Genomic DNA, 72,089 nt, shown 5'->3' on the forward strand with positions numbered 1-72,089 from the left:
CCAGGAAGCAATGGTCTGAAACTTCTGAAAATGGAAGCCTGAAAAAGTCGTTCCTCTCTTACATAGCTTATCACAACTGTTTTTGTCACAATGGAAAAAATGCAACTTATTACTTTCCTGGTCCCTAAGTTTTCTTATCTTTGATTTGCAACCTGGCCCTGCTGCTGATTTCTAGATAGCTTGGTGTCATTCTCACTCAGTATTTGAGAATAAACCTCAGATGTTTTCTGGTTTTGGGTCTTTGAGAGCGTTGTTGTTTTGGTTTTGATGACAGTTTTACTCCGTAATCTAGGCTGGCCTTGAACTCATGAAAATCTCCCACCTCAGCCTTCTGAGCGCAAGGACCACAGGTTTGAGTCACTATGGCCAGCACAGAAACTCAGTTCTGACATCGATTACATCTTTAACCCCTGAAATGTTGATAGCTTTCAGGTGGTGAGGCAGGGCATTAACACCACCGAACACACAGCAAGGACAAGAGGCCAACACTTGTCGTTGGGTATTTGTGGACCAACAAAATACAAGACCTATGGCAAAAAATGATAACTCAGGATCCATTAATTTCATATTATGATGGCAGCAAAGTATTTCCTGAGATGGTGGGAATGGGAAATCTGGTGGAGGCTTCTGGTTCTATCCAGGACATACAGTAGAAGACATTGATGAAAACATAACCAAACAGGGATCAGGGTCTACACTTAGGAGGAGAGAGATTAAATTTTAAGCATGGTTCTTTCTGGTTCCAGTCAGTGCTTAGGAAACTTTTAAAGGAAAGGTTATGATATAAATTCTATTCACAGAAACTATTCTGTTATAGTAGTTGTCTCATTGTCCTTTCTTTTCGGCAGATTAAGTTCTTGATGCATAAAAGAGCACTCCTCATTTATCTTTGCATCTTTTCATGAAAAATATTGTTGACTAAATTGGGTGATCTCCACATGCCTATCTTGTTTGTTTTTGCTGTACCTAGGGACTGTCCCTTCAACCCACTGAGCTTAAAGCCCAGTTTAAGTTTTAGAATTCTTGCTTGAGGTAATGGAGATCTCTTCCATCTCTGAAATCAATGTATTCTTTATCTTTTCACTCACGTAAATCTTACAGTTTGGAAAGGTATATTATCTCTTGTGAATCCTTTTCTAAGATGCTTACTAATGTCAGTCAGTCCACTCTGATTACCTAAAATCAGGAAGCACGAGTTTGTATATAAATTCATTCTCTTAAACAGTACAGAGCAGGAATGAACACTCAAAATATATTTAAAAAAAAAATATCTTAAATTTCCTAATAGCAGTCAGGTAGCACCATAGCTTGAGTGTTGTAGTCAGGATACAAAAGAGTTTCTTTTGTTCTGGTTGAGGCATCCACCTACCGCCTCTGAAGCAGGACTGCAGTTATGAAGATAAAGTTATTCCTAAAAGAACAAAACAGTGGGTTAAAATAGTTTCTTTCTAATCATTTCCTATATAAAAAGTACTAATGGTTGATAGCAAAACTTTTAGAAATTAAGTATCTGTTGTAAAATCTAATAAAAACGTAGTTACTTTGGGGGAGGCACATTGCTACAAACTAAGTTATTTTACCATCCCCAAGGAACAGAGTCAGGGCATGGATGACACAATAAACAAAAACTATGCCCTTCACTAGGTACAAAGGTAAAGTCAAGGAACTCCTACAGCTGATAAACACCTTCAGTAAAGTGTCTGGATACAAAATTAACTCAAAAAATCAGTAGCGTTCCTGTATACAAAAGACTGAGAAAGGGCTGAGAAAGAAATTAGGGAAACAATACCCTTTGCAATAGCCATAAAAAGCAAAGTATCTTGGTGTGACTCTAACCAAGCAAGTAAAAGACCTGTATGAAAAAACTTCAAGTCTCTGAAGAAAGCAATTGAAGAAGACATCAGAAAATGGAAAGATTTCCCATGCTCATGGATTGGTAGGATTAACATAGGGATGGGCTTTGAGGTTTTCATCTCTCTCTTCTTCCTGTTTGTGAATCATATGTGAGCTCTCAACTCTTGCTTTGGAAATATACCTGTCTGCCTACTGCCATGCTTCTCACTGTGATGGCCATGGACTTATCCTCTGAAAATGCATGTAAGTCTCCAATGAAATGCTTCCTCTTATGCCTTGGTCATGGTGTCTCTTCACAGGAATGGAACAGTAACTGGATTCTGAGAATTAAGTGAGTGAGTCAATATGTAAAAACACATGTTAGCTGCTTGGAAGAGAGCTGGGAGGATGGAATCCACAACATAATTATTCTTGGCTCATAGTAATCTAGGGCATTGCTTTGTGCAACTACTTCTCGGTTTGAAAAATGGTGACCTCCATGATCCATTGCAAATCTAAATATTAATGCTTATGAACCTCAATCTTATATATGCTGTATTTTATCACAAGAAATATATCTTAGAATATTAAAATTGTGTTAAAATGTATTATTTAACAAAACAAACTATGTTAAAACAGTCCATTCTCTCATTGTAAAGGTAGTGTTTATTGAATTCTACTTTTTATGTCACTATTTCAAAACTTTTATTTATGTATTTTACTGAGAGAATATGCATGTGTGCAGCAGTGTAGGTCATGGGATGAGTTCTCAAAATCATTTCTCTCTTTCTACCATGGTTTTGAGGCAACTGAAGTGACTATATCTATATAGCTATCTGTATATCTATATCTGTATATCTATAGACCACCTCACTGGGCTATTTTGATGATGCCTTTTTATTTTTTTATGTACATTGGTGGTTTCACTTGCATGAATGTCTGTGTAAGGGTGTCAGGCCCCCTGGAGTTGGAGTTATAGATAATTGTGAGCTTCCATGTGGTGCTAGGAATTGAACCAGGATCCTCTGGAAGAGCAGCCAGTGCTCTTAACCCATGAACCATCTTCCCAGCCCCAACATTTGGGTTTTTTTTTTTCCTAAATGTGCATTCTGGGAAGCAAAGTTAGGTCATTATGCTTGGATAGCTGTTTCCCAATAATCCATCTATCCAGCCCTTCAAGTAGTTTTATTTATTCTCTGATACTGTCATTCATGTTTAGAATGTATTTTGAGCATATTTGTCCCCTATTACCCTCTCTTGTTCCTCTCCCACAGACTCGAAACCTCTTCTTTCCACCACATCCCCCTGATCCCCCCTACTTTCATGGATTTTCCTAAATGACCTGCTAAGCTTGATCATGGTTGCTTGCATGATCATGGATGTGATATTATTTACTAGAGCATGGGCAAGTTATCAGTGAGTACAGTACTGAGGAAAATGACCCCGACCCCCCTCCTCTATTAGCCATTAGCTGCCAATAGCTCCTGAGCTAGGGGTGGAGCCTCATGAAGTTCAAGCTTCATCCATGCTGGAATGGTAACAAGGCTAACCTTATGCAGGTTTTGTAGTAGCAATCACAGCTGCAGTAAACTCACGGGTGCAGTGGTATGTTGTATCTACAAGACAAGAGTTCCACAGCATTTCTTCTTATCTTATGGCTCTTACATTTCTTTTTTCTCTTTTCCTTCAGCATTGTTCATTGAGCCTAAGAGGGGTTGATAGAATAATCCCATTTAAGGGCAAGTTCTCAGCAGGCATTTCTTCTCAGCACTGTGACCAGCTATGAGACTCTGCCTTAACTGCTTCCCCCTGGGGGTGGGGGGTGGGGAGGCAGGAAAGAGGTTTCTTTGACCAAGGCAAGGCTGGAAGCTATTTATAAACATAAATGTTTAAAAGGCAACTTGACATCAAATTCTCCTCATTGTAAAAAGTTGATAAAATCTGTAAGGTAAAAAGTTAGAAAGGAATACTTTCTCTATAAATGTATAAGGTGAATACACTTAGTTTTCATAAACATGTTCATCATTGCTTATGTAAAATTAAATAACTAAATCAGTGCCCACAGAAACTCAGCCATGCTACTACCAGGAAACTTAGGTCCTGTTCCCTCTCATGAGGATTCCTACAAAGATTGCACTCAGTCTCACAATGCTAGGGGCAAACATGAAGCTGCATGCTAACCGTTCCAAAGCTTTGAAGTACATACACTATCACAGATATTAACCTGAGCTGGAATACAATTACATAGGGATTTGTATTTTCTTCAATGTATTTTTAACTATTTTTGTACATAGGCAGTATGACTTTATAGGTTTTAGGACCCCAGTGTGTCTAAAATGATTATTTTCCTCAAGAAAATTACCAAGCACAACTTGGATCCCAACATGTTGGTTATAGTCACTCTAATTGTGAGTAATTTTTTTATCATTTGTTTTGTGAGGCAAAGAAAAGAGTATTTTTGGAGAAATACATGACATATCTACAAAGTACAGCCAGACAAAACACCAGGGCAGATAACATTTTGAAGATTGTAGGATTAACTAGTCATCAGTTTCTCGAACTGCAAATGTAGTCTAAACTCTTATCTCCAAAGAACAATTGCCTGACTCCTTTACGGCTAGATAAATACCTTGGTACCTGGGGATCTTTCCTTCTGACACTCAATTTTGACTGAGAGTATGCTTAGCTTTTATAACATGTAAAGCATATTTGTTTATGTATCTATTTCTGAGCCTATGTTTATCTCTATATAACTTATTAATATATCTGTTTTTCTCAATGCAGTTTTTTTAAACCTCAAACTACATTCCTTTTTTTTTTCCTAAATATTTTTCTAACAAATATCCAGGAAGAAAAGAGTCATTTCTACTTTAAGGAACAACTTCTTAGTACCTTGCAACATTTCCCCTGCTCCATGACTCTGAAGTAACTACACTCTACATTGAACAGTGTCTGCCAAAACTTCCTACCCACCTGGAACCCATGAAAAAAGTCTTATTTAAGACTAAGCTGCTTGCAAAAATTAAGGTAGGATAAAACATGCTAGGTTGAAGTGTACCTAATAGAACATACATCATCCCAAGAAGATGGCAATTTAGACACATAGGCAAAGACTTACAGAAACATGCCCATGTGTAGGAAGAGGCAGAAACAAGTGAGTTAGCTACAAGCCAGGAGTGACCAGGACTAACTGTGTCTTCACAGAACACCAGAAACTAGGGGAAGAAAGAAAGCAAGAAAGCGCTCTTGCCAGGGCTTTTGGAGAGAGCAAGTTTCCACTGATGATTTGGCTTCAGGCTTCTATTCTTGAGAACTCTGAAAAGTTCCTCTTACTTTAAGGTATTCAGTTTGTGGTCATTTGTTATAATTAAATTAGCACAGTCTCCTCATAACATAATACAGTACTTTCATATTCTTCCTTTCGTTTTATTTGAGGAAGGCTTTCATGAGGTTCCAGCACTAGATTTTTAAGTGTGCACTAACTTCATGGCCTCATTTCACTAATAAGGACACATGGGCTGGGAGGTTGCATTGAAAAACAAGATCTACTAATTGCTGTCTCCAAGAAATACACCTGATAAAGAGACCCATAGAGTGAGAGTCATGAATGGAAAACAATCTATGAAGGAAACAGATGTTCGAAACAAGCTAATATAGCCATTCTAGTGTCTCTGTGTGCTTGACTAATTCTTATAATTTATATTGCTATTGGTTTCTAGTTTTATTGAACTGTGATCTGATCTGATATATTTATTTTTTATTTCATCGCATTTGGTAAAACTTAATTTATGTCTAGAACATGGTCCATTTTAGAGAAGGCAAAGGTAGAAGGAGACAGGACAAACCTGACTCCGCACATTATGTTTAGATACACACACACACACACACACACACACACACACACACACACACCAGACAAACTAACAAATAAATGCTTTATAGAAGAAAGTATATGACATCAAATGCTAGTAAGGACGTGGGGAAAGAAGGCTCTTCACACACTGTTGTTGGAAATTAGTCCAGAGGTTTCTTGAAAAGATATAAATAGAACTACCATATGACTCAGCTACACTACACATGTATATACCAGAAGGACTCTAAGTAGACGTATCATAGACATTTACTCATCTTTGCTTACTGATGCACTATTCACAACAACCTAGGAAAGAGAGGCAGCCTGAGTGTCCACATTCTATTCAAAATTCAATTTGTGTGTGTGCCTGTGAGACATAGAATTAGAAGAGGGGTTTGTGAGAAGCCATGAAGGTGGTTTAAGGCAGGCTGGAGAGAAGTTAATGGAATACATATGCTATGAATAAGGGATGAGGGTATAGGAGAGGGTAATGAGAGGAAAAATTCGAGCCAGGTACCATTAATCCAACACACAGAAGAAAATACCATATGAAGCCCATTGTATTGCATGGTAAAGAAAAAACAAATGTAAAGAAATAGTGAAAAGATAAGGATGGATATAACAGCTTAGAGAGTTCTACTTGTGTATAGAAATGTCACTAGTTGAGATAGAAAATAAAGTGGGAACTGAGTTAGTGTACAGAGAAGGAAAACAGTCCATGAAGTTCAGTTAAGAGTTAAGATGGAGTTGAGGTGTGACACTATGGATCTGGCATGCCCTCCAAAGTCTCATATGTCAACAGCTTCTGCCCATGGAGCAGTGTTCAGGGTTGACTATCAGTCCAACAGACCACTAGAGAGTAGCTGGAGGAAACCAGTTCCTGGTGGTGTGATTTTTAAGGCTATATTTTATCCTAGGTTCCTTGCAGATTCTTTTTTTCCCAGCTGCCATAAGCACCTTGGCTCTGCTGTGTTCTTCTATCATGACATTTGGTTCTGTCTCAGCCTCAGATGGATGTGGACAGGGGACTACATACTGGGGTTTCTAAACTGTGAGCCAAAATCAGTCTTTCTCCTCTACATTAGTTTCCTTAAGTATTTTTTCACAGTAATGAAAAGTTAACAAAGAAGTCATCAGGAGGAGACATCTAAAAGTCAAAATGTGATTTAGATCAGGGAAATACTGCAATAAATACCATGGATTCAAATATATATATATATATATATATATATATATATATATATATATATATAAGACAGCACAAATAAAAACAAAGGTGTGGAGCGATGTCTTCACTGGATGTAACAACTGTCAATAAAGCGCTGTTTAGCCAATCAGCTGGGCAGAGAGGACAGTTGAAGTGGACGGGGGTGACAGTTAACAGTTGACAGTTGATGGCGAGTTGGAGGACAGAAGCCGACTAGGATCAGATTGGCAAGTGCTTGGGATATATGTAGATTATGAGGATTAGAGTAGTTTATTTTAGTTTACGAGTAAAAACGTAGCAGTTTAGATTTTGCCCAGAGTAGTGCTTGCAACTTTAAAAATACAATTCAGCCTCTTTGTGTCAGTTTTTGGCTTCCTAGGGAGAACAGTTACAATTTATTGTAACACAAAGGGATTTGTAATCAGAGCTCTCTAGGGAAAGAAATTCCACAGAATAAATATGTGTATATGTATATGTGTATGTATATAAAGTATATGTTTTCAAAGAAATTTATTCTAAGGAACTAACTCTTGATTACAGAGGCTGGTATCCTGAAATACTGTATCCTGTAAGGTGGTGGTGTGTGGAGGTGAAGGGGTAAGCCTGAGATTATTTTTTCATGTTTTATTTATTTATTCATTTGTTTTAAGGATAAAATAAGTTTTTATTTATGTTCTTATAGTAAAGGGGAAGCCTTAACTTTCAAGACAATTCTCCTGCAGTATGTACAACATACTTTTTATTTCCATGGAATGGAATCAAACACTGACTGAGACTACAAAGTATACACTAGAAATCAGCAAATGCTGGCAAAAGAGTAGGAAAAAGACAAAGAAACGCAACCTAAAGGCAGGAAACTCTTCGCTGGGGTCTGTTAACTACAGCCAGAGCCAGGGCTGGATCACACAGTGGCAACAAGTTCTCAGACAGGAGGAAAAGGAGGGCAGGGAGGATGTACTGGGCTGTGGGTTTAGTACCAGATAAGTTGCTCTTGGTATTTACATAAAATAGTTGGCTCTATTTCTTAGAAATACACACAGAAAGAAATGAAGATTTGATCACTGCTTTATGAATCTATCATTTTACAATATCGACATCATCAGAAACATCATCAGGCATTTCATTCAGACTCAAATTTCAGTAGCAGTAAATAAATATCAGTACATCATCACTGGCCCTTAATACAAAACCTCTACCCCACCTAAAACTCCCTCCCTGCCCCATCCACAAATAGCCACCCGGACCATTCGTGGGAGGTTGGTTCACTGCTGTTTGCTTTACATCCCAATCATAGGCCCCTCTCTCATCTCCTCTTGGTCCCACCCCTCTCCCTCCCCTGCTGCTCAGCAAAGGAGATGCCTCACTCACCCACAATTCCCAGCATGTCAAGTCACATCAGGACTGAGCACATCCTCTACTTCTATGGCCTGGCAAGGCAGCCCCACCAGGGGGAAGTGATCGAAAGACATGCAAGAAAGTCCTTGTCAGAGACAGCCCCTGCTCCCCTTGCTAGGGGACCCACATGAAGCCTGAGCTGCCCGTTGGGTATATATGTATAGAGGAGCCTAGGTCCAGTTCATGCATGGTCATTGTTTGGTGCATCAGTCTCCAAGAGCCCCCTGGGCCCAGGTCAGTGGGCTTTGTTGGTCTTCTTGTGGAGCTCCTGTTCCCTCCGGGTCCTTCTATGCTTTCTTCCACGCTTACGCAAGGATCTCTGTGATCTGCCCAATATTTGGCTGAGACTCCGGTGCGGCATGAGAACTCTCAGAGGACAGAGATGCTATAACCTGATGTTTTATAACGTGAACTGACGAGCAGCCTGGAAACCCAGAAACTCACACAGGAGGAAACAGTACTATTGAGACACAACTGTTTCTCTTGGTTACGCTCCCTACCAAGTACTCAAGTGAAATGGAACCAGGAAGCAAGCAGACATTGCTCTTGCGGTATCCAACAAAAGAGATTTCCAACAGAAGGTGGTGAGAAGAGAGAAAGAGGGATATTTCATTAACCAAGAAGACATTAGTACCTTAAACATATATGTTCTAAACTCTGGTGCACCCAATTTCATTAAAAAAATTTTTACTACTGGATTTAAAGAAAGAAATTAATGCCAATTCATTAATAATAGCTGATATTATTAATCTTACCAACATTCCCTTTCTCAAGTAGACAGTCTCTTGGACCAAATATAGATAAATAAACAAGAGAAACATAAGAATTGTCAGCATACATCAAATTGACGGAACAGATAGCTACAGAATATCTCAGCCAGACACCAAAGAACAAAAATCCTAATAAGTGACACATGGAACATTTTTTAAAAAAATAGACCACATAGTGGGACAGAAAAAAACTCTTTAGAAATTAAAAAAGATTGGAGTAGCAATTCCTTGTATCTTATAAAGTCTCACCAACATGACTTCACAAACATAAGCAGAACGTGCCAAAGGGGATGGGGAAAAGCTCATGTGGCTTCATCCCTAACAAAGAGCTACAGATAACTAAGGGATGCTGAGAGTGAGAGAATTAGTCTTCTGCAGCAAAGAGCACACCAATTAGTTATCTCAGCCCTGAAAATGTACGTACAAATAACATTACACGGACTGGCCAGGTTATACTTTGAAATGTGTGTGTGTGTGTGTGTGTGTGTGTGTGTGTGTGTGTGTGTATAATATACATATATATATATGCATGTAACAATAATTAATGGAAAAGGCAATGAATCTGAAAGAGTGCTAGGAGAGGTACATGGAAGAGTTTGGAGGGATGAAAGGGAAAGGAGAATATATATAATGTGGAGTGACGACAGAACCAAACAATGAAGAACTAAAGGATACAAACACTCCCAAGTAGTTGGAGAGACAGGTAATATAAACGGCTCACAGGCTAAAGATGCAGACACCACTCAGCAGATCACCACTGTCTAGCACAATTGCAAGGTGGCATAAAAGCCCAAATACATTCATGGCTGCTGGCATTTTCTCATCAGTTGTGACCTAGCAAGATGTTCCTATAATGCTTAGGGAAAGGGGACTGATTGAAGGGGCACAACAAGTTGAGAGCCAAGGAAGTAAATGACTGCTCACAATACATTTGTAGGAACAGTAACTGAAACGTTCCAAAAGCTGCTTTCCCTTCCTTCAGCTGGGGCTTCCCCTCCCATCACCAAATGATTTGGGTCTTTCCCATGGCTCAACCACTCCCCAAAAGGCTAGCCCAGCAGCAGGTGCAGTCACGGCTGTTTAGATGCCAGGCATTATGGAAATTAGTTTCATGTCACAGGTGAAAAATTAGACACTGCAACAAGAATACTTGTAATATCTTTCAGAAAGAGAATCCATATTTATTTGTTTGTTTGTTTGTTTGTTTATCTATTTGTTTTGTTGGAAGAAATATTAATGTGTTCAATACTATGACATTGCCTTAAAAATATCTATTGTTGTCTAAGCATTTTTCCAGTACTAGAAAAAGAGTCAAAGTATTTGTGACATGCCTAGTTTAGTTAAGTGGCTATACACTTAAAGTTTAGTTGGATGAATACAAGCATATTTAATTTTTTAAAAGTGACTACCTAGGGTGATTTAATTGTGATAATGAAACAGAAGTTGAATTGGCTTTTAATCAAGACACATATTTGTAATAAAGTTAAGAGAAAATACTACTGAGAGTTAAATTGCCATCAAATTATATGCATTTCAAAATCACTTGAAATTTGTTTGACATAGGAACTTAATATATTTTCAATGAAATGATAATTTTACCTCCCTCCCTCTCTCTCTCTCTCTGTTTTTCAACACAGAGTTTCTGTGTGTAACAGAGCCCTTCCTTTCCTGGACTTGCTTTGTAGACTTGGCTGGCCTTGCACTCACAGAGAGCCACCTGCCCCCTGAGTGCTGGGACTAAAGGTATGTGTCACCATGCCTGTCCATATATTTCTTTAGAACTTAAAATAGGCACAAGATTTATAATGGCCTCTGAATGGCTAAAGCCTGTGTCTAAAGGATACTTTAGGAGTCAGGAGAAAGCTATAGGATCTTAAAAATAAAACTAAAATTTATCAAAGTATTATTTTTTACCATTCATACTAGAGTAGACTATCTTTACCTAACTTAGAGGATTATCATGATAGATATGTGTATTGTTGATAAAGATTATTATACAGTGACTCTTTTCAAAACCTCATGTGTAAATTCTTTGGTAAAGAGTAATCATTTTTAAAAAGAATTTATTTTTTAGTTGTGTATATGTGCGTGAATGTGCCTATAGATCCAGAAGAGGAGACTGGATCCCCTGGAACTAGAGTCACAGACACTTGTTAGTCACTAGACATGAGTGCTGGGAATGCAACCTGGTCCTCTGCAGGAGCAGCAACTGTCAACCACTGAGCCATTTCTCCAGCTCCACAAGAAGAGCCTTTGGCTGGTGCTATTGTTTTTCATTTAAAAACAAATGGTTGTCTCTGTGGTTAGTTAAAAAGCCTCTTTAACATGTGTGAAATCGTGGCTTCACCCCCAAGCCTACATGAAACGGGCATGGGGGCATGCAACAATAACCCTTTCACACGAGGAGAGGAGGCAGCAGGATCAGAAGTTTAAGGTCAAATTTAGCTACATAGCAAGTTAGAAAGATAGCCTAGGATAGGTGACATCTCAGTTTATAAAGCAAAATAAAATAAAACTACTCGAAAATAGAATTTTTTCCCCAAGGCAAAACACTATTAAGAAGTACAGTCAAAGACAAGTGTCTCTAATAAATAACAACTGAACAATACAACAAGTAGAAACCTGGAAGGCAGTACAGGAAGATTACAAAACAACTGCCCAGGGAAGTGCCTTTTCTTGGCCAGCTAAGGCACATAGAGGTCACTGTAACTATGGTAGAAGGGGGCTGGTAGCAGGATCTGCCTGTGTTGGCCACATGGTGCTAACTTTGAAGGCATGCAAAGTGCAACAGTTATGGGTCATGCAGACTTGTGCCAACGTTTTCAGAAAGCCCCTGGAACCAGGTGATATGTAACAGGGCTGGACGTCCTGCAGGGGAGGCCACTAAGCAAAAATATAAAGGTAAATTCTAAGTTTTAGTGGAAACTTCAGGGTACTGAAAATGCCGGGTCAATGGGGTATCTGCTGAGAAAAGCACAGAGGGGAGCTATTCTGAGAAAAGTTACTTATGATGCAGGCAGCAGAGGTGGAGTGGCAGGCCTAACCAAGCTCTTTAGAGCCCAGATGGTGCCACCAACGGGCCCAGATGCTGCACATGAAGCTCCAGAGATTAGCATTTGCCTGATGTGGCTTGGGTCTTGCTTTAGGCCAATTTTCCCTTGTCATGTTCCTCTTCTTTTTTTTGGATTGGGAATGTTCATTATGTGAATTTTTTTTTTTTTAACTAGGCAATGAAGGCTCACAGTTAAAAGACTCACTTGAGTCTCAGAAGAGGTTTTGGACTTCTGAACAATGTTAGTACTGTGAAAGATTCTGAGGGCTTTGAGCATGGTGCTGGGTGCATTTTGTATTATGAGATGGTCAAGAGTCCATGGGAGTAGGCATGGTTGCAAGTTTAAATGGGAAATAAACCTTGAGAACTGATTTGTAAAAATATAGTCAGGTGTGTGACGTAAGGAGCATAGTATGAGTTAAAGGTGAGAAGAAGAAAGTGGTTTTGGAGGAGAAGAAGTATCTCTCTAGAGATTGGTGGGCCCCTTTGAGGACATATGGATTGCTTAGGCCCAGGATGAGGCAAGATGTCAGGTTTGTAGAATGAAATCAATTTATCCAGGTGTATATTTAAAGGCAATTTGTATGTATAATGTTATTGCGCACTATGTAAAGATTCAAATGCTGATTTCTGTGTCCATTGCCCCCCCTCCCCACCCCCCATGTCTGGTTTCAACCCTTGTTCTCAGAATATTTGATCTAAACTTTGCTCCCAAACTGTCCCCTGATATGTCAATAAGGCAGCTTATAGCCTATCAGCCTATCACTGGGCAGGGGAGAGAATAGAATAGGGCTAGACTTCATGCCAGCCTGGGGAAGAAGAGAGAGAGAGAGAGAGAGAGAGAGAGAGAGAGAGAGAGGAGAGAGAGAGAGAGGAGAGAGAGAGAAAGAAGAAGAAGAAGAGAAGAAGAAGAAGAAGAAGAGAGGAGAGGAGAAGAAGAGAGAAGAGAGGGGGAGGGAGGGAGAGAGGGAGAGAGGGAGGGAGAGAGAAAGGGGGTGGTGGTGGTGGTAATGAGGATTCAGCCAGTGGCAGAGGTCCAGGGGATATGAGGAGAGAGCAACTGGAGCAGAGAAAACCATAAAATGGAAGTATCTCAGGGATTTTGGCAAAGAGGGAGTCAGATTAGCTTAGAGGGTTAAAAATAAGAGTAATAACTGCTCAGTATTGTGCTTTAAAGCTTGTTAAATAAATAACATAATCCAGTGTCAGTTACTTTGGAAGCCAGATGAGTTAAGAAAGAAACTACTACACACATTTTTAAACTACCACTGGAAGACTCCCTGCATCCCCCGCCCCCGCCCCGCCCCTGCCCAATATTTGGCTGTGGGTCTTTGCATCTATTTCCATCACCTGCTGGATGAAGCCTCTCAGAAGACAGCTATGCTAGGCTCTGATCTGTAAGCATAGCAGAGTATGGTTAATAGTGTCAGGGGCTGACTGTCTCCCTTGGGGTGGGTCTCAGGTTGGGCCAGGCACTGATTGGACATTTCCCCAATCTCTGCTTTATATTTGTTCCTGCGTATCTTTTAGGCAGGATAAGTTTGGGGTCAAATTGCTGTGGGTGGGTTGTTGTTCCCCTCCTTCCACTAGGAGTTGGGTCTTGTTAGAGGGTGGCCTATTCAGTCTCCATGACCTAGGCCCCCTACACAGATGTAGCCGATGGGCAGCTCAGTCTTCATATATGTCCCCTATTAAAAAGAATGTGGGCTGACTCTGACCTGGACTCTGTTGCCTGGTTTTCGATCACTTTCCCCTGGCAGGGCTACCTCACCAGGCCACAGGGGAAGAGAATGTGCTCAGTCCTGATTCGACTTGATATGCTGGGGTGGGTGGGTAGTGGGTGCTCCCCTTTTCTGAGGAGTAGGGGAGGGGAATAGGGGAAAGCAGGGAGGGAGGGGAACAGAGGAAGTAAAGGAGGGAGGGAGCTATGACTGAGCTATAAAGTGAATAAGTTTAAAAAACTGCCACTAACAGCAATTAATAAGCTTAACTAATTAACTAATTAATTCATATTTTGTGTGTATGGGAATTTTGTCTGCATGTATGACTGTGCGCCATGTGTGCTCAGTGCTGCAGGAGGACAGAAGGGAGCTTCACATCCTGTTCCAGTTTCTTTTCTATGCTGTGATAAAACACCATGACCAAGGCAATATATATGAGAAAGTTTACTGGAGACTTACATTTTCAGAGGATGGGGAACATGGCAACAATCAAGCAGGAATGAGGCACAGAAGGCTAAGTGGGAATGGCATGGGTTTTTGAAACCTCAAAACCTACTCCCAGTGACACACCCCCTCCAACAAGGCCATACTTCCCAATCCTTCCCAAACAATTCCACCAGCTAGAGACCAAGCACCAAAATATTTGAGCCCGTGAGAGCCAGTCTCATTCAAAGCATCACATTCTAGTCCCTGGTCCCCATAGGCTTGTGACCATATCATAATGCAAAATGCATTTAGTTCAGATTTGAAAGTCTCCATAGTCTTTCACAGCCACAACACAGTTTAAAAGTCCAGTCTCTTTTACAATTCAAGGCAATATCTTAGCTATAAACTCTTGTAAAATCAAAAAGCAAACTCTATATTTTCGACATACAATGACATAGAATATATATTACCATTCCAGAAAGGAGGAATAGAGGCACAGTGAGGACAACACTTCCTTCATTACTTTTAGGTTTTTTTTTAATTTTTTTTTATTAATTTATTCTTGTTACATCTCAATGTTTATACCATCCCTTGTATTCTCCCATTCTTCCCTCCCTCCCATTTTCCCATTATTCCCCTCCCCTATGACTGTTTCTGAGGGGGATTACCTCCCCCTGTATATGATCTAGCCAATGGTCAAAACATTCTCCACAGTTGAGTGGAGAGTGGGATATGACTTTCTCACATACTCTGGTGCCTCACATTTGACCATGTCCCCTGGAGGGGGAGACCTGGTGGCACTCAGAGGAAGGACAGCAGGTTGCCAAGAAGAGACTTCATTACTTTTAGAACATGGTCTTTCCTTGTGTCAACACAAGTCTTGGCTCCAATATTACATTCCATGGTGCCCATTTCTCCTCAAACTGTATCTTTTGTACTTCTTGATCTTTTTAATTATAGACTTGCATAGCATAATCACTAATATTACTAAGCCACAAAGTCAGTAGCAGGCTACCTGAAAATCTTCTCTGTCAAGCTGGGCATAGAGGTGCATGTCTATAATCCCAGGACTCAGGAAGGTAGAAGCAGACAGATCTCTGTGGGTTTGAGGCCAGCCTGGTAAATAAAGCAAGTCCAGAACAGCCAAGGCTACCCAGAGAAACCCTGTTTTGAAAAACCAAACAAAAACAAAACAAAACTCTTCTGCCAATGAAATTAGCTCCAAACTCTTCCAATTTAGCCTTGGACAGATTCTTAGGACAGGGACAAATAGCACCCACAGTCTTTGCCACAATATCACAAGATTGCTTTATAGTCCAGTTGTTAATATGTCCCCTCTGAAACCTCTTGAGGTAAGCGTCCACAGTCCATATTGCTCTCATCACTGTTGTCATCCAATCTCCTAGCAGGATGGCCTATTAAACCATATGCAATGACTTTCTTAGTCCAAAGTTTTCCACATTCCTCCCAAACCAGCATGGTCAAGACTGTACAGCAATAGGCCATTCGCTGGCACCAACTTCTGTCCTGCTTTTCTATCACTGTGATAAAATATCATGGCCAAGGTAACTTATAGAAGAGTTTATTTAGGACTTGCCATTTCAGAGGGTGAGTCCATGACCATCATGGCAGAGGGCATGGCGTCAGGCAGGCAGGCTTGCTGCTAGAGCAGCAGCTAAGAACTTTCATCCTGGTCCATAGGCATGAAGTAGAAAGGGTTAACTGGGAACGAAGTGGAGATTTGAAGCTTTACAACATTGCCCCACAGTGACACACCTCCTCCAATAAGGGAACACCTCCTAATATGTTTCAAATAGTTTCACCAACTGGGGACCAAGCACTATATGAATCCATAGTGACTATTCTCATACACGCCACCAAAAATCTCTTGGGACTGGAGTTTATAGATGGTTGTGAGCCATGTGGCTACTAGGAATAGAACTTGAGTCCCCTTAACCATTGAGACATCTCTCCAGCCCTCAGTTTTGTTTTATTTTCAAACAGATTTTTCACATCACTTAACAACACTTCTGATATACTGTGGCAACAGTGACAGTAAAGTGGGTGGTTAAAAAAATACTATCTTGAAACACTTGATTCCAATCCAAACTAGAGCTCTATTTTGTGTTTCTCATAAGCCTATGCATTCTTCTCTTACAGATGACTACAATTGCAAAGCTCATTTTTGACATCTAGTAGCATGGCAATAGCATGCATATGACCACATTTCTGCAGACACTGCAAACACAAGTCTATTGATCAACCAGATTCTGTGCATAAACACATGACCAAGTACTAAAAACCAGACCAGAAGAATGAGATAGTGACTGAACTAATGAATGATCTTACTGAGCAGGGACCCGTGACATAACAAGTTGCTAAACACTGTTGGTATCCGTGTGGCCAGTATCATAGAAGCTGTAAGGCAGCAAATCCTCCAAAAAGCAGATTCTAAGATAATCAAACAAATGTTATCGCATGCCTTGTTTTTCATTTGAGAAAATGCAAACTAGTCTATTCCTTAGTTTTACATGATAAAGTAATTACCATGCCCCAATAAAACCTCCTTAAAAGAAACAACAGGGTTAGATGGATGGTTCAGTGGTTAGGGGTGATTGTTACCCTTTCAGAGAACCCAGGTTCAGGATCCAACATTAACATGGTGGCTCCCAATACACATATTAGTAGTTCCTGCCTGTCTTTCAGGGGACCTGATGCCATGCTCTGGCCTGATGAACACTGTATACACATAGTGCACATACATACACAGGCAAGACTCGCATACACATAAAAATAAAGCAAACATATAACAACAGTAACACAATCATTGATTGTGAGTGAAAGGGAGGCTATTCTACAAAGTCATGGCTATTTAGATGTATTTAAATGTAAGCAGATGCTAGATAGTTTTAAGTCACAAAGCCAAACTATCCCTGATTATTATTATTATTATTTAGTACAAATTTTTCAAAGAATGGCTTAAAAGTAAAGAAACTGCTAATAAACACACACAGAGGTGTATGTGTGTGTATGTGTGTGTGTGAGAGAGAGAGAGAGAGAGAGAGAGAGAGAGAGAGAGAGAGAGAGAGAGAGAGAGAGAGAGAGAGAGAGATATTTCTGGAAGCCACTCAATAACATAGGGCATTAAGTGACTCCTTCCACCTGGTTACTCTCAAGCTATTGAGGCAAGATTACTGATAATAAAATTGTCCTTATATTCCATAGAAAATAACTCTAGATTTGCTCTTTTCTTTTTTATACATGTGTACTTTATATGACTATATAGTAAATACATATGGTCACCGAATAAAGAAAAAAATGATTTTTCCCCTAAGTAAATCAATGTACAATAAAGTAACTGCAAGTGTTCTTTTTAAGGCTTCATAAATGTAGCCTCCTCTAGAGAAGTGTTATCTTTAATTACCACTCATTTGTTAGAAAATAGTGACTATAAATCAATCCAAGGTCTCTAGGCTCTCCGAATATTAATGCAGATTTCCTCTAACAAAGGCAATCCGTGGGAGCACGTAGGTTAAAAGGCCAGCGTCAGAGGAAAATAATATTCTCTATTCACAATAAGGTCAGATGGAGTTTAGTCAGTCCCCTGATGGCTTCTTTTCAACAGACCAACAGGCCCAAATAGGAAAACTGAAGGATGGCTTCTTTTAGATGTGTGGTAATTACAATTTGTCCATGATGTAATGAAGCATCTCAACTATGTTAGTTCTTTAAGCTAACAGTAGCATATGATGTTGCTGACAGTGGGATGGAAAAGCCATGAAGATTAACTTGCTGTGACAACGTGCATCTGAAGCACTCATTTTGTGAATACTGTCAGGAGATATGAGGAAGGGGTCTTCTCAGTGAGGAGACTAAAACCGAGCTAACGACAAAGGTTATAAAAATATCTTAACAATCTCTCTCTTTCTCTCTCTCTCTCTCTCTCTCTCTCTCTCTCTCTCTCTCTCTCTCTCTCAAAAAAAAAAAAAAAAAAAAAAAAAAAAAAAAAAAGACAAATGTTCACCCCCTGGAAGGATTTACTTTTTTTCTACCTGAAGGAACATGAAAGTAGAAAACTCCTCAGAGTTTATACATCCTTGTCTTTAAGTTAAAAAAGGTACCTCCCCAAATTTTCTTTACTCCTGGAATTACCTAGAACTATTACACTCTTCTCCACTGCACAAGGCTTGCAATTTGCTCTAATAATGGAGTGCATTCTAACTCCTATCATTATTGTTAAAATTGTACAACAACATGTGCTAAAAACAAGTAGCTGTTTAGGTGGAAAATATTCAAAGCTCAGCTTGGATTAGAAGAAATGATAGACCCTTGGAAATGTATCAAAAAACAAGATCGGCTGCTGTCCAGCTGGATGGTGAAATGTATTATGAAGCAAGCACAGCGACCTCTTAACAGCTGTGGAATCTAGGAAGATGTGGAAGCGTACTGTCAAGTTGTTTCAATGTCCCTGCATTTATAGGGTTCTCTAATAAGTTGTTGGGGACAGGGGAGAAGCAATCTTCAAAAACTTTTAAAATGGAAGGGAGAAATAGCCAACCTGTCCCTCCCCCACCCCAGAATGGCCCTGCAAAAACAGACTAGGCAAGGTTTTCTGCTTATATTTGTTAAGTTGAAGAGGGAAAACACTGGCACAACTTTTCTTCTTTTTGACTCCCAGAACAGAAAAACATATTGCCCTCCTATTGAGGCACAAAGCAGGTAGAAATGTGAGCTTATTACAAATTTTACACCGAAGTTAAGTTTTTCTGGGAAAATTTTGAGTAGAAACTAAAATTTCTTCTTTATTGAAAATATGATGTTTAACTTTAATATACAGGACACCTTCATTTTCTTCCCTATAGTTTGGGTGACCTAAGTATTCTTTCTGGCAATATATACTTACTATGAATCAACAAGAAAGTAGTCAATAAAATGAAAAAGTCATAAAAATGACCAGTACTTTGAAAACTTTGCTGACCCATTCCATGGTGTGTGTAAAAAATATGTATGACACATATCATAAGCCTTTCAACACAGCTTCCTGAAGAAGTATGAACAAGACATGCTCATGTCTGAAGTTCTACCAGTGACTTTCGGGTAGTCACTTAGAACATATCACACACCTGCATTGCACAAGACAGGAAATATAATTCAAAGAAACTGCTTGGCTACCAATGGCTCCATAATAATTTATAAACATACACACTTACTATGAACTGACTATAGGCATGCACAATGCTAAGTCTAGAGAAGAGGACACGAATAAGACAGTCACGGACTTCATGAAATTACTTTCATGCTGGGGGCTGGAGAGATGGCTGAGAGGTTAAGAGCACTGTCTGCTCTTCCAGAGGTCCTGAGTTCAATTCCCACAACCACATTGTGTCTTACAACCATCAATACAGGTATCTGATGCCCTCTTCTGGCATGCTGGCATAAATGCAGGTAGAGCACTCATACATTAAAATAAATAAATATTTTTAAAAGGAAATTACTTTCATGAAGAAGAAATATAGGAAGGCAGTTTTATTTATTGTTATTTTTCTTTGAAAATTCATATAAAATATTCTGATTATGGTTTCCCCTCTCTCTACTCCTCTCAGATTTCCCTCCCACCCTATCCAACTCTATGCCTTCTTTCTCTCTCTAGAAAACAAACAGGCAAATAAAAAAGCAAACAAAACAGAATTAAATTTTTTTTGTTTATTCACTTTACATCCTGATTGCAGCTTCTCCTCTTCTCCTCTTAGCACACCCTCCTCCCATTCTCCCTCTCTTTTTCCTCAGAGAAGGGGGGTCCTGCATGGGTACTAATCCCCACTCCACATTAAGCTGCTGTAGAACTAGGTGCATCCTCTCCCACTGAGGCTAGATAAGGCATCCGAATTAAGGGGACGGGATACAAAGATAGGCCTCAGAATCAGAGAGGCCCCCACTCCAGTTGTTGGGGGTCCACATAAAGACCAAGGGGCACATCTGTTAAATATGTGCACGGGACCTAGGACCAGTCCATGTGTGCTCTTTGGTTGGTGGTTCAGTCTCTGTAAGCCCCCATAGGCCCAGCTTAGTTAGGGCTACAATCCACAGAACCGAAGAAGCCAGGTTACAAGGAGGGCTCAGAGGAGGATGCTTGCATCTCAATCAGAAAGGGAAACAGGCATTGGAGGTGGATGCAGGTAGGAAACTAGGTAGGAGAGGGGATGGGGAGGGAGACAGGAATGGAGATTAGAAGTAGGGAAGAGTGGAAGGTCCTGGTGAGAGAACAGAAATCAGAGGTGGGGGGGCATCTCGGGGATTTACCAGAGACGTGCTACAGGGGAGGCCCTAGGAAGTCTATGGAAGTCACCCTAGCTGAGGCCCCAGGAAGTCTATGGAGGTCACCCTAGCTGAGACTCCTAGCCAAGAGGGATACGGAGGCTGAAGAGGCCACCTTCTGTAGCCAGGCAGGACTTCTAGTGGAGGCATAAGTACACCAACCCACCCACAAAACCTTAGATCCAAATCTGTCCTGTCTACAAGATAGGAGGGGATAAAGATGGAGCACAGATTGAGGGAATGGCCAACCAAAGCCTGTCCCTACTTGAGACCATCCCATGGGAGAGAATGAATCTCTGACACTATTAATGTTGCTCTGCTCTGCTTGTAGACAGGAGCCTCATATAACTCCTCTGACAGGCTTCATGCAGAAACAGATGCTGAGACCCACAGCCAAGTATAAGACAGAACTTGGGGAGTCCAATGGATGAGTTGGAATAACTGAGGGAGCCAGAAGGGTCAGGGACTCTACAAGACCTACAGAATTTTATTAATATGTGAAAAAGTGGGGAAAAACCCATACAGACATATAAACAAAACCTATAAAAACACAAAACTGGAAACCATAATATACTAGGAAAAAAAGACTTGTAAGACAAAAATACCCAAGGAAAGCAACATGAGACACATACGCCTGCAAATATACCATTGGTTTTTTTTTTTTTTTTTTTTTTTTTTGTTTTTTTTTTTTTTTTGTCTTGGCTATCTTCTGCTGGGCCTGGGACATATACAAGCAGGCAATTTTAAAGACACTTAACTCATTTACAGGTTCAGTATAATAGAGGAGGCTCCTTTGCTTAGAGGCTGGGTGACTACCTGGATATAAAGGATGGGTAGTGGTCATCTAGGATGAAGATGGAACATTGGATTTCTTGCAGAGGTGACAGTAAGGTGTACATGGCTTGCATGCTTTGGACACAGAACTACAGCTGGGTCAATACTGAACATCCTACAGATGACCTTGGGGATACTGAAAAGAGTGTGCGATTTCTCTCAGCTTCCCAATGCCATTTTGAGGTTTTATATCTTTACCAGTACTCCCAGATTCCTGTGCAGATACACCTGAAGGGGATAAGATGGGTGGCTCAAAGAGAAATGGAACTAGGACCTGAGCCAACAGTTTCTGAGCAGTAGAGATGACACTGAATATGGAGGTGACTAATATCTGGCTTGGGTATCAACTCCCCCAACCAAATATGTAACACAGAGAAAAACACCAAGCAGGCAGAGAAGATGATGAATTCAGCTCTGATGTATTATGTTAAACTGCATAGATTTCTGGGTTATCTGGAGTTTGATTCCCGGCATTCACATGGTGGCTTATAACCTTCTATTACTCCAGTTCCAGGGATTCTGACACCCTCTTCCAACCTTTATGGGCACCAGGAACACAAATATATCCAGGCAAAACATTCATACAAATAAAATAATCTAAATAGAAATTTCAAAAGTATTTCCCTAGTGTTTAATTATGCTTAGAAATATTTTAAAATGCTTATCTGCTATTAGCATATCTTATTTGGTGCCATTCATAATCTTTGGCAGAAATTTTCACATCGAGCTGTTTTCTTATTGTACTTAAGAATACATCACATTTTAATTCCTCTTTAGCTTATTATTAGTGCGTTTGTGTGTGGAGGATAACAGCCTGTGGAGGTCAGGGAATAACTCTATGGACAAGTTCCTTACCAGATGAGCCATCTAGTTGGCTCTGATTTTTGCATTTTGAGTGTTTTTGTTGTTGTTAGCTTTTTGTTTCGTTTTGCCCAAGTCCTTTTTCAGATTTCTGGTTTGCAAACATTTTTCTCTCAGGGTATGACTTGAGTCTTTTGAAGAGTTTTTATTTTATTAAAGTAGAATTTTTAAAAGAAATCTCTTTGTAGCATGTCTTTGATATTATACCTAAAAAATCTTTGCCTAGGTAGGTCACAGATGTGTTTTCCTCTGTTATAATTTAGATCTTTCCATTTACACCATGGTCTATTTTGAGGTGTGTGTGTGTGTGTGTGTGTGTGTGTGTGTGTGTGTGTGTGTGTGTTTTAATATGGTGCAAAGAATAAATCAATGTACTGGGAACAGAGTCAGTCAGACAGAACCCTTGGAGGAAAGGCTAGGCTTAAGGAAGTAGGGCTAGGTAAGAGGGCACACGCACTAAAGCCATCAGGGAAATTCTGAACAACCAGCACAGTATACTAAGACAGGCAATGGAAAGCCTTTGAGTTTGGGAAGAGGGGAACAGTTTTCCCTTAGGGGAACTGTGTGTAACCAATCTCTTGATAAGAAACTCTGCAACAGTCTTTGAGGCTGAGAGGTATGAAGCACTTTCCCTTTTTTGCCAAGTACTCCCCCGATACCCGCCCCCGCCATAGCATTACTTTCTTTTTAAAAAACTATCCTTTGGTTAGCATATTAAGTAATGGGCTTCGTTCTGAAATTTTTCATCCGTGTATGTCATCACATTTGCACTTAGTCATCCCTTGAGCTCTCTTAAAAGGTCATTCTCAACTGAGGGTGACTAAGTCAGATCCCAGGGGGGCATTCCGGCATCAGATCCCGGGGACAAACCCTTAGAAGGAGTCATTGCTGTACCCCGTGGGAACTTGCAACCACACTCTGCGTGACTTGCTAACCTGTGTCCTCACCAGGGTGATCACTGGTTAAATTAAGGCAGGTCGACAGAGCGGGGATTCAAAATCTGAGCAAAGGCGTAGTCAGTCAGGGAAGTCCCTCCGGTCGACCCTGCGAGCGAGCGTGCGGCCAGGGGGCGTTTGGGAGCTACCGCCTTGGCCGGGACGCCCACGGGGCTATCTGAGGCCGGGCTTGCAAGGAAGCGTGGGGCACTCTGGGTCCTTTCCAGGCGCACAGCAGGACGCGTTCCTGACCTTTAATCCCAGCTCCGCGCCTGCAGGTCAGTCAGGGCCTTGGCGGGAAGCGATCGCTCGCTCCGGGAGCCGCTCGCCAGTCGTAAAGTGCTGTAAAGAGCGCTGCGCTTTACGACGCCGCACGGGAGGCCCGGAAGACCTGTTCCTGCTTGGCACGTGGTTTGGGATCTACAGTTACCGGAGCGCAGTAGTGAGTCTTTTAGGGGCGTTAGGGAAGCACCTTCGAGTCTCTAAGCGGGTAATTGGGTCGAACTTTACTTAAAGTAGTCATTCCAGTCGTTTCTAAGCGTATGCACGGTCTAAGAGTCTCAGACGTCACGCGCGCTTCAGCGGCCCCGGAACAACTTTGATTTTTATCTTCATCCTTAGACTTTAGGGCCCCGGCGTTAGCTGACCTTTCTGTTGTTCGCTTCGCTCTGCAGTCTCCCCGCTCCCTGGATTTCGAAATGCTTTACTTGATCGGCTTGGGCCTGGGAGATGCCAAGGACATCACAGTCAAGGGCCTGGAAGTTGTGAGACGGTGCAGTCGAGTGTATCTGGAATCCTACACCTCAGTCCTGACTGTAGGGAAGGAAGCCCTGGTACGTGATTAAGGTCCCCTGGCCCCTGGGGGAAACACATCTAGCTAGCATCTGATTCTCGTACATCAGAGTGGGCAGAATCTACGCGTCTGCCTTTTTAGACCCTTTAAAACACACACCCTGTTCATTACGATCTGCCTCATACCCAGTGACTTAGGAAATGAAACGGTGGTTTGTCCTCCTTTACAAGTCTAATTTTTTTTGCCTTTCTCCAGTAAATTAAAAAAAAAGAAAAAAGAAAGTTATTTTACACTCTTGGGGATAGTTATCAAAATCCATTATTTCATGAGCTAGCGAAGAAATCCTTTCTGAGTTGAGTGCTAATGAGGTGCTGACACAGCGTTAATGACTTGGTTATACATTCAGCAAGCAATATGAAGGCTTCCTCCTTTGAAGTATTTCCATAGGGAACAGCGATCTCCTTTTTGTCTGCAACACATCCAAAGAGATCTTACTTATAATCTCTCAGGAAGGCTGTCATTCCCACATGTATATATAGCGTGGGCCTGAGACTAAGTATCCAGAGGATTTATTAGTGTATTATATACCTTGAACAGGCTCTCATTAAGGGTAAATATGTAAATAATAAATACGAGCAGAAGGGTCAGCTTCTGGCTGATTGTCAAATTCAAGTGGAACATGTATTGAAATAAAGGACTGATGGGTGTGTTATGGGAGAAGGAGAAGGGCTTTCTTTTTTAATTGTTAAGCCTTCCAAATAAAAGGGTGGGCCACAGAATTTCTGGTTATTTCTCTCAGATTCACAGCCTAGACAGTTCTGAAACTTTCAGTTACTCTAAAATCTTGCACACTAACGAAGGCTTGTTCCTGAATGGGCCGTGCATCAGAATAAAAGTAGTGGCTAATGAGCAGTTTTGACTTGCTGGCCACACTTACTGGTTTTTACTCTTGCTTCAAGATGATAAAAAGTCTCTGATCAGTCATCTGTACAGAATTTAAAACCATCTGAGAGAATAGATAACAGACTGCCAGGCTAATAGAATGAAGTGTTTGTTGCAAGTGTTGGCCAAAATTGGGACATAACTTGTCTTTGCCTTGGGACATGTCCGTGGACAGTTTCTTTATTTTTAATTTCTTACTGTAGAAATAGAGGTCAGAAGTGTCTGTCTGCCTCTTAGGTTCTTAGAACAGTGCCCAGCACAAAAGTTTTCCGACATTTTCGTTGTTCATAGGTACATTTCCAAACTTACAAATGTCAGTTTCTTCATTTGCCAAAGAAAAAGAACCAGTGGAAAAGTATATAGTGTTTATTAAGATGTATGTGAGAATACTTTGTAAATTATAAGTGCTAGTAAATACTAATTTTTTTTTCTCTCCCCAAACATATATGTAATTACTATAGAGTGAAAATAGGGGTTTGGGCTGACCTTACTTGTAAGTAAATTATATGTTTTGTTTTGTTTTAAAGTGCTAGACTATCTGTTATTTCATAGTAATAAGTGTTGAGTGTTTTTAGGACATGTATTTTGCTTAGTTTTATTTTCCTTTCAGTGCTAGGAATTGAACCGAGGGTCTGTTACATGCCCCACAAGCTCTCTACTACAGAGCTACAATATCCAGCCCTCCAGCGTTTCTACTGTTCACGTTTTGTAGGCACACAGACATTCCAAAACTTGCCCAATATTGTACAGATAGCGAGAGGAGCAAGCTACAAACTAAAGCAGCTCTGAGTTGAAAACTATCGCTCCAGACTTTGATAGTGCCCCTCTGCATTCTAAGCAGTAGATAATAACTCCACAAAGTACAGTTTTAGGAAGCGCTAACAGAGAAATCTCATCAAACAAAATGGTCTGGCCCAGATCCTATCCTATTACAAAATCATTTTAGTATTCTCTTCCCGTCCAACCCCAGCAGCTTGCCACACGTTACCATCTCCCTTAAGTCACTCATATGTAAGTTTATGCCTTATATTTCCAGTAAAATTGTAGAGCCTCTTCCTGATCAGTTACATGCTGTCCTGCCTTTACCCCTTCACGTCTACATTTTCTTGTTAAAACAAACTGGTTTCCATAAATTGTTGATGTGTCGCTATATAACAATATGAAGTCTGATTTCAGCTACAGATAATTATACCACAGTGAAAAAAAATAGATAATTCTATTTTCAATAATGAGCATATGCTTCTTTTTACTAGTAATCAACCAGTCAAGACTTTATAAACGGCACACACAGGTGTTGCTAGAGAAATTCCAAGTTTGTCTGTTCTTATATTAATCACTGTTGTATTCAAACAGCCAAACGGTAGTCGTGTTAATATAATCTCCAAAAGAAATAAACAGCAAATCTGGGAAGGATGATCAGTTTTGGTACATGCCACTTCAGCTTCCTTTAGGCAGTCTCTGTTGATACGTTACGCCTTACGTGCTGACTGGTTAAGTGCGTCTGTGCATCATATAAGATGTATAAGAAGCACACCCTTTGTTACAAGTGGTTCACAGTCTGTCAGCGTTATGCCTAAGAAAACATAATGAAAGACTTCAGTAGTCATTTATAAAAGCAGCGGGAGGATGAAAGTATGTGTCTGTAAATAACTGAAGAGGTTTTATCTAAACCAGCACTCTAGAAACCCACAGTCTAAAGCCACATGGTAAGAGGAGAGAGCAACTCCCTCTAGTTGCCCTCTGACCTCCACATGTAGAGACAGCATTACTGTTAGTATTGCATTGGTGGCATGTGGCTTCTTGATTGTTTTCAGGAAACAGTTCAATAAAGACCATTTTTTGCCTTGGTATCCAGTTATCATGTGTTTTCTCTTAGATATGTGTGTGTAATCGTCCTGTGACTGTCAGTTTTCTGATTCCTAAAATCAGAGTTAAACATTAAAGATTAGTGATTAAGAAAAAGGCACAGTGAAAGTGAAGATAAAAGAAAATGCATTTTTAACGTCAACGTAAGCAGTATTATTAGGAGCTTATGAAACATGCCTCTAGCATCAAGTTGTTTCCCATTTGAGTAGCAGATTTTATGTAAGTATTAGGAAATAATTACCACATTTGGAATTGTGGCATATAACTTTGGATGCTTTTTGTTCATGTCTTCTTTGTTTGACCAATATTGGGTACCACTGTTCTTCCACCCTAGTAGACCCTATAAACTTTTAATAACTCAAGACTTCTCAGCATGAGGGAATACATTTGTTTACACATCCTCTTCCACATTTGAATTGCATAGGAACTCAGCTATAAGATTCAATTATATGATGTTGCATAGTATCTTTAGCCAGTGTCACGTGACCACTAGTTCACCAGCTCACTCTCCTGGGTTTGTTCTCTAGACCTGATCTTCAAGAAATTAATTGACAAAGCAGCTTGGATGAAATTTGTTTCTTTTTCTTTTTCTTTTTGTTTTGTAGTTATGAAGGACTGTGTAGTTTTTGTGAACAGCTAAATCATAACTTTCTGTCATTTATTAATGTTGACTCTTATTTTAGCCAGCATACAAACAAACAAAACGTTTCCGTAGAAATTGGGTAAAACACCTGCACCACCATATATCATCATTATTAATGTAGTCCATATTTTCATGTTTTTGGAATAGGGCTCATGAATACATATTCTCTGTTCATCCTTTGGTGTTCTGCCTGGTCTATTAGACACAAATTTAGAGGCCTCATATGTTAAGAGGTCTGCCTTCTCCAGGGATACGGTGGTAGCCCCAAAGACATAGTTTAATTGCATCATGATTTGGAGTCCTGGCTCGCTGATGAGTTGTACAGAATGGTTTGTGTTTGGCTGGTTGCCAGGGTTTGCACCTAGGTCTAGACAAAGATTGTTCTGTGGTGTATGTGTGTATTAAAGACTCATCTGTTGTCTTTCCTTTTGATATTTTGATACTTTAAATATGTAGGAAGAGTTTTACGGAAGAAAATTAATTCTTGCTGACAGAGAAAAAGTGGAAGAAGAAGTAGACCATATTTTTAAAGATGCTGATGTCACTGATGTTGCGTTCCTTGTGGTTGGGGATCCATTTGGGTAAGTCAAAATAGACACTATGAGTTATTTATTTGTCAGCAGTGGTGATTCTGTATAAAAATTTCCTTGCCATTTACCTGAGTTCTACCTAAAATTTTATATTTAAAATTTTAATGTGTTAGAAGATTAATGAAGGAAATCTACTTAATAAAGATGCCATCGTAAGTATTACTATCTTGACAAGTGTCCTGGCTAACATTTATTTCTCTGATGCTTTTGTTTTTGAACAAGGATATACCAGATGTCAAATACCTTTAGCTAGAGTGTCATTGTTAAGTAACCCACTACACTATCAAAAGTCAGATCTGCCATTTGCTTTGATAATTGCAAGCATCTTTGGCTTCCTTTGTTCTAACCTCCTCCCCCCCTTTTTATAATCTAATATTTGGCAATAATGCTGTCACTTATTTGCCTTGAATTTATCATTTATCAAACCTCTGATTTCAATGTCCCACCCCCATTGGGAGCATTGCTCTTCCTCATTACCAAGAAATGGGTTTTTCCTTGTCTAGTCATCATCAATCTCTAGTGTCAAGCCAAACACAAGAGTTCTTTGTCTGCAGCTGGTAACCCAAGATTTATGTCACAGATTTGAGGAACATAAGGACAATTAAATCACTCTGGGCCCACCATTGAGATTATTTCTCAAAACAATGGAGTTACATGTATATTTGTCTGTCATAAAGAAAATAATTAATGTCAATATGCAGGGCCAGAGAGTCTGTATCATTATTATATTTGATTGCAAATTATACTGAGTAATCACACACTAAAATATTTAAATTATTTTAGCCCCTGTCTGACATTTTTTTTTCCTGTAAAATTAAGGCTTTCTTGAATTTCATGGTACTTTTCTTTTTCTTTTTAGCAATAGGATAGTAAAATGAAATAAGGAAAATAAATCTTATCCAGCAAATGTCTTCTTTTATATAGCATTTTCTCACTAATAGACTGATTGCTTCTATCTAAACTTTTCTTCTATAGAGAATCCACCCCCCTCCCTGCCCCAGACTTCTAACATGGTAGCACTTATTCCTACAGTCACCTGAGGAGCTGCCTCAGTCACTGACAGTGTCCATTAGACAGTAAAATTGCTGCTCAAAATTGGGCTTCTAGTCTGGAATGAATCCAAAGGCTTACAGTCCAGATGAAATAAGTAGAGAAATCGAGAGCAAGCATTAGAAACTAGTCTAGCCAGTTAAAAAGTGAAATTTGTTACTTATTGAATGTAGTTTTTAAAAATAGAGTTTTTATTGTCTCATTTTATTTTTAAAAAGTAAAAAAAATTTTTTTTGTATTTTAGAAAACTTGTGAATTTATAACTCACCCCCCCCCCCAAAATTTTCACTATACTTTGAGGAACACTATGATCAACTTATCTATATCTATCTATCTAATGTATTTATCATTGGCCAGATTGTTCATATCCTTTCTTTTACCTTTAAAATTTTTTTTATTATTTTTTAACATCTACATTTATATTATTATACATGAGTAAAATAAACTACATACAGCAGGAAGAACTATGAGACAATCAGGAATTATATAATGTTACATTCATAGTGATTTGGCCATTTGTATTTTGCAAACTTGAAGTAAACATCTTTCCTGTCTTGTTGGGTCTAAATTTCTGAATGGAGACTACTATCTATCATATCTCATCTTTATTAACTTAAAACATCTATCTTGATCTAAAAACATCTTAACCTCTAACCTACTAAGCTGAATTGAAAGACTAAACTATCTGGTCTTCAAACCCATCAGAGACTTGAGAAGGGATAAAACTTAAATACCTGAGTGAACCCAGAGTGCAGGGTTAGCAGCTTCCAAAATGAAAAAATGACTGAGACAGTTTACTGCCTGAGCAGCCACCCAACACTCTCTATAACACTGGAGCATCATCTTTAGCTTCCTGGCCCACTATATCTGACAGGCATATTTGCGAGGCAGGAACTATTGAGGACTTGCCTACCCTGTCTCGGCAGAGTTTGGCTATTGACTCTGTCTGCATATAAACTTGCCCATTTTTAGGCAGAATTCTGTCTGTGACAGAAACGAGGACATTTTGTCCAGTGGCTGGTTTGCCACATTTGAATCCAACTCCATAAGGAGGTTCTTTGATGCTCATCTTTGAGGTAGGCTGGATGTTGCAAGGAGATAACTTGTCTTCTTGCCAAAGAATCTTTAGAATAATAAAAACATCTTTAAATGCCTTATTCTGTAGGTCTCTGAGGTTTTTGAAGACCCTATTTAACTATTTCACCTCACATATCTATAGAATCATATCTATTAGACCTAGAGATAAAATTCGACTAGTTTTTGACATGAGCATGGTTTGCATCAATATACAAAATTCAGTAACACTGAATTAAAAAATAACCTTATTTGTGAGTAATAATTAGGGCCTTGAGATGAGGAGTAGATTTAATAATCTACCTTTTGTTCTATCCTCCCTCTATATTTCTATATCCCCCTTTCTTTCTTTTCAGTTCCTATTACCTCACCTACAAAAGAAAGGTAAAGGAAAAGAGATATGTCCCTGAGTCAAACCTAATTTTCTTCTGTAAAAGACCAATAATACTTATAACCAACTCCCAATGAAAATAACCATCTGTAGACCAAGAGAGTAAACAGAAACCTATCCAACCCCCTTTATTTTAACCAGGTTAATATAGTCTGTCCCTTTTGTTGGTCTGTGTACAGACTTACACAGATTTTTAACTCATTTCCCATGTTCTGGTCAAATTTGAATATGTAAAACCAGAACAATTTGGAAATCTCAGCTGAACTCTGTAGGCTCCACTATTAGCCAGTATTTAAAATTTCCTAACCTGCTCTTCAGGTCTGAGTCCTGCCCTTGTTGTGTTAAGACCACACTCAGGCCAGCCAACTCAGGCTAGCCAGCTCATGCCGTCATGCTGTTGCACTCTCACACCTTGGATCAAACTTCTTCCTTCACCTGTGTTTATCAGTGACCTCTGCATCTGCAGCTTATGGCTGTCCAAGCTGTAGTCTTTTGTCACTCCCACCTAAAGTTGTAGCTCCACTTGACAGATAGAGATTATTGTTGACTTATGGAGCTGTGATTGAAATCTCTAAGAGAACAACTTAACGAGAGGAAAGATTTGTTATGCTTGATGGTTTCAGGGGGTTTAAACTGGGGTTGCTGGCCCTGTACACTGACTCAGAATGTCATGGCAGAGGGACTAGGTGACAGAGGAGCTTCTTCATTTCATGCCAGACAGGAAACTGGTAGAGAAAGACACAATAAGGAGCCAGTGACAAGATCCCCCCCACACCCCCCCCCCCATGGACCTGCTCACAAGCAGTCTGCCTTCAGGTAGGTCCTACCTCCTGAAGTAGTCAGTAACCTCCCAGATAGCAGCACCAGCTGGGGAACAAGCCATAGTCTAGGAGTCTTTTCACGGGACACTTTATACTTGATACTTATACCCTCACTGTGCTGTCTCTAGCCCTCTAATTTCATTCATAACACTTGGCTTACAGTGGCTACTAATTAAATATTAATTGAAGAACTTTGGGATAGCTTATCTAAAGTCAACAAAGAAAAACAACTTTAAGCATCTTTCTGTTCATTTGAGTAAATTGTGGAAAGATGAGTGTCACGACGTCCTGGATGGTAAGATGTTTGCTGTGCCCTAGTGCCCAGAGTTGGAGCTCCAGGACCCACATGGCATGGAAGGAGAGCACTAACTACAGAGTTGTCCTTCTGCCTCCACATTTATTTTGTGGTGCAGTGCATGCACACAAATATGCATGCACATGCACACACACATTCACACACACACACACACACACACACACACACACAGGGAACATCATGCACAAAAAATTTACTAATAAAAATTTAACTGTGAAAGGAAATCAAGATCTGTAGTCTTATATTTTTTTCCCAGTAATTTTTAAAACTGTGACAAAATATGCCTAACATAAATTTTACCTTCGTCCACACAGATCACTAGATTTAAGAACATTCACAGTTTTCTACCCCTCCTTCACTAATCACTGTCTCTCAGTCTTACACCTTTTAAGGAGATAATTAAAAGTCACAAACTACCCACTCCCTTGGTATCCAGGTTATTGAAAGGGAAGTAGAAATTAACTACAGGGGAACTAGACTGATTCTAAATGGTATGACATTAATACCTGGCTTAGCCATGTGGGAGATGAAGAGTATCAGGCAATCTGTCCCTTATCATCCACAGAAAGAGTGATATCATTCATATATATATACATATATATATATATATATATGTATATATATATATCTCACAGGTTTTTCTAACATGCATAAAGCTTGTTATACAAATGTATACTGACATACAGTTCTTTTTCTACTTTTTTACGTTTGTGTTATCTCTTTGTGGTAGATTGCCTCAAATAGGCTTTAAATATATGTACCTCAAACATTTTCTAGCATATAAAGCAACTTTCAAATGAGTTTTCAACTTATAATGTTTTTGATGGTTCTTGAGGTTATAATGGTTTCCATACACTTTGGAACAATAAATTTCCAGATTGCCCGCACCACCCCCACCCAGTCACACCAGCACTGCTGCAGTTGCCTTCATGTACTTGGTGTTTCCATCAATTAAGCCATTTTTGCACCTTTTCTTTTGAAAGTGCCTTAAAAGAGTTCAGAATAATAAGTGTGCTGTTAAGGAACAATTTCTTCACTGTTTCTGGTTATGTGACTTAGTTCTCACATTTGGGAATAGTGAACCTCTGTGTGCGCGTGTGCACCCTGGCATGTGTGTGTGTGGTGGTGTTTGGTCTGATTATTTCAGATGTATTTGTTATGATGATACAGTTTTAAACCAGTTTTCCTTTCATCTATTTAACTCACCCATGAAGCAACTTAAATTAAAAAATAGCGCTCTCATTAAATAACTAATTTACTTTTCCTTGTACTTGAATGTTAGGTAGTAAGAGTCTGTTCAAGGTGCTATTAAAAGCATTCTTTATATCTGGCATTCTTTTTTTTCCACACCTCTAAATCAAATTGCTGACAATTTTTTATACTGGTTTTATTTTATGTGTGTGATTAAAAACAGGCTTCCCTGGTGGGCATGTTTTAATCTGTAGCTGGCTGCCTCATGGGGTGTAAGCCCTTGATCTTCCTACTTGGTATGCATTGACCAGTTGACAGAGTCTGCTTATTTCTAAGTAGTTTCTCAAACATGCTAATGTTGCTTTCCCCAGCAGGGCTTAGCATTTTTATCAAGATGAAAAAATCTTTAGTAATGCCATTCTAAATTGATGTGAGATTACATGTCACAGTATTCAATTTATATTTACATATATTTCCTTCTATCCCAGCCTACCTAGTTGTAATCACACATTTTAAAAAGGAAATTTAACAGTCAGCACATGCACTGGGACACACACAAACACACTCACTCTATAGTAACCAGACTGAAAACAGCTATAAATAGAAAAGCTGCACACAGACATAAACTCCAAATGGAATTCTATCAAGTAGAATTTTAGTACATTGAAAGACCAGCAAGCTATAAATATGTCCTGTGTTTTCCCCTCAGTTTTAAAATATGAAAACAAATGTAAATAGGGCAGAAGAATTTGGTTTAGTTATACTGCATTATAAAACTATAAAGGAGAAAACTCAATATAACATGTCTACTACACGTGGAAGCTCAAACATTAATGTATAAAAACAGATATTAGAGTAATGGTTACCACAGCCTGGGGAGAGCCCTGGGGAGGGGCTGCAGTGAAGATGGTTACTGTACAGGGGGCTGAGACACGAGCAGTTCAGATGACTTAGAACTTAGTAGAAACTGTGGTTGATGACAATTGCTTACTTGAAATAAATAATAGAGAAGATTCTAAGTATTCTGAACCCAAGGAAATGATAAATGTCTGAGGTGGTAAGTCCCTTTGATAATTACTCTTGTATACGCACACATATTGAAATGCCAACTGTTTTCATTAATCATGGCCAGCTAAAATTTCTTAAAACTAATCTAAAGAATCCCCGAGACAAGAGGCACGTTGCTGAGTTTATATTCTCCAAATGTCTTTAGCAGACATCAGGACACAGCATGTCCTTTTCTTCAGTCACTGTCAGTTCTGTAGTTGGAATTCCGTCTTGTGGGGGATGTGGGTAGACGTACACTGCATCCCTAAAAAGCTCAAATAAAAGACTTCTGCAGGTGCCTAGTAGAATCTGAGAAAGAACAGTTGACTCTTTGACTTGAATTCATGAGCTAGAAGATTCATGCCATTCACTTAACTCAACCTGTTTTCTCACTACAGGGCTACGACACACAGTGATCTTATTCTGAGAGCAAGGCAGTTGGGAATCCCTTATCAGGTTATTCACAATGCCTCCATACTGAGTGCTGTAGGCTGCTGTGGTTTACAGGTAATGTCACAAGGGAAGTGCTTGATGGAACGCAGTAGAACAAAAAGGCTCAGTTTTCCTGTAAGCCACAAGTTGATTTTATTGTTATTTCATGAGCTGTAAAACTTAATGTTTGAGAATATACTCTTCAATATATACTAAGTTTTTATACTGTTTTTCTAAATTTATTCTTTTTTTAAACTCTTCCAACAGACCATGTAAATCTATCGAATTATTTTAACTTTATGTCAATCTTGTGCATACATAAAAAGGAAAGAATAAGCAAATTACATTAAGTATTCCTAAACGCTTTTTATATTCTTCCAGTGACCTCATCAGTATGGCCGAGCCTAGTTTCCCATGCAGCATCCCTTCCTCTTTCACTAAGAGCATAGGAATCCGCATTTCTTAAATGAATACGGAGCTGTAAGCCGTGGATGAAGGCATTAAGGCCACGTTACAAGTGCTGCTATGTAAAGTTAGTTACGTTTAACTCCTACAATTGTGGCTCAGAGAGCTTGAAAGACTGTTTTATTGATGTGTCCGAGATTTACTCTCAAGCTATTGCTACCCGCTATCCAAGGGTGATATCTGTCCTGATGTGCACATGTGCATAATTCACAGCAGCTGTGATCCCTGCATGGGCAGCAGTGCTTTCTAAGACACTGCTTATGAAGACATATTCCAAATCTCTCTATATATCTTAATAGGAAAAATATGTGCATCTTAGAATCCATGAGGTAAGACCTTCTCTGATAATATCTTGCTGGAATCTGTCACCTACGGATAGCTATTTTTTTAAAGATACATTTGGTATCATGAGATATGAGTGAGTAAAGGAGCTTGCCTCCAAGCTTGACAGCCTGAGTTTGAACTCTGGGACCCATGTGGTGGAACAGTGCTGCCTCTGTAAGTCGTCTTCTGATCCCCATGTGCATGCTGTGGCATGCCCCCTCTCAAATTAAACAGACTTGGAAGGGGGGCGGGTGGAAGGAGAGAGAGATGTTAAAACCAGCTATTAGTTACTTAGGAAGACCAGCTTAATTCTATTGACTCATACTGGCCATCCATTTGAAAATATTTAATTTGTTTGTGAAGAGACAGACAAGAAGTGTATACTAATCACTTTTCGATACTTAGCCCCTTGCTCTCAGTTATTATATGTGCATTGATGTAGGGGTTTGCATCCATTTCTTTCTAAAATGTGTACTACAAGTCCTGCCAACTTGTCTTTACAGTTGAAAGCATTTCTGTACTGGAACAGGGTGAAAGCTGTTCATAGAACTCTAAAATGTTAATGCTACAGAGAACATGTGGGGTAGAGAAAGTGACTCCTAGAAATGTTCCTGAGTTAATAACAGAGATGAAATTTAAAACAAACAAACAAACAACAACAAAAACCCCCCACAAAACTAAACAAAACCCTTCCCTTTGGATAGTGATACCTTGAAAGATTTAATGGTTACTAAAAGAAAAGAAAGAAAAAAATAAATTAACACATGATAAGAGAGATGTTGAAATAGTAAACTGATAGAATACATACTTTTTATGTTGGTTTTAACTTTAGGCCTTATGAAAAAAGGAGTCACTTTTCTGTCATATTTTTCCAGAAGTATTGTTTTTGTTTTATTTTCTTAAGCATTAAAAAAAACAAATAACTCCCATGTGTATTAATTACATAGACTAAGAACTAAATTTTCTGACCCTGTCTTTTCAATCTTCTGAATTGCTTCAAATGGCAATTGTTCTCTATCTAAAATAGGTGAGGTCTATTTGGGAAGGAATTTGCTGTGAGATTTGACAGTTTCCATATAAGCCCCCGAGATTGTACTTATGTTTAATAAATTGTTTTAAAAAAAATATTTAGCCCTCATGATTGTATCTGGGCCTTTTCTAGACAGCTGTAACCATACCCCATCTTCATTTCATTCTCTCATCTGTATGTGAAATGACACGTCTGTGCACGACAGGACAGGCCTTGCTCTTCCCTGTAGTCCATGATGGGCTTCTTTGGAGACGGACCTCTGTGCCACCAAAAAAGCCATATTCCAGGAAAAGAGGGGTCTGTCTTCCTTCCTTCCTTCCTTCCTTCCTTCCTTCCTTCCTTCCTTCCTTCCTTCCTAGTTCTCTGACTAAAGGCATGCTAAGGAATGGCAACAGTCTTTTTCATGAGCTTTAATCCAAGGCTTAAGGAGAGGCTGGATCTGTAGATGGTCAAGGTCCCTCTGTAGGGTGTTGTAGGAGCTGCATAGAGACCACACAAAGACTCTCAATGGACTTTCATTCATCTCTAGAGTACTTAGGATGTCCAGTGCAGTACAGGCGCTGTGTAAACAGCTATGGTGTAGTGCCCAGGGAGGGATCAAAAAAAGTAGTGCATATAAATTACAGAAACAGTTCTCCCTACTCCCAAATATTTTTGTTCCATGGTTAGTCAAATTTATTGAACAAGAAGCATAGATATGGAGCGTCATTTAATATATGCACTTCACATTTAGTAAATAAATGCATATATACCATGTGTAGTAGAAAATCTTCAGTTGATTTGCTTTCCTTTTTGGATTTTTTCTCTTTGCTATTTGGACTAGCATTTGTGGAAGACACTGTAACCTGACCAAGTGATTCCTCAGAGACAGTGTTCACCAGACACACTTAGAGGGTTTGTGACTGAATGTTCATCCTTACTGTCAGACTTTCTGAGAATAGTAGATCTGTTATGAAGTCTAGGAAATTACATACATGTATTTATTTATTTATTTATTTATTTATTTTAAAATTAAAATATAATTACATGATCTCTCCTTTCTTCGGCACCCCCACATATGTGCCCCCTCATTTTTATTTTTATTGTGTGTTTGTGTATGTGTCCCTGTGCCCACATGCGGGTGCCATATAGGCCAGATCTAGAGGGTATTGGCTCCTCTGGAGCTCTTGTTACAGGCCCTTGTGAACCGCCTGACCTGGCTGCTGGGAACTGAACTCAAGTCCTCTGGAAGAGCAGTACACACTCTTTAACTGCAGAGCCATCTCTGGCATGCCCAGGCAGTGTACAGTCCTCTAGTGCGCTGCAGCTGTAGGTACGGGGGCATGCCTAGAGGACCACCAACACGCTGAGCAAGTAGCAGTCTCTGAAAGTGAATGCACTTCATAGTCTCCCTATAGCTTGTCAGGACTGACTGAAAGAGCAGATGTTAATTCCCAGAAATATTCGTGCCAGATAGAGTGTGAGCAGGCTCCGCCTCATGTTCTCTTGCTTAAGTTTGCAAAAGGAAGTAGGCTTCACTTTTGGAAGGCGTCCTGCCGTCTCTGAATTGTCATGATTTCAAGAACCAGGCCTGCTTCGAGTGTTGTGGAAGACCTGGGCAAACATGCATTCCATCATCTCTACTTCAAAGCATAGCAACTACCAATGCCTACCGCAAGAGTGGGCACAGGCATTTACACGGTCAGTTGGTTGCCCTCCTGAAGCTGAGGTCTACTTTTGTTGTTTTCTGAAGGACTTTGCAAGGACAGTTGAGAATTAAGTAGGTGACTGAGACTACTGACTGGTCTCCTTAGCTCGGTAGTTTATTGAACGACAGGAGATTCTTGCTGATCATTGTTGGGAAGAAGCTAAGAACTTAACACTTCTACATACATATGCAAACACATATCCCTAGCCCTCTGGTGAGCATTCTGTTACAGGTGAGTCGTATGGTTCCGTACTGTAAGTATCAGCCTTGGTGAAAATTTCCACATTAGAGGCTTGCAAGTTAGACATCTTTAAGGCGAACATGCTTCATTCAATCCATTGATACCATATATCTACATAATGCTTGGAAATTGCCTTTGGATGCAGAGATAAGCTTGTCTTCATGTAGCTTGTAGGTGATTGTGTAATTTTCTCATCCTTGCGAAATATTTCCACTTTCTCTGGCTGTTGCTTAAGTGACCCTGAGTGTTGCCATGTGTTCAGTTTATATAGTACTCTAGGAAAAATGTGTATTGCTTTCAAAAAGTAATAGCTGGTTTCCTTTTATCTGATAGTCGGCACTGTTGATAATGTAGTATTCCTATTGTTAGGCTTCAGAGCATTAGGTGGCTTCATTGTGTTCTAGGACCTAGTGTAAAAACTGGTAAAAATACAGCACAGGAAAGCGGCACTAAACGCAGTAATAAGGAGAGCACAGCTCTGTATGGCTGTCACTACAGAACCTACCTAATCTCTGTCTTAAATTTGACAACTCATTAGCATATTTATTAAACATTTTCTTTTTCCATTAACTCTTTAAATTTTTATTTGTTTATTTTATTTTGCTTTATTTTATTTATTTTTATTTTCCTTCAGTGTCTTAATTTGCTTTTTAATTTGTGTGTGTGTGTGTGTATGTGCATGCATGTGTGCCACAGTAACTACATATAGGTAGGCCAAAGGACAGCTTGTACAATAGGTTCTCTCCTTCTACCATGTACATCTCAGAGGTCAAAGTCAGGTCATTAGATTTGGAGGCAGGCAGGCATCTTTACTATCTGAGACATCTTCCTGGCTCTTGTTTTGATTTTCTGAGATACAACTTGGTTACATAGCGCAGGCTGGCTTTGAACTCAGCCATCTCTCTGTCTTCGTCTCCCAAGTGCTGACATTACATATGCCCCACCACATCTACTCTACCCATTGTCTTAGAGCACTGATGCATCGTTCATCCAACTCAGTAGCTTCTTCCTAAATTGTAGGTGTCACTGTGCCGTTCTTCTGCTCAGACAGCTCAGCAAACGCCTCAGAATGTTGGTGTTCACATTTTACCATTAGTCCTTTGGTTTACTCATCTTCACATTTTCTTTTGCATTTATCACAGCACCTTAAAAACAATTTACTTACAATAGGTATTTCCTGAGTTAAATTACTTATTTGTCTTCTGCCTTCTAAACCAGTTATTGTCTTTGTTGTAATATGCTTTAAAATATAGTTCTTTTTATTTAGTCTATAAATGGATTCCTACTTTACGTTTGAAAACAGGTTTTTGTAGTTCTTCTGTGATGTGCCATAGTTGACATGTGTAGCCATGTTCATAACCTTAGTATCAGCAAAAATCAATATAATGTCAGGATAAGAGCAACAACAACAAACCATCTCTAAGAGCAGTACTCTGGACAGACAAGAAAACTAGTTGCTTGTTTCTGTGGGTTTGTGATGGAGACTTTGGTCCTTTTGCTGACTTTGCTTTCTCTTCATGTCCGTTGACTTAATCTACATATGGAGCCTAATGAGTTTCTTAGCAAGTTAAAATTTCAGGTTCATACATATATATTTATATAACAGATTTCTTAGTTTATCATATTAGAAGCAGTAAACCATAGAAAAGATTTTAAATATAAGAGAGCACCCGGCTCTCTCTACCTTTCCTCTCTACCCTGTTTCTCTATCTTCTCTCTTTACTTCCTTTCTCTCTCTCTGGGGCACCCCTACCCCCTTTCTTTCTCTCCCCATGCTCACTTAATAAACCTCATAAAAAAAAAAAAAAAAGAGCAACCTAATTATAGAGTAGAGTTTTACCAAGTACCTGTACTGGACCAACAAGATGGCTGAAGAGGTGAACGTGCTTACTGCCAAGCCAATGGCCTGAGTTCAATGCCCAGAACCTACAGAGTAGAAAGAGAACCAAGCTCCCCCAGTCGTCCTTTGTGAGCTGTACCACATGCATGTCTGTACTTGTGAAAGGAATTGTTTGTGGCAGTGAGTTGAGTTAGGAGACTGTTATAGTCACTCAGACAAGTGTCAAAGGTTCAAAGCAAAGCAGTGAGAAATAATTGAGTAGTATGTTTGTTTGTGAGTTATGCAACTGGGCTGATGGGACTGGGTGCTTGGTCAGCTATCAAAAATGTGAGCTATAGATTAGAGGCAAGTCAAATACTCTTGATCTTCCTAGGTAATTGTTTGATACCGTCCTGTTATGTAGTTTATTCCTCTCATTTTTCCTCATGCTCACTCCTACACCTTCATCCTTTCTGTCTCTTTAAGTTCTCACTCGTAGTTGGTATTTCAGAAGATGCTTTCATGAAGATGCTGTGCTCTCAGCATAGGTAGGGTCCACATATCACATTGACAATGGCTGTTTTCTGCCTAGTATTTCTCTTTCTTGTGCATCTTCTCCCTTTGTCATAACAGTTAGTACCTTACACAGTGACTGGATGCATGGTTTTCAGTTAAAAGTTTTTATTTTTTTTATTTTCTTTTTTCTTTAGCAAAGCATGATTCAGTACCAAGTTAGATGGGCTACATTCTAAGTTAGTGCAGATGAAAGCAGAACAGATTTTTTTTTCCTCTAGTATTTCTGAGGAAATGGCTGGTTTTGTAAGGCTTTTGGTGGTGGTGGTGGTGTTTTTTTTGTTTTATTTTGTTTTGTTTTTTGAGACAAGGTTTCCTTTGTGTAGCCTTGGCTGTCTTGGACTAGCTTTGTACACCAGGCTGGCCTCAGACTCACAGAGATCTGCCTGCCTCTGCCTCCCGAGTGCTGGGATTACAGGCATGTGCCACTGCCTGGCGATTTTATAATCTTTAAACTTAGGTTGAAGTAGTGACATTGTCACATTTGAAGCAATAGTGTTATAGGGAAGAATGGTGTCAGCACACAGGCCAGGGCTGGGAGACAACCACTCTTCAGGTCTCTGAAGCCTCAGCTCTTGTCATTGAGATTGGCTCCGCTTTCCTTTTATAGTTACTGGTATTGATTGGTAAGACCTGTGGTTGTGAAACGCAAGGGTGCTGGGCCTTCTGTTCTTTGAGGTACTGGCATCTCCATGGTGAAACTGTTTGCATAATGTTCCAGCATTCACTGAAGACGCTTGCACCCTTGCCACAGGAGTGGCTGCAGTTATAAATCAGGGCCCTAGAAGGCAGTGCCTATGTGAAGTCTTTTTCAGTCCCCCAACAGGGCGGTTCACGGTCTGTCCCACAGAACACTTCTGTTAGGTTAGATGTGACTAGCATCCCAATCTCTTCAAGGCTGCCGTGTTCCCCCCCCCTTCCCCTCCTCTCTGTCTCTCAAATATTTATACATAAATGGAAGCATTGTTTTCCCCTGAAAGTTTTTATGAAATAACACTACTATTTCAAGTTTGGCAGGTGACAAACCCCCTTTGAAATGTGTAGTTGAGCTTGTCTATTTTAAATGTAACTTAGGAAGAGTAGTTTTGCATATTTAGTACTTTTGAGCTCAGCCTATAAAGAGCAGTTGGGTTTTGTGAGGACATAGCAGTTCAGAGCATCCTCAGGAACATTATTACATCATATACTGAGCCCTGACTGTGTCTGAGGCACAACTAGCACTCAGTATGCACTTTGCTACTCACCCGTTAAACCTATGCTCCTACTCAGCATGCGTTGTCATGAGTCCAGGGCCTTTGTCAGCTCTGTGAGACATCTCCTTTTTCATGAGGGCCAGAGATCCTGTTGCTTATTATTTTAAACTCATATTTAGAATAGTGCTTGGCACATAGTGATGTTTTCATTATTTGTTGGGTAAATTTGCTTCTCATAGGACATAGTAACTGTAACAACTCTTCTACAGAGATTGGGCCACTCCTATGAAGTTGGCTCTGGTGACTGTAGTTTAAGAATCCTATATTAGAACTCAAAATGTATTTTCCACAGAAAAATCTTGTTGTACGGGGCAGAAAGATACATGAGCATCTGGGGCAGCGTGGCCTTTGCATGCTGTCTTGTGAACACCGCTGCCACCAAGTAGCATGGCTTCTCTCTGAGGGTGACTGGCTAACTGTCAAATGCTTTGAGAGTAAAGCTCCTGGATAGGTGAATTGGAGCCTCTAGCATACCAGGAACATGAGGACTCAGAGGTCTGTGGTGACTCTTAGAGGTTCTAAGACCTTGGTATACAGAGCCTGAGAGCTACTGGCTGCTCTGGAGAAGTCGAAAGAATGCTCCACCTTTTCTTGCTTCTTTCCTGTCTGCTTCCTGGCATCTCTTACCACAGCTTCTGACACTGAAATGAGAAGGAAATGTCACTGCAGGAAACAGCATCATCAGTGCCCACTTGGAACCTGTCTCTTTGTTTTTCACAGACGAGCATAAGGCTTAGGAAAGTAAAATAAAAGCTGTGGCTTTTTAATGTCTACACTTTCCTGAATTCTTATACATTGAATCAAACTGTTTAAATTGAAGAATTAAATCATTCTATAACTTTATTAACATTGTACTTTACTGTACACTGTCTTGGGAAACATCTTTTGTACAGTATTTCTCAAAAAACTATTTAATATTAATTTGTAATGTCACAATATGAATAATTTTTATAGGTCACTTGATTCTCAAAGCTGTGGATGGGATGAACAGTAATGGCAAACAGCTACCAGGTTACAGAGCCAGTCTCTAGAACTTGACTGTTCTTTTCATAGGCCCTAGAATTGGACTTGAGTAGACTACTACAGCGAGTTAGCTATAGTGATGGAGAAATGAGGTGAGCCACCTGGATGAGGAGATATGGGAAAAGGTCTTTATTGTTGGACTTTGACATGAAAGACAAAGATGCTGTTGACTTGGGAGAGTATAGGTTGTGATTAATAACAGGAGTGATTATATGGTTTGTGGGTTTTATTGAGCTAATGCGATGGATGGAAACATTCCCTCAGACCTGAGTTTATATATTTATTTTTAGCTGTGTGACTTTAGGTTAGTCAACTGATTTTTGTAAGGTTTGATAGTCTTATCAGTGAAGCAGAATATTAAACTTTTTACAACAGTTGTGAGTACTGAAAGCTACTTCTATTTCTGTGTTTTTGTTTTTAAGATTGATTTTTTTAAGTCGGGCTTGGTGGTGCATGCCTTTAATCCCAGCACTTGGGAGGAAGAGGCAGGTGGATCTCTGTGAGTTCCAGGACAGCCTGGTCTACAAAGTGAGTCCAGGACATCCAAGGCTACATGGAGAAACCCTGTCTTGAAAAACCAAAAGATTGATTTTTTTTTTTAAAGTTTTAAGTTATGTATATGGGGTTGTAAGTACAGTGCAGGTTCCCACAGCCACAGGGGTCAGCTCCTCCTGGAGCTGGAGTTTGAGGTGATTATGAGCTGCACAGACTTGGGTCCCTTGCAGCTATAGTACTAGCATTTAACCACTGAGCCTTCTCCCAGCCTGAGCCTTGTCTGCAGCCCTATTTCAGGGTTCTTGACCTATGAAGAAGTAGTGACTGTAGTATCATTAAGTAGTGTTTTATTTTTCTAGTTGTACAAGTTTGGAGAAACAGTTTCTATTGTTTTTTGGACGGACACTTGGAGACCAGAAAGCTTCTTTGACAAAGTGAAGAAGAACACACAGAATGGCATGCACACATTGTGCTTACTTGGTAAGTATTGGGAAGATGGCGTCCTCTCACACAGTGGAACTGTCAGGCTTCTCTTGTTTTCATTTTGTGATAGAATTAAAAGTATTCTGTAATACCTAGATAGGCAAAGAAAAAAAAGAAAAGACACAGGCTAGCCATCAAATGTACACACAGCTCTCTTTCTCATACTCTAAGCTCCAAATACCATATAAATCCTGTGTTCATGCTGAGGACTTGCTGTTCTGTCTTATAACCTATAGATTCTTACCAAGATTCTGTATTTATACGTCTATCCATCGTTAATGCAGCTCAGCAGACATGAAATGAGCATGTGTTCTCATCTCCAGCCATTCTGCATCCTCTCTGTCAAAATCACAAGATGGCACTTCCGATAGCCACTCCAAGATTATCTTGTAAATAATCTTGTTAAAATCTGTTTTGCAGACGAAGTTAACTATTGAGCATTTCCCCAGTACTATTCATTTAATTGTTTACAGAATAGAATCTGGAGGACCCATTGTTCCCAGCTCACTTTATTGTACTGTCCTGCCTAAGTTTTATTTTTATTTCCTGTGTAACATAGAAAGGGTTAGGGCTGCTTTGTGCAGCAAGATAATAGTACTGAGTTTGAGATAGACATGGCTTCTAAGCTTATATGTTGTGGAAAGTAATACTGGAAACAAATTTCACGTTACCTCTGATGACCAAAACACAGCTGACATCTTAAATTAGCCTTGAAATGATACTTAAAGTTGGAACCAGAAGATAAAATCCCAGTGTCTCTGCTTAAATATTCATACAATCAAAATAAGCCACACTGCCTCATGGAGTTGAAAGTACTGCTTCTCAAACTAGTTGTGATTTTTTTTTTAATTATTTTGTTTGTGTATGTGTGTGTATGCATGTGCATGCCACAGCACATGTGTGGAAGTCAGAGGATAACATGTAGAAATAAGTTCCCTCTTTACTCTGGATCCTGTGGATTGAATTCAAGTCATCCATGTAATCAGCAGCTGTGTGTATTTGCTCACCTATCTCACCAACCCTCCACATCAAAGGTTGATATTTTTGTTTGGTTGTTTTTGTTGTGGTGGTTGAGTAAGAATGGCTCTTATAGGCCCATATATTTGACTGCTTAGTCCCCAGGGAGTGGGACTTTTGAAAGGAATAGAAGGATGAAGAGGTGTGGCCTTGTTGGTGTGAATGCATCCTTACTGGAGGAAGTGTGACAGTAGGTATGAGCTTTGAGGTTTCCCCAGTATCTCTTCTTCCTGTTGTCTCCAGATCAGGATGTAGACCTCAGTGCTCCTTCTGCAGCACTGTGTCTGTCTGCATGCTGCCATGCTCCGCACTATGATGATAATGGACCAAGCCTCTGAAACTGTAAATAAGCCCCAACTAAATGCTTTCTTTTGTAAGAATTGGTCATGGTATTTCTTCACAGCAATAGAACAACGACTAAGACAGTTGTTGTTTGTCTTATTTAATATAATTTATTTATTTGTGTGTGGAGGGTAAGGTGTCAGGCTTCCAAATTCTAAAACCATAGATCTCATCAATTATATTACTATGTAGTTGTTGATTGCCTGCTGTGGGTCTGCAAAAAAGCATGGTAGGAAACTGCAGAAGTTAGTAAAAAAACATTAGTTACAGAGGCATTTTTAAGTACAAAGCCTTAGAATAGAAATCAATAAAGACTGAATGAAATAATTGTAACTTACTGCATAGATGGGCTGGGAGTAGGTTGTAGGAGAGCCATGTCCACATGTTCAGTAGGCATCTGTGCTTTACATGTTTTCAGTAAATAGGTTGCAGTTTACAAATTCAAGGTGAATCAATTACTAGAGGTGTCTAGCTTAAGTATTAAAGACATAATCTAAAATAAAGTATGACTTCAACTACAGATTGGATTGGGGGCCATTTTTTCAATATCGTTCATTTTTGTATGTGGTAGACAAGTGGAGCTATTAAATAATGATATTTCACATTTGAGAAATACTAAACATTAGGGCCACAGACATTGAAAACCAGATATGAGATTAATCATTGTTATGATTTCTAAGTGAACTCTTTAGTATTTGTCAATAAGAAAGCCTTTTGCTATCACTTTAGAAAGTTGTAGAAATCTGTCAGCGACTCATCAGTTGTACCATATTTATTTTTACAAAAACAAACTTTAGCTCAACCGTTCATTTTGCATGTAAAAAAGGAAGCAGCTGTTGACCTTATGTGAAGTTCCTGTAAGGACACAGAGCCAGTCTGGCTTTTCACTGTTTCACAAGTAGTTCAGCTAGGCAGCTGTGGTAGCGAAATGCGAAGGACCAAATCTTTGCCATGGGCTCTGTCAGAGATTGTGTACAGGTCTCCGCCGTACTCAGCATGTGACATAGAGCCCTGAAGCCCTGTTATTGAAGGGTTCATTTGTTATTAAGGTATGTCTTACCATTTCTAAGAAAGCAATCATTTCTTTTCAAAATACAGTAAGGTTTTATCATTGAGGCTTTTATAGTCTGAATCTTGAAAAATAAATAAGTATGGGAAAACAAGGAGACATTCTGGATGAGTCTATGTATTACCAGCTAGTAGAACTGAAAACAAAGATTCTGACTAGCTATTAGGTAGCCCACATGCTACCATTTCCTAATGCTTTCCCTTATTATCTTTTCCAGCAGGAAACTTGATCCCTGCAGGGTAGTGTCAGGGCCAAACTCCCATTTGCTTTCTACTGTGGAAGCCTTTCTGTAGCCACAGGCTTCCACTCCTCTATAGCCATAGTAGGAAAATAGTCACACACAAGTGTGAGCAGAGACACCGCGAACTCAGATCAGCATTTAGGGGGCTCTGGAGCTAAAGGGCTTGGGGTACAATAACTACATTGAAAGAACTGTCTTTTACTCCCTACAGATATCAAAGTGAAGGAACAGTCTGAGGAGAATCTCATCAGGTGAGTGAGTCCGTGCCAAGGATGAGGGCCTCCTTTTAGTTCCATGACAGAGTCCGTAAGTTCTGCTTCGATTACCCGAGTCTAAAGATGCCTGAAAAGTGAGCTCTCAGAACAGTTGTTCCACAGTGAGCATTTGACTCATACGGAAGATAGAGCAGGAGGAGCAGGTGAAAAGAACACAGAATTCATAGAGCCAGCGCTGAGAGCAGTGATGGGCACTTAACGGCCGACCACCCAGCAAATGTGCGTGGAGTGGACATAATGTTAGGAGTTCAAAACTTCGGCTCTCAGCCTTATGTCAGCCTCTGCTTGCTGCTGCTTTGGGGCTCACTGCTCTCTGTGTGTGAGGCCCGGTCCTCCCTTAGTGAGGAGGCGGTGCGCAGTACAGCAGCTCCCACACACAACACGGCAGTGAGCGGTTGAAGTGTGGCCAGCGAAGCTGGGGAACGGAAGCTGTCGTTGAATGTAAACTAGTAATTACAAACCCTTTAGCATGTAAACCTGTTTATTAAATATATTTTCACTCCGTGAGAATTTCTTACCTGTACAATATATTTAAGTTATGCTCTCTTCAATGTATCCTTCTAAATCTATTTTTATCTCCATATATTTTATATACATATTAAATATTTCTGATGAAAACTCAACAAATGAAAATATGCTGAAAGTGCTTATCAGATTTCAAAGACTTATTATAGAAACAATACTTAACACTTATTTGGGAATTAGATATGCAGATATCAAATATCTAACTAGATATTCAAATATATTGTGATGTTGGGCTGAATAAATATGTTAACATGTTATTAAAACTAGCTTTGCCTTTGAAACTCACTAGTGTGGCGCCTGCCATGTTCACTGTGCTTCTGCAGATAGCGCTGACCTGGAGAGCTGTAGCGCAGTGAAACGCTGCGCGCAGCTGCAGCGTCAGAACCTTGCGCTTTTTACTGATCATTTGCTAAGCTCGCAAGGCCTCGAGGGATGCAGAAATTAAACGTCCCTGCTGATCTTGACAGTTTCTTTCTCTTTGAAGAAATAAACAAACAAAAAGATACAGGAAATTAAAAAAAAAAATGGCTAGCATGCACGTGGCCCCAGATTCAATCCCAAGCACCATGAAAATAAAAACAAAAAGAACAAACACTAATGCAACTGCAGTTTACACTGTGTTGACGGAGCTCAAATTACTGTACCTCAAGTGTCACCTTTAATAACTAGAACTTTGATTAGACATGTGTCTCTGTGAGAATGCTACTTGCCATCATTTTGGTGTCACAGAGGACAGCTGAAGTAGCACGATAGGAAAAAAAAGCCTGAGAAACTCAGTCACTGGACCCACCCTTGGTTTATGCAGAAGTGCGGGTCATGTGAAAACGTCCGGTGTGGACTGCCACTTGAGTGTGTCTGGGGAGGAACTGCATGGGTGCCGCCGGGATTTCATGAGTTAGAATACTGATGTCTGGTTTTTGTGCTTACAGGGGAAAAAAGATCTATGAACCTCCTCGGTATATGACTGTGAACCAAGCAGCCCAGCAGCTTCTAGAAATTATTCAAAATCAGAGAGCACGCGGGTCAAAATCAGGTACTTAGGACCCGTGAGATTCTTATGTTAGTAGTTACAGATACATACATGTCTGATACACACTCACCACGCTGAAACCGGGTGATGTTTCTACCTTGTTATGTATTTCTTGTCTTTCTTTTTTTATTTCAATTCCACAGGATTCAAGTAATACTGAAAGAAAAATAATTGAATTCTTTATCATAAAACTGTCATAATTTAAAATTTTAAAATGACTTTTTACCAATTACTTATAATCGGGATTTATTAGTAAACGTGCTAACATATAAATGTTTGATAAAATAGAGAGCTTGCTACCATTTTAGTTCTAATCAGTATGATCTGTGTTACATAAATACTTTCATTCTCCTTTTTTTCCTTAACACTGAAATATAGAATAGTTTTCCTTAGGATAAAGACAAGAGTTCATCTTACCTGCCTACTAGGTAGACAGAGTGTGGTGTAAAGTGTGTCCAGACTGTAATGTTTGCTGAGACTTCTGAATGCTCCTGTCACAGTCTGTTAAGGGCACTGTCTTTTGAGCACCTGACTAGTAAAAAACATACTTTAAGGTATTTTTGAGTGACCTGTTTATATTTCTAAGTCCGCATTATACTTATGTATGTCTTTGTATGTTACATGTGTGCACACTTGCTGTAATGTACATGTGGAGGAGGTTGGAGGACAACATTCGAGAGTCAGTTCTCCTTTCCCTAAGTGGGTGCCAGGAATTGAGCTCAGGCCATCAAGGCATGGTCACAAGGACCTTTCCCTCCTGAGCCATCCTGCTGGCCCAATCACTGCATATGCTATCCCCACTAGAGGCACTGAGTTCCTTGCATGGCCTCTTTGCCTTGTATAAATCCTAGTCCCATTTCTTTCTTAAATCACTTTTCGGTGAAGACAGCTTTCTTAACTAAAGGACGAAAGCCACCAGAAGTCAGCTCTTCAGCTGTAGCAACAAAATGAGTGATGACAAAGAGTAAATAAGGATTTTTCATTCTGAATTTAACAGCCTAAGTATTCGGAAATGCCCCTTATTTGCTACAGGCTCTGTAGTTTACTAAGTCCTCTTGCATTCATTGCATTAATTAATCTTCACAACTATCGTCTCGGATAGAAACATTTTTAAAATTTAAAAAATGGTTAATTTTTTTGTAACTCACATCTGTGAATTCTTCTGAGTCTTCTGATTTTTATTGTGTCTCGTTCAGTACAAATGTATCTCAAGAATTTATTTAAAATATAGGTGTGTTGGGGCAAGAGGGACAATTCAATCCTTGTGAACACTTGCTGTTCTCAAAGAGGGTCTCAGTTAGGTTCCCAGCACCCAGAAGGAGTGGTTCACAACCACATGTAATTCCAGCTTCAGAAGATCTACTTGCCTCCTCTGCTGCCATGGGCACCTGCAAGCACGTGCATGCATGTATGTGCTTATACCAAGATACAAGTAAATAGTAAAGAAAGGTAAAACTAAGTCTTTACAATATGTGTGAGCCATAAATATGTTCACTCAAGTGTTCTAAGATAAGTGTTATATCGTTATGTGGAATACAAATACAGCTTTTTTTTTTCCAAGTCGTTGAAACATGGGCTTGGGTAAACCTTTGAAATTTTAAAGTAACTGGTCTGTAGTGAGCCAATAGGAAGATTTAAGGTGGTAAGGCATTTTTTCCGCGTATTTGTTGAACTAATATCTTTGACTGTTGAATGAGGCTGAATTGATCTGCAGTATCTATCTCTGTGTCTTCCCCTCCCCCACCTCTTGTTTAAACAGCAGTCACTGAGGACACACTCTGTGTTGGCTTAGCCAGAGTTGGAGCTGAAGATCAGAAAATTGCAGCAGGCACATTACAGCAAATGTGTACGGTGGACTTGGGCAAGCCATTGCATTCTTTGGTCATTACAGGGAACAACCTGCACCCACTGGAGATGGAAATGCTGAGTCTCTTCTCTATACCGGAATCCCAAAGAATTAATGGACTCTGAACATGGACATTTTCTGTTGTCCCACAGTTCATCTAGACTGGGGTGTGTGGTATTTATGTGGCTAATGGCAGGGGGCTGTCATTTATCTAGAAAATATAACAGAAGTGACCAAAAAGAAGTGAGTTGACCTACCAGTGTTTGGCTTCCTGCAGTAGTTTTCCCCCATTTCATCATTAGTTGTTACGGTAGCATTAGTTGGCTGCTTGCCAGGATGTACACACATGGAGCAAACCAAGCCAGAAAAGTGCGGCTGGGCATCCACACATTTCAGAGCATTTTCATATATGAAACGAGTCAATGCTAGGAGGTTGGTACCAAGAATAAGCTTTGGGGAAGTTGGCATATGAAGCACACGAACCCTGTTTTTAAGGGATAAAGAAGCATGAAGTAACAAGCAAATAGAAGATGGGTAACTATTCATATTTTGTTTTATTATCTCCTTATAAAAGTGTAGTTATTGGGGACTGGGGCCATGCCTTAGTTGGTTCAGTGCTTCTGTGCAAACACTAAGCTTAAATCCCCAGCACTGATGTGAAAATTTAAGTGTGGCAGCATATGACTTTAATCCTAATGCTAGGGTGAGGAGCAAGGCAGGCAGATGCCTGGAGCTTTCTGCTTAATCTGTGTGTGCCTTATTCAGTGAGAGATACTGTTTCAAAACAAAAGTTGATAGCTGAGTGTGGTGGCACATTCCTTAAATCCCAGCACTCAGGAGTCAGATAGGTAGATTTCTGAGTTCGAGGCCAGCCTGATATACATAGCAAGTTCCAGACCACCTTGTGTTTAATAATAATAATAAAATAATAAAAAAATAATAATAGTGGAGCAAGGCAGAGGAAGAGGACACCCAATGTGTACACATGTACACATGGATAAGCACTCACTATACCCTTATCAATTTAAAATGACTCATGTGTTTAATAACCATAAAGTGCTATACCTTTGTTGGTCTGCAATAAAAGTAGCTTCATTACACACTAGTGTGTTAGTTCAAGTCATGAGTATTTCCATAGCCTAAGCAACTTGACAGTTTTGGTCAATATATTCATGAATATTGGTTGAAATTTTTCCTACTTTCTGGTATTATATATGTGTTAGCTAGAAACTATTTCAACATTTCATTTAGGGTAAAATATTTTAATGTGTACATACATTCCCTTTTTAGACTGTTGTGCAAACAAGAGAAAGAGCTAAGAGCTATGTTAGTTCTATATTGTTTTCTTCAGATTTTAACAATTTAAAAAATAAAGGATTTCTACGTTTGGTAGTTGAATAGCTCCCACCCCTCCAGTTGTAAACTCTGTTACAGTGTGTGATTGTTGAAAGTCACTGGGGAGTCACAGAGCAGGCTGAGAATTCTGCCTATTGACTTTTCCTGTTGAGGCATTCCCAGACCTCAGTTCAACCAAGGTGGTGGTGTGCCAGCATGAGATGCTAAATGGATGGAACTGTGGGCTCCAAAGCAAGCTAGAAACGGAAGAAGGAACCTTTACAAATTAAGATGATCTGGAGTGCTAAGTCGTCTAATGTGTGTGTCCTACGTTCTCACATCATTATTTTGTATGTGTGTAGGAAGATGCAAGGATCCAGGTGAGAAGCCAGGCCAAGGGCCTAAAGAAACAGGCATTGCTCTCTATTGCCAGAGAAGACAGCTTCAAGTTTGAATTCTGACAAGTTAGAAGGGCTTGATACATCTGTGAGCTTTCTGTCAGAAGCCCAGAATGGTCATGTGCTAGTAAAGACCAGCCTTGGGACTACACTAAGGACAGGGCGTCCTTAATGTCACGTTTTAGGCCCCCATAAGATGAAGGTGATAAATAGTTTAATGTCTGCTAGAACAAAGTTTAAGATCATTCAGAATTTGGTAACAAAAAGCAGCATAATATCAACAGTGGCTGTTGAACACAGTATGAGGCATGGTTTTATGACCAGAAAGGAAGAATGCTGGGTAATGGAGATGCAAACATAGCCTAGACTTTGGAATTAGTAGATCTAAGAGATCAGCACTATAGAACTGTGCATGGATGTAAAACAAAGGTGATTGTAATGAATGAATATAATGAGACCATCATCCAAGAGATGCAGACAACAAAAACCAAAAAACAAATTGGCAAAAGTACAGAGGAAGAGAAACTGTCCAACCTAAGGAAGAAGACGACTAAAGGGAGAAAACTATTCAGAATCATAATGTCATGGCCTAATATTAAGTAGTTTTAAAAGTTTCTGTACTTTTTGTGAAGAAGAGACACTGTGTGTGTGTGTGTGTGTGTGCGCGCGCGCGCGCCAGTGCTTGTTTGGAGGTGAGAGGACAGCTTGTTGAAGTGGATTGTGGGGGTTGTTAGGTTTTGCAGCAAGCACTTTTACCTGCTGAGCCATCTCAATAGCTCCAATATCAAATATATAGGTAGGTGAGGAGGGGGCGGATAAGGGGGAGAGATGTAGAACAGGAAAAATGGAGATGGCAGGCAAATTTAGTAAACATATCAATACATTGATCAGTATGATCAAGCAGAATAAGTAAAAAAAAACCAAACAAACAACAAAAAAAAAACTACACCTGTCAGTTAAAACTGATGAAAGCCAAATTACTTAGAAAAGCCAGCAAGAGTGCTTGTAGGATGGGAGTTTGGCAAATGTAATTAGAAATTAAAATTTAGGTATGTTTATTTCTCAATTTGGCAAATCTGTATTAATCTCAGTATAATTGAATTGTAAGATGAAAAATCTTGGCAGTATGAAGAGAGAGATGATCAGTGTTAGTGTCTACTGTCCTCAAACCCCAAGGTTAAAATATAGATATTACAAAGGCATTGTGGCGCCCGCGCCACCGCGGTAACACACACACACACACACACACACACACATCACAGCGGGTCCTTCGTGCTAAGAGAGCAGCAGCCGCAGCAGCGGTTTATTCTCGGTCTCTCCCTCCAGAGTTCCAAAGAGCCTTCTTATAGGCAGCAAAACAGGAATCCTCCCCCCCCCCCAGGTGAAATCCCTCAAGAGGTGATTGCACACAGGAGGACAAGTCTCGAGGAAGGGAGGGGTGCGTTCTCAGAGCAGTAAACATGACTAGCTAACCAAGATAAACACAGACATGGAAGCTGCTAGAAACAGGATATGAAACAGCAAGACAGGCAGACAGCCCAGTCGGCCCTGGTTCCTACAGGCATATACATTTGGTGTTTATTTAGTAGTTTTTAGCTTTTTAATGGTTTTTGTTGTCTTGGATTTTGGTCTTGATTTGCTTTTGCTTTTGCAGTACTTGGGTAGAGAACATTTGATGGCACAGCCTTGGCCTTGTACATGCTAGGGAAGTGTTTTCCCTGCTTTCCAATGTATCAAAATTATGATACAGGGAGGCTCCTTAGAGTCTTGATACACAACAGTTCCATCACCAAGAATCAGTTTTCTCTGTCCATTTGCCCTTCTGCCCCAACTGTAAATCCATGAAACCAGTTTTGCCTTTTTGAGTACATCAAAAAAAAAAAAACAAAAAACAAAAAACAAAAACAAAACCAAGACTGGTTTCCAGAGCATGGTGTTCTTGAGATTTATGCAAGCTGTTCCGGGTATCAAGGGTTATATTTCTCTTAACTGGTTTGCAGAGTTCTTTGTATGGAGAGATTGCAGTTTGCTTAGTGATCATCGAAGAGATATTTAAGTTCTACATTCTACTTTGTAGTAATAATGACAAGTGATAAAGCATTCACATACAGGCTTTTGTAATAATAATGACAAGTGTTAAAGCATTCACATACAGGCTTTCGTGTGGTTGTTCTAGAAGAGTTAGAAGTGGGCTTTCTAGTTCAGATGGTAGGAGTACATTTACTTCTCTAAGAAACTGCCTGTTGACTGGCCTAGCAAGACATGTTTGTAGGTGCAATAGTGGCATGAATGTTATACGGATAAAAACCATTTTCTGATTGGATTTAAGGCCTGCTCCACAGTAGAAATTCTTGTCTTGTACCAGGCAGGAAGCTCATGTACTCCATGGGTGAAACTACTGCTATTATTTTGCTAAATAGACACAGTATAAAATTACGTTTTAAAATGGTATTTCTTTTTTAGTTGGTGGGTGGGTGGGTTGGTTTTTCGAGACAGGGTTTCTCTGTGATATAGCCTTGGTTGTCCCAGACTTGATTTGTAGATCAGGCTGGCCTCGAACTCACTCAGAGATCTGCCTGCCTCTGCCTTCCCAAGTGCTGGGATTAAAGATGTGTGTCATCACTGCCTGGCTAAATAGGTATTTCTATACCCGTCGTCAATTGTAACTCTCAGTTCTTATCAGAGAAAAGTCCTTGTGTAGTGCATGGTTTGTTGCTGGGACCCAATGTCCAGGACCACCCTTGGGGGTGGGGCAGGGGGGGCATGAGCTGGTGCAGGTAGTCAAGGACACAGACTCTGGAAGTCTGGTAGGAAGGCAGAAGCAGACTGCTTTATTGCTGAAATAGTGCTTGCATTTATAACCCCCCTCCCAGTGTCCCATTGACTCCCATACTGCATGCTGTTGCTGGTTCCCATCATGAGGTCGCCAGCCTGGGCAGTCAGTCTCTGGCTTGCCCTGGCATGTCCAGGTAGGTCTCAGACTGACTCTACATGAAAGCCCCGTTCTGTGCATGTGTGTTGCCAGGCAAGCCTTGTTCTTGCTCAAGGTTCCTCTACAATGGTTAATAGAGAGATTCACCACTAGTCACACTGCAAAAGCAAGTACATGTAGAGCTCTCAGCCATAATGGGACATTTGTATTATACTTTCTCACAGCCAAGGCTCAGGGAACAAAAATATTCAAAGAGTCAGAGATAGAGAAAGGATCAGCTTAAACTGTCTTTTGGACATGATCTTCGCACCCATGAGTTTGTGCCAGCTGTGGTTGTTTGTACACAATCTAGCTAGTCACCCAACATAGATGGGGAGCCCCCACCCTAGCCTAAGAGTTATTGATGGTTATGAACTACTAGGGGAGGGAGACTAAATTTTATTTAGGGGTGTAGTCCCTGGTGGGTTGCCCATGCTCCACTATGAATGACATACCCATGTGTATGTGAGCAGCACAAATTGGGCAAGTCGGGAAGGGGACATGGGAAATATCCACAAGGCGTTGAAGGGAGGCAGTGGCAGTCAAATGTGATCAAATACATTGTATGCATGTATGAAAATCTGAAAAATTAATACATTTTTAATTGCTTATGATATCAATATTGATTATTGGCATGGCTGCATTGAGAAACGCCTAGGGCATCGGGGAGGTGTACTTTGGGTGTGTCTGCAGGGATGGTCACATGAGGTCCAGTGAGGGAAGAAGCCGTGAATATGAGTAGTGCCATAGACTTGAGTTCAGGGCAGAACCTAAAGGGGAAAAGGAGGAAGATGATACCCAAACACCATTGTTTTCCTTTCCCTTTCCCCAACCCGCCAAGATGTGAGCAATCAGCCTCATGCCTCCATGGACAAGGAGCTGGTTCTGCCACGGTGCCACCCACACCAGGATGGACAGTCCCCCGAACTGTAACACAAAATAAAGTACCCCCCATATTGCATATGCTAGTGATGACAAGAGTGACTTAATACAAACCAAAATGACAGCCAAAATGGCACTTCATTTTTGCATTCTTACATTACTGCATGTGAGTCCCTGCTCGTCTCTTACAACACAGCTCTATCTGGTTCTCTGCCCCCCTTCCCCAAACACTGCTCGCTGAGAACTAGACATGAGGGTGTTTATTTAAAGGATGTTAATTTGCCACCTTCTCAGATCACAGATTCTAGTAAAATTCAGCTTAAATGCAATTCCTGTGTGCCCATTGGTCTCTGTTCAGACAGGCGGCACAGTGTCACACCCCCTTGATTTTTTGTTTTGGGTCAAATCTTAAAAAGAGGTAATGTGCTTCCTTTCACTTCTTTTTAAAGTTTGTGTTCTTGCTCCTTTGCTTTTTCACATATGTGATAACGTGATCTTATTGGTACTTGCAGTGATAACTGTAAGATTTTGATTGAAAGTCTTCCATACGGTGTGGCAGTTTGGAGTTTATACTTTTATGTCAGCAAACTTGGGAGGTATACAGCCATTCTTCAAGTATTTTTTTTGCACTGAGTGCTTTATCCTCTCTTTTGATCACTGATGAATCTGATAATAGTAGCAGACATTTCTTTACCCACAAGTCTCTGAGCTCTGTTCTGTTTCTGTTGTTTCATTCTTAAAATGTTTTGTGTGTTCTGAGTGGGTTATTTTTCAGATCTGCCTTCAAGGTTATTGACTCTTGTTTCTTTTATACTGCTATTGAATTCATTCTATATGCTTTTAAAGTTTGGCTTACTGTCCTAAATTTTCATTTTTTAAAAGTTGTTTTTTTTTTGTTCGTTTGTTTTTTAATGTGTATGGGTGTACAACTGAATTGTATGTAGGAGACCACAGAGGAGAGAAAAGGATGTTGGATCCCCTGGAACTGGAGTTACAGACCACTGTGAAGCCATCACATGGGAACCATTCCTGGGTCCTCTGCAAGAACAGTAGCTTGTAGCCACTGAGCCATTTCCCCTGCCCTAATCTCTAGTTTCTTGTATTAGCTTTTGTTATAAGAGTATTTGATTGTGTGATTGTGCATTTTTATTTATTTTTTATGAGTCACAAATAATGTTTAATCATACATTTAACAAAATTTGCTGTTCCTCTGTCCTTTGAATAGGAAGACATGTGTTTACATGTCTGCTTTTTCTAGTATGAATGGGGGAGGGGATTGTGCATTTTTGTAGTGGCTACATTGAGGTCTTTATTAGGTTACTCCAACGTTGATGTTGTTACAGTGCATGGCCAACTCCCTGGAAATCAGCTTGGACATTCTCAATATCATATACGGGATTCCAAGTCGGCCTTTCTGTTCTAATAAGCGAGCAGTGTGGTGGAGGGCAGGGTGTGGCTGCTAGTCTGTCTTGGCTATCCACTGGCCAAAGATGAGGTCTGGCCCTGGGTAGTTTGTTCTACTCGGTCTGAAACTTGGGAAGCTGGACAGGGCTTCTTAGTATGCTAAGTAGGAACAACATCGAAGCATTGATGATATGAAGGTGATCCTTGGGGTTCATAAAGTTATTTCCATGGTTCTTTTGGGCTTCTGTGCCCCTCAGTCTTTCCCCTACCTCACAGTTCTCACCTGGGCTTCCTTTCCCGTATTCATCCTCTAGCCAGGAACCTGCTGCTCTGATTACTCTTCATCTCATACTTTCCTGGCTGGGACGGCATCCTTACCCATGTGGAAGGGGAGGAGAAATTTGTTCTCTCTCTCTCTCTCTCTCTCTCTCTCTCTCTCTCTCTCTCTCTCTCTCTCTCTCTCTCTCTCTCTCTCCATAGCTTTTTCCAATCTGAAAACCTGCCCTCTCCACAAGTTGAAGCTCATGGTGCTTTCTGTAGCTGCTGGCTATCAGGCACCACAGTGACCTTTATAGCAGTTACTACTCAAGGGGAAGTCTCATGACGTAGAGCATTCCTGTGAAGTTGAACCAGTGATGTAACTCACTGCCTAGGGTGAGGCTGTCAGGTAGTCCCTATTTTACTTAGAATTTTAGATTCTCACATTTCTAAAAGTTGCAAAATTGTATTAAAATAGCCGTGAAACTATCCTATGCTTACACTGAAAATAAATTAATCTGTTTACAAAATGTTACACTTTCAAGGATAATATCACTTGCCAATATTCAGGAAATACCATTTGGAATGTTTTTAAGCTTTGTATTGTCTTATTTTTAAGTTTAGCAATAGCTGGCCTACAGACAAAAAATAGGGGTCACCATAGTAATTCATACAGTACTACTTTCAAAGACTTAAATTTCCCATTAAAAAGAATTCTTTTTGTGTTGGATGTATGTAATATGGTATATGAACTCACGTGGAAGTCAGAGGAAGACATTGGGTGTCTGGCTTATTCCTTTGAGACAGTCTCTCACTCAACTTGAAGCCAGGTTGGTAGTTAATGAACCCCAGTGATCCTTCTCTGTGCTGGTTTACAGGTATCAGTTTCTGGTCATGCCCAGGTTTTTTTTATTTTTAATTTTATCTATTCAGATTATAACTCAATTGTTATCCCATCCCTTGTATCCTCCTCCCGGTCCTCCCTCCCTCCCACTTTCACCCTATTCCCCTCCCCTAGGTCTAAGATTGAGCGGGGCCTCCACCCCCACTATATGGTCATAGGCTATCAAGTCTCATCTTTGTAGCCTGCTTATTCCTTCTTTGAATGCCCCCAGGCCTCCCCACCAAGGGGAAGTGGTCAAATATGGAGCAGCAGAGCTCATGTCAAAGTCAGTCCCCGCTCTCCACATAACTGTGGAGACTGTCCTGTCCATTGGGTAGATCAGAGTAGCGGTTCAATGTTTACTACTTGTATTGTCGTTGGTTAGTGCAATAGTTTGAGCAGACTCCCCGCCCCGCCCTCCCCCCGCATGCCCAGGTTTTTATGTAGCTAGTGGGATCTGAACTCATGACACCATGCTTGTTCAGCAAACTTTTAATCCACTGAGCCGTCTCTCCAGCTTGTTTTTCTTTTTCTCCAGTACATTTTGATTGCCTACCGTGCTGGCCTGTATGTATTCTAGTGGTGCCTCATCAGCGTGAATGGTCAATGTTGCCGACACAGGAAAGCATGAATTTCATGGTATACTTAAAAAATTATTTTAGAAAGGAATTACTGCTGACAAGTGAGAAAGCTTTGGAAGGGTCATGGAGGCTGGTATGAGATATGCAGTCATGGACTACATGCATGCAGTATCCATGGAGGGTAGAAGAGGGCACCAGATCTCCCGGGACTGGAATTAAAGATGGCTGTGAGCAACACCTGGGTGTGGAGAATTGAACATGGATCCTTTGAAAGAGCGCTACTCTTAGCCACTGAACCATTTCTTCAGCCCCACTGGTAGTTTTTGGGGTTTTTGTTGTTGTTGTTGTTGTTTTGTTTGTTTGTTTTTAAGATTGGAGGTAGAGTAGTTGGGCTGACAATGTTCAATGTTAATTTTCTCTTTTTCCCCTGAAATAGAATGCAAAAGGGTAAATTGCTGCCATTCTGTTTACATTTGGCTTATGTCTGCTGAAAAGGTTGTAGCAACTGTTCACAGGCCACTGTGGACTGTGACTGACTTAGAGGCTAATTCCAGGTATCACAGCAAAGGTAGACATTCCCTGACAGGTGCTCCAGACCTAGCCAGAAACAGTGCTGTGTGCAGCAGGGCAGCAAGGTGAGCAAGTGAAAGACCAGCCCAGTGGAGGCCTCTTATTCCCTGCCAAGGAGCCAGTTCATTCAGTGTTGGTGTGAGGGGCTGGGATGTTTAGGACAAAGCTGGGACTAGATGGGAAGATGTGCAGTTCTCACATGCAATTCTGCCTTCAGCCAAGTCCTGGAACCCATTAGTAGTCCTGGAATGGAAAAGGAGAATTCCAAGGATTTCAAAGGAAGGGAAGGACTTTGTGATAGGAGGTTCAGGAAGCAGAGGTGGCTGTGTGTCAGTTTCAAGATTCTATAAATTCTGAATAAAATGGTCACTCAGAAGCAATTTGGATAGGAAAATTGTATTTCTATTCCGGTTTTGTATGTTGGCAGCTCTGCTGTGAGCATGACAGATGTACCACTGATGGCCTTTACAAAACTCTGCCCAAACAGAAGTGAAACCAGAGGGCTAGGAGCTGTGGGCTCAAGACACTGCAAGCAGCACAGGTCCACCCTTGAGAATCTTGAGAGGACACAGCTGCGGCTGTCCCAACAGGACAGGCAGGACAGCAAAGAGGCTGTCCTGAGAAGATTCCCTGTGACAAAATGGCTTTGGATTTTTGTAGAGGAAAAAAATGTTCCTCTTAAAAATTATTTATTTATTTAGAGACAGAGTCTTAATTTATAGCCCTGGCTGTACTGAAACTATGCCGACTGGACTGGCATCAAACTCACAGAGACCCACCTGGGAACTGAGATTAGAGACGCATACCATCATACCTGGCAAAAAGCATCTTAGAAAGGAATCACTGCTGACAAGCGGGGAAGCTTTGGAAGGGTCATGGAGGCTGGTATGAGATGTGCAGTCAGCTTCATGTCAGGCGCAGCCATCCGTACAGAGTGAGGTAAGCACAAGGCAACGCTGCTAGTGGAATCTCAAGCATGACCAAGAAAAGGATTTGAGCTAAAAGTAGAGTATGTAGGAGGAGCTTCTGGGCAATGTGAAGACGCCTTAGCATCTCCTCTCCTGGAAAACTGGCAAGGGTTCCTTCAGGTCTGTTCAACTCAGAGGCATGACTCGGGAAGACTTTTAAACAGAAATTTAATTGAAAACAGTTTCAATACAGCTGTTTATGATCATTTTTAAACACACTGCGGTTAAACAAAATACATATGTGAATGCGCGCAAGTAGAAAAAAATGAAAGGTAACATTGCGGATCTGTTGTAGTGCACTTGGGCAATTGTTCCCTGTAGCATTTTCAAACCACCCAAGCCCCTTAAATGTGACATTCCTACCTAGGCTTGTGTGTAAACATTTTTAGAAATGTTTCGATGCGTCATCGTCACCAAAAGGATCAACTCCAAGTCCAGAATTGGCCATATGTTTACAACCATTACGGGCAGGGAAGTGAGCCGTGTGGGCGTTCCGGATATATGAAGAAGGCATCTGGCAACTCTTCCATCACATTATTTCCAAATTAGGGGAGAAAATATACAAAGCCTAGTTGAAGGGAAACAAAGACAAAAAGGTAAATGTATTCTAGGGACATTTAAGTCACTTAATACACATAGTGTTTTCATAGAAGCACCTTCAAGGAATACCTCTGAAAGACTTTTGGATGACAAGACACCCAGGGAGAGTGGACTATCCTGATAGCAACAGCAGCATGGCAATTCTCCACCCAAATACAGGAGGCAGCACGATCCCCAGTGTGGCAGTGCAGCCCAGAAGGTCATAGTGCAGTCTCCATTTTACCAAATCCCCAACAACATGGCAAAGACTGAGTAACTTACTACCTGGAGGTGGGGTCGAGGGTGGGGTGAGGGGATGGACAGAACGGACAGAGATCCAGTCTATAAAACAGCAGAGCTGCTGCGATGTCTCAGCAGTGAGTTCCAGCTTCAGTTTGTGTCTGCTGTTATCTACCAAGAGTTACTGGTAGCTGAATATCTCATGAGCATGTAAGCACAAGCCACTGAGTTGGGGGTATAAAGGCATATGTAAGAATTCTTTTTGTTTTTTATTTTTCCACCATCATGGTCAAAATTACAAATTCATTTTCAAAGCTGTGGTGAAAGTACAGGCTCATGTTTATGAATTAGATTTCTTCTATTGAAAAGCTTTACGTAAACTGTACTGTTGTAAATCAGAGACCACTTGAACCTTCTGAAAATTGAAGTGTGCTTCTTGACAGACAATTCCCCAGTGATGTCCTTAAGGGCAGGCACTCTTCATGCTGGCACAGAGGACACTCTTTAGTGTCTGCAGTGAGTAGAGTAGCTCCATCATGACTTCAAACTAAACTCTCTCTTTGCTTTTTTTTTTTTTTCTTTTTGTTTTTCGAGACAGGGTTCATATCTTGGCCGTCCTAGAGTCTCTTTGGAGACCAGGCTGGCCTCGAACTCACAACGATCCACATGCCTCTGCCCCCGAGTGCTGGGATTAAAGGCATGCGCCACCACGCCCGGCTTTTTAAATGGGCTTAAGGAATTCTAGTGCCATTTCCCCCAGCATGAGTTTGGACCCGTGGCCAAGTTATAAAGCAGACCTCTTAGAGCACAGGAAGAAACAGGCTGGAGGCAGTTCGTAAATATTCCCATAGCAACGGCACCATGAGTGTTCGCTGATTTCCCAGGAGTCTACTGGGAACAGCGACAGCTTCTTGGGTCTTGGGTGTGTTGCTGACTGGCTTATAAAAATAATTACCAGAAAAGGCTGTGAATTGCTGCTGTACCACAGACTCTCCCAAGATAAGGATTCCTTCCTTGTGCTGTGAGAATCATGAACTAGATTTTACATTCATAAAATCATGCAAAATTCTCTTTATAAAAATGTGAGAAAATGGGAAAAGCCACGAAGTACCCGGATACGTAACTACTTAGTACAGGATATCCACCTTGTTTTCTGTGTTATCTACAGTTAAGAAATGGCTAAGTATAAGCCCAAATGAGCTCATCAAAGAAGCCCCGCCCCTTTGGCCTTTAACGAGCACTACACCTCTCTGCCACATTTCTGCAAACACTTCTTAGTTCACAATCTTTCACTGTGTCTCTCTTGATTCTATGATAGAGATCTGAATCATCAAGGTGGCCTCTGGAAATCATATCTTGAGAGTTTTTCATGAAACTTAATGTTCTTCAGAGAATTCAAAAACAAAAGCAAAAAAAGGTTCCCCCTACAATTCTTAGGAATTGGAAAAAAAATGTTTCAACAAGGTGACTTTTGGTAAGGGGAAACAAAACAAAACAAAAACCCTTAAATTGGCCAAGGCAATGAATTTACAAAGAGTTCAAAAGCAGTGGCCTAATATTTGCAGTTCTGATTAAGATTTCAAAACTTTACCCCAATGAAGTAAAAGATAAGTCTCGTTTACTGTCCCCTGTATATAGCTCTGAAATAAATTTAAAGTAAAAACACTCTCCAGTGATTGGACAAGAGTGTGGCAGGCAGGGCTGAAATGACATGACCTCTGAAACAGCCTAGTATCTGAAAGGAACCAGTTTATAGCATCTAAGCAAAATTAGAAAAGGAAACCAGCATTAAACTGGACTGAGCCTGGGGCAATTAATACAAATTCACTCATAAGTAAAAAATATTTATAGTACTTCCGTCCCCCCCCCCCCCTTTTTCAATCCAAGAGCTGGCTGGTTCTGGAAGAAGAAAAAATAATTACTATAATATATTCCACAACAAGTACTATGGAAATAATATACACTTCTTAATTATATATAAAAAGTGAGACAACATTCCATTTATAAAGTGCCTTAATGAACCAAACTTAGAGGTCAGAATTCTTTATTTACAAGCCATATTTAGTCACATTTACAGAATGGCAACGTCACACGGAGCAGCACAGTGCAGGGTAAAGAACTCTTGACTGGATGGTTGTTTTGAGCCTTGGCTTTGTCACCACTTAACCCTGAAAATTTAAGGAAATGGCAGCTTTTCTGGACCTCAGGTTTCCCATCTGCAAGTAGAGGTAGAAGCAAGCAGACTGTTCCCAGCACAGCCTTTGCTTAGGTGTGAAAATCTATGGTAAGTAATGCGTTACTCTGAAATCCCAGCATTCTCCACCGGGCTGGTTCCCACATTAGTCTGTAAAATCATGGGAGTTCTGAGAGCTACATAGCCGGCTAATGGTTCGGCTGCTCTGAGGAGGCACACAGAAGTCACAGTATTTTGGTTACTGGTACATGTGTGTAGGTTTGAAGAATCTAGGTAAAGGGAAATTACAATGACATGTGTTGCCATGCCTCCGCTACAGAAGAGGAGGGTGTAACAGTGAGGGACTGCTCACCTACATGTAAGTACAAACTAGCCTTCAGAAAGACCTACACAGAGTTTTCAAAAGAAGCAAACTGGACTTAGGTCAAGTTCTTCAACAAGTAATGCAGTAAATTTTTAAAAATATACCTAGTTGGGGATGTTTATCTAGTAAAATAAACATTCCCTGAAAAAGGTAGGTTTGTTATTCAGAGAAAAAATAAACTTTGGTTATTCATAGATTGGCAAATTTACACTCAGACTGGCTGCTTTTTTTTTTTTTCCTGGTAAGAATATTAGCTAATGTTAGGAGTATTAGAAATTTATTTTATTACTATAACCAGGTAGCATTTCCTAGTGAAGCTAGCTGTTAATAATACATCTGTATCAAGAACACTAAGACAAGCCTTTGTCTGTGAAGAACTGTTTCTGGTCACATTAATTAAGCAAAAGTGTTGAGTGTCAACCTGATAAATGTTGCGAGCGGGCAAGCTCTTGGAACAAAGTGCAAAGTTAGCTTCAGATCAGATATATTCTATGCCTTGCCAAAGGACACAGCAACATCCACGGATTTGGGCACCGAGGGCCTAGTTGAACAATGATTTGTGCTCTAGGGTCTAGTTAAACAGAATGATATGTTCCAACAAAAACTCTACTTGGAACTCAGGGTCCAACGGAAAGCAAATTTGGTAAATCTCATAGCACATGTGACACCACATGTGCAATGTCAATAGTCACCACGGTTAGTGTGCAAAGGCCTTCATCTAGACCTGTCACTTTCAGCAGCATGCCCCAACCCACTGCTTATCCTGGGATAGCTCAACTACTCAGAATGGAAATGAAAAAAAAAACAAAACAAAACAAAACAAAAACCAAAAAAACAGTACAGTCTGAGGCCACTTCCACTTGTACTTTCCCTCCTGAAAGCTACAGCACTTGTTTTAATCAAACACAGTCTCCTGCAGGGATCCATAGCTTTAGAACTGCCTGGCAGAAAGCAAACAGGTTTTGAAATTACAACTTGATTTATGAAAAGGGCACCACGGGCACTGTGTGGCATTCTGCTGCAGCTGAGAGTGTAATAGCTCTCCTCATGCAGAATAGTTCATAAATTGTAGGAGAAAAGGTACTCAAAATCTCAGGTGAAAAAAAAAATCAACAGCAAATTCTGCCACCTTACTGATGAAGTGTCTCTTAATACTTCTGCCTTGGAAGGTTTTGTTTTTGTTGCTGTTGTTTTATAATTTGCTAGCAATATCACTTTATTTAAACTAAAGGAAGTATTTGTTGGGATAAATGACGTGTAATGGACAACTGTTCACCCGAATAGCAAATCTTCAGAAAACACCAACAATTCTTGACAGTTAAGCACCTGTCATCTCAAATTGCAATTTACTTTTAATTTGAGACAGGGTCTCTCTGTGTAGCCCTGGCTGTGCTAGAACTCACTATGTAGACCAGGCTGGCCTGGAACTCACAGAGCTCCCTTGCCTTGGCCTCTGGGGTGCTGGGATGAAAAGTGCACATCATCATGCCCATCACAATTATTTCCACATACTCAAGACCCTAGAGAATCAACTATTTGAAAGACGCCCATGTTAGAAAGAATTCTCTGGCATCACATTTGCTCCATAGTGATAGCAGTTCATACTCAATCAAATGCTGTCCTAGAATTGCTGGAAGTAATTTGTATTTGTGCAAGCAAAACCAGGAAAACAAACTGTACTACTTGCTACCTGAAAACAATATGGCAATATAAAATGACACTATCATAATTATTTCTGCCAACCCTGTGGTGTTTCTTTCTGTCATTAATAGAATCTATAAAAACGGCAAGGAAAGATACTGGAAAATTTACCATAGACAAGTGAAGGTTTGTATAGTAATCTGTAATGTAGCAGATGTTTTAGGGCTAAATAAGTTTTTCTAATGTATTTTCACTTTTGAAAATAGTCCACAAAGTAAATGTTTCCACTGTTTTTTTATAAAGCAAAATAATGTCATTTTTCACATGACAAGAAATTTAATATATTTAAATCTATGCTGGAAATACACAAAGACAATTATATATCTTACTAGCAAGTCTTATTTTGCACAAATTACAGAATATCCATTAAAAAAACATACATATGACCTTTGATGGTACATTTCTATGCTGGCAAATATATTTCTGATACAAAGGCACTTTGAAAACCCAATATGGTTTGGTTCGTAAGTTTGCAAGGTACAAACAATTTTACAAATGTATGATTACACCGAAGAACGTCAACAACTGTGACATTACATAGAAAATGGGTTCCTTTTGTAAAAACAACACTGGTCTTGTGGGAATAAAAGCAGTGGTGTCCAGCAGCTTTAGTGAAGACATTCAGAGGATTGGAGGCCCACGGTCTGAATTTCTCACTGGCTGGGTGGGATGATAAAGATGGGCTGAAAGTGGTCAGCAAGAGCCCCCAGCAGGGAAGAAGATAACCCAACACCCTAGAACAAACCCAGAACCCTTAGATTCAAAATGGCTTGGAGGGAAAAGCACACAAGGCAACAATCTGGGCAGGATCCGGCTGTCGTCTCCAGAACACAGCTGCCTCTACCTGCACTGCTTGGCGCTTCCGGGCTGTAGTGGCGGCCTCTCTGTTTTAGAGCACTGGGTAGTACAATGCTTTGGATTGTACAGTACTGGAAAGTTTTGGTCCTCAAATGATTTCTTTTTCACTGACTACATCGCCGCAAAGTCGATCTGTACATAAAGCTGCCTCACTCCAGCCTGAAAAGTTAGAAAGAGAAATCAGAACATCAAACCTGTAACAGATGAACATTCTAGAAAAGCAGTAGGAAAGCAAGCAACACCTCATCTGTCTTTGAAAATGGAATTATTTTTGTCTTCTGCTTCTAAGAAACAATCTATTTTCATTGTAAGTTGTCAAGCCACTACCAAAAAAAATCCATGCCATTAGTCACATACCCTGCCTTGTGTTATTAGATAGAGTTATCTATTTGCCATCACTGTGAGAGGACATGACAGCACTTGATTAGTTAGCCACCTACTAACAGCAGCTCACCATAGGCTAAATCTTCCTAGGGCAACATATGAATTTATTTAATAATTACAACTAACAATTGGTTACTCATTTTAAATTCCAATTTGTTCAGTTTGGGGTAAGAGCTTGCTACTTGCTTTCCAAATTGCCCCCTATTTCTTCTACATTATCAATTTTATTCTGTCAACTGGATCATTTCTATTAGTGTTCAAACACACTACAACTTCTACCATTAAAACAAAACAAAAACTCTTACTTAACCCAACATCCCCTCATGCCTGGTACAGTCTCCTGTGGATAGCCACAGTTCCCAAAATGTGTTCAGACCCACTGTCTCTAATTCCTTTGCTCTTGTAGTCATTCAACCCTAATTTTACCTCTCACTACTTTTTAAAACTGTCAAGCAACTTCCAAATTGCTCATACCATTCCATATACGATCTACACTAGTTCTCTAATGACCTCTACAGCCAGACTGTAAGTCAACCTTTGTATGTGTTCACACCCATGTTTGTCTGTCCAGATTGGAACTTGCAGCTACCTGACAGTTATACTGGGGTTATCTAAGAAGCAGCACAGGACCATCAAACCAGTTAACCTACCCTCAGTACCACTTCTTCTAAAGATTTTTCTGCTTCTCCCATCCAAAATCCAACTACCTATAAAACTTGGTGGCTTTCCCTCCAAAATAATTATCCAAACATAGAGCTTGACCGTTTTATATTATCTCCATCATTTTGAACCTACCTCAACCAGCTCTTGTCTAGATTCTATCAATGCCTGTTGCCTGGCTTTCACATTTCTGATTGTTCTCAGTATATAATTAGAAAGGCATGCATCTATGCCTCCAACTGTCCATCAGTTGATCTCCCTTAGTCCTTACAATGGCCACCATGCTGCCATGGAATATAGCTCCTGGCTTCCTGTTTGATCTCATTGTTAACTCCTCCCCCTATTTACTCCCCTTAGCTATACTGGACCCCCTGGGAACCAGGCATGTTAAGATGGCCACAGACACTCTCAGCACACCCTACCCAGACATTGTGATGCTCACCCCTCACTGATTCTACAACCTTATATAACACATTCACTTGTTAATCTAACAAGTGTTTAGTTTTGTGTTTACTGTTTTCCAAGCAACAGTCTCTCATCTCTCACCTAAGAATACAAAAAACAAGAGGAAAAACATTTAAAAATTGCCTTGTCTTCACAGAGTTTATATTCTATCGGGGCCTAGAGAGGAGGCAGTAATGAGAAAAAGAAGAAAACACTGTCAGATGGTGATGCCATAGAGGAAACACCTCTAGCCTCCTCCCCTTTCACTCTTACCCAGAGACCTGCCACTGTGTCAAGTCAACACATGACCACTACACTCCGGAAGCACCTACACTATCACATAAAGATTATTCAGTGTGTTTATTATTTCTGTTCCCTCATTATAATTATAATACAATCTCTCCAGGAGAAACATATTTGTCTCTTTTGCATTCCAGACTCCCAGAAATTTCAGCAATATCTGACACAAAGCAAGTGGTCAATAAATATTACTGAATGAACTAAAATCTTATTAATTTCATTCTTTCAATCAAAAACTACTTTTAACTACAAGGGGGAAGGGAAGAAAAAAGAAACACAACTATTGTTGCTACTACTTTACAGGGTACGTACACATAAGGGATAAAGGGGTTTTAATGTGACCTCATGACAGTAATTGCTAGGCTCCTCGAAACACTCATTTCTATTATGGATTGTTTTTTCTGGAACTCAAGTAGGAGGGTTCTGTGCAATACTGATGAATGCATAAGCTAGCTTTAGGATCTAGTCTAGTAGAATAAAAAGCTAGACAGACCCTAGGTTGTTAGCACAGAAAATATGCCCTTTACCTCCCTCCAACTAGTTACTACTTTGGTTTAAAGACTTGTGGGGAAGGGCTTCATGTTTCTATGATCTTTACCTACAAATTAAAAATAAAGCCCAGTGTTCCTCACTGTGAAAGTGTTGATAAAATCAGCATTACAAATTTTCATGAGTTTTATCTGTACTGTCTAGTACTTATCAAGCAGTTAATAAGCCCACTACCCTAGAATAGACACTGTTGTCAGGATCGTGTGTGAATGTATGAGAAAAAAATTTCACATAGTACAAAGGTTGTTATCATAAATTATTCTGATTTACTACAAGTCTATGATTTGATTAACTCAGTCCAGATGGTGCTGGGATGAGGGAGGAACTAACTATTCTGCAAAATTCTTATATGTGTAATCTTAATAGAACATAAAAATATTGCCCAAACATTGTTTAATATCTTTTCTTTTTAAACAAAATGCTAATGAAAGTAAAATGGGCAAAACAGTTGGGTTCCTTTTGTTGCCTGCCATTTTCATTACTCCAGTCTGAACACGGGGAGGAAGACAGTAATAAGAAATGAGTAGCCCAAGGCGATGAAAAGGGAAGAGAAAAACAAAGGGGCAAGATAAATTATTTTTGCATAATCATGAGTTAATTACTCAAACTGGTATCAGTCCCCAGAGGGGATAACAGCTTTCCACAAAAGCTCAATCCAACAGCAAAGACAAAGCAGTCATTTGCTGCATCCACCTGTCCCAGTGGGATGGGCAGCTTGGTTCTCCAGTTCCCAGTGTTCATTTCAAATTCCTTCCAAGTAAAGAGAGAGCCAAACTTCCAAGAACTCTTCTGGCAAGTGACCTACTGCTGATACAAAGTGATCTAGAGTTTAACCACAGGAAAAGGCAACAGATATCCCAGTAGACTGCAGCCTCCTGAATGCAAAAGGCAACTAGCAATTTTAACCCTTCTGAGGTCACTGGCTCTGTCTCCACCCAACGTTAGCCTGGTGCTGCAGGCCTGGAATATCTTCCAGCAATACTCTTTGTTGTGTAAGGTAGAAAAACAATCAAGAATGTGACTATAGAAATTGTTGTTATACTTGTATTCTCAATGGGCCAAAGCCATAGACACATTTATGCTTGCGTTTTTTGACTAAATATGTCATCTTTATCCCTTTAAAATGCAAAAGGGGGGGGGGGCTAGAGAGATAGCCCAGAGGTTAAGAGCACCCAAATGGTAGATCACAACTATCTGTAACTCCTCTTGTGGCCTCTGCTGACACCAAGCACACACATGATGCACAGACATACGTGCAGGCAACACACACACACACATATACAATTTTTTAAAATGTAAAACAAAGTCACACACAACTATTTTCCATAAAAGATACTACAGAATTAATGAAATATAATTAAATGTGACTAAATTATAAAACAGAAATGACAATGTAACTGGTTATCGGCACACCTGTGATCTCAGTGCTCTAGAAGCAGAGCCACTGAGGCAGCAAGACAACAACTCGGAAGCTGGCCTAGTTACAGAGCAAGTTCAAGGCCAGCCTGTGCTACTTAGTGAGAAGAACCAACATGTTTACTTAGCATCTCTAAACAAACAGAAAGAAAGGATCTGGTTTCTTTTTCTGTAAAACCACCCTGTGGTAATTAATGTGTTAATTCCTGTCACAGTACCTGTCATCTAGTGGGCTGTCAGTGCCAGAATTGCTGATGCTATCAATATTGTGTCCACTACTACCACCCAGTCAATGAGCACTTACACTATATGGTTTAATGTAAAACAGCAAAGCTACGGATATGCATGATCCCATGGTTGTCAGCCTCCTGAACTTTAGATACATATGATAAAGATAAGAGAAAAATGGCTAAGAAGTTTGCAGACAGAACAGGCAAACAAAATTAATACTCATTAAACATTCAAGCCCATTAAAAAAAAATAGAGTAGGAGAGGGTAGAAAACCAGAAACCAATTTAGAGATGGGAAGCCGAGCCCTTCTTCTGTGCATATCATTCAAGCAGGGAACAGGAGCCTGAATGAGGCTGTTGGGCAGAGAAAGGGAGGGTTATGAACACAGAAGACTGGAGGAGGCTGAGGGGGTGGGGCTTCTGTAACTTAGGGACTCCGACTTGTGTTTGGGAGGAGGCTTTTTGATTCTTTCCTGGATATAACTGTTCACTTCTATTTTGAGGTCAGAGAACAGAACACAAAAGGCACAAGCAGGAAGCTGGGGGCTCAGGATGCTGGGGGCTTAGGAAGTTGGGGCTTAGGACTTAACAGGCATAGTAGGGAGAGCTGAGAAATGAAGTAGGGGTTCTGCCAGGACAGACGGTGTAGTAGGCGTGGCTGTCTTTTGTGCTTTGAAGAACCAAGGAAGATAATGAATCTCAGGCATATTCCAGATCTTTCTTTGAATACATTTAAGACTTTTTTCTTCAAACATTATTTCTAACAAAACAAGGTATATTAAAAGTTTAAGGTTGTAATTATAACTGTGAAATATACCATTAAAAGATTAACAAGTGATCTTGGCCAGTTGAAAACAAAAGCCATAGGCCATTGAAATGCCTTCTATTCCAGAGCCTTGCTTTCTGTTCTGTTTCTAAGTAAACACAAACTTTCCATCCCTCCAGCTGTCAACTGATAATAACTTTTGAAAGTTAGTTTAGATGGATAACAAGAAGACTTTGACACACAAGAAAGCCTAGGGCTTAGATGCTGGGTCACAACTAACTACTGTTCCCATAGGAGTCTGAGCACCTACATGATTTGCAGCAGCTCCCGTCCCTACACCACATTGCTACACATAAGCCCATCTCCTTAGCAGCTTAAGAGAAATGGTGACTCTCGGAAGTGATATTAAGTAGGACAATGCCCCTTAGTTGTAATAAATAGAAACGTACAATTCTCTAGTTTCTGTTTCTTTCAATTTAAAGTTATCTTAATACAAGCTTTTACACAGACACAATTCTTTAACCAATGACCATTTCTTACATTCTTACTTTGGATCAGCTGTAAGGACGACACCCAGGGTTCAACAAACACATGGGAGATTCAGCAAGAAGGCCTCCTTCTTACCAAGACTAGAAGCTTGCTACATGAGAAGCACCAGTGAGTTTACAAAGCTGATATAGTTACTCTTGCATCTATTTATTTTGTGTTTGGTACCTTGGGGAGGTCATCAGGCTTCGCAGCATGCTGGGACATCTCAGTTACCAAAGGGTTGTGAATTTGTCCCCCTCAAGAGAACAGATAGAAGCTGGGCACAGTGGTGCATGCCTGTAATTCTAGCAGAGGCAGAGGCAGCTGGAGCTCTGTGAGTCTGAGGCCAGCCTGGTCTATAAAGGGAGTCTAGGATAGCCAAGGTTACACAGTGAAACCCTGTCTCCAAAACTAAACTAAACTAAACAGAGCAGACAGAGCAGAGATTGAGAAAATGTCCAACCAATGCCTGGGCCAACCTAAGACCCACCCCATCAGAGAGAGACAACCCTTGACACTATTAATGATAC

General features: G+C 40.2%; 2 protein-coding genes across 3 annotated transcripts in view; one reads left to right on the forward strand and one right to left on the reverse strand.

Annotated features, from left to right (window-relative positions):
* Positions 1-23,647: 23,647 nt before the first annotated feature.
* On the forward strand, positions 23,648-51,023 carry Dph5 (diphthamide biosynthesis 5). 2 transcript variants are annotated; one of them, XM_051165469.1, is made up of 8 exons: positions 23,648-23,692; positions 23,877-24,035; positions 27,903-28,027; positions 34,325-34,433; positions 43,628-43,748; positions 46,632-46,671; positions 48,150-48,253; positions 50,010-51,023. In XM_051165469.1, exons 2-8 carry the CDS (start codon positions 23,901-23,903, stop codon positions 50,219-50,221), a joined length of 846 nt encoding a protein of 281 aa, XP_051021426.1. In that variant the 5' UTR covers positions 23,648-23,692; positions 23,877-23,900; the 3' UTR covers positions 50,222-51,023. The 2 variants fall into 2 exon arrangements, with proteins under 2 accessions (XP_051021426.1, XP_051021427.1); XM_051165470.1 differs by lacking the exon at positions 23,648-23,692 and having other exon boundaries at positions 23,713-24,035; positions 50,013-51,023.
* Positions 51,024-65,338: 14,315 nt separating this feature from the next.
* The window catches only part of Slc30a7 (solute carrier family 30 member 7), a 66,068-nt gene continuing 59,317 nt past the window's right edge, over positions 65,339-72,089 (reverse strand). The window contains exon 11 of the mRNA XM_051165495.1: positions 65,339-66,441. Coding sequence (XP_051021452.1) covers positions 66,394-66,441 — 48 coding nt within the window. The 3' untranslated portion in view covers positions 65,339-66,393. The remainder of the gene's footprint in view (positions 66,442-72,089) is intronic.

This window comes from Acomys russatus, chromosome 23 (assembly GCF_903995435.1).
Source record: "Acomys russatus chromosome 23, mAcoRus1.1, whole genome shotgun sequence".
NCBI lineage: Eukaryota > Metazoa > Chordata > Mammalia > Rodentia > Muridae > Acomys > Acomys russatus.

Bases quoted from the DNA above. Each gene is read 5' to 3' on its own strand.
- Dph5 (XM_051165469.1), top strand. From the start codon at position 23,901: ATGCTTTACTTGATCGGCTTGGGCCTGGGAGATGCCAAGGACATCACA. The intron at 28,028-34,324 runs GTAAGTCAAAAT...TTCTCACTACAG, and splicing joins GTGGTTGGGGATCCATTTGG to GGCTACGACACACAGTGATC. The intron at 34,434-43,627 runs GTAATGTCACAA...TTATTTTTCTAG, and splicing joins TAGGCTGCTGTGGTTTACAG to TTGTACAAGTTTGGAGAAAC.